Source organism: Henckelia pumila, chromosome 1, assembly GCF_033568475.1.
Source record: "Henckelia pumila isolate YLH828 chromosome 1, ASM3356847v2, whole genome shotgun sequence".
Classification (NCBI taxonomy): domain Eukaryota; kingdom Viridiplantae; phylum Streptophyta; class Magnoliopsida; order Lamiales; family Gesneriaceae; genus Henckelia; species Henckelia pumila.
This window is the reverse complement of record NC_133120.1, coordinates 58,513,319-58,585,407: the sequence shown is the minus strand read 5'-3', so window position 1 is coordinate 58,585,407 and position 72,089 is coordinate 58,513,319. Positions and strand designations below refer to the sequence as shown.

At 36.9% G+C, this 72,089-nt stretch overlaps 2 protein-coding genes across 2 annotated transcripts; one reads left to right on the top strand and one right to left on the bottom strand.

Moving 5' to 3' along the window:
* Positions 1–1,543: 1,543 nt before the first annotated feature.
* LOC140863113 (uncharacterized) lies at positions 1,544–20,921 on the bottom strand. The gene is made up of 6 exons (XM_073266285.1): positions 20,739–20,921; positions 20,494–20,657; positions 19,745–20,367; positions 2,188–2,451; positions 1,817–2,076; positions 1,544–1,753 (listed from the first exon to the last, which is right to left on the bottom strand). The coding sequence occupies exons 1-6, from the start codon at positions 20,919–20,921 to the stop codon at positions 1,544–1,546; spliced, it is 1,704 nt and encodes a 567-aa protein (XP_073122386.1).
* Positions 20,922–32,203: 11,282 nt separating this feature from the next.
* On the top strand, positions 32,204–34,090 carry LOC140879457 (UDP-glucuronate 4-epimerase 6). Its single transcript, XM_073283156.1, has one exon. The coding sequence runs from the start codon at positions 32,459–32,461 to the stop codon at positions 33,830–33,832; it is 1,374 nt and encodes a 457-aa protein (XP_073139257.1). The 5' UTR covers positions 32,204–32,458; the 3' UTR covers positions 33,833–34,090.
* Positions 34,091–72,089: the final 37,999 nt, after the last annotated feature.

Below are 72,089 nucleotides of genomic sequence, written 5' to 3'. Positions count from 1 at the left end.
GTGAGGTGGTAGAAACTTACTTGAGAGGTAATTAACAATATCAGCATACCATGGTAAATTGTTCACCTCAAAGATTTGTTCATCATGAAATTCATCACGAATAATGTTGTTGCTTTGAATCGGGTTCTCCAAGCATGAAAAATGGTCTATCACTTGGTTCTCCATGCCCTTTCTATCAATGATCTCCAATTCAAATTCCTACAAGAGAAGAATCCAATGAATTAGTCTTGGCTTTGCATCTTTTTTATCCATCAAGTATTTCAGAGCCGAATGGTCAGTGTGCACGATCACTTTGCTCCCAATCAAGTAAGATCTCAATTTATCCAGGGCAAAAACCACAGCGAGTAGTTCTTTTTCAGTTGTAGCATAATTCAGTTGGGCAGCTGACAACGTCATACTAGCATAGTAGATGACATGAATGATTTTTTCTCGCTTCTGCCCCAAGACTACTCTTAGAGTTGTATCACTCGCGTCACACATCACCTCAAAAGGTGATCCCCAATCAGGTGCTACAATCACCGGTGCAGTGATTAAATTTTTCTTCAGAATCTGAAATGCCTGCACACACTCAGTAGAAAAATCAAATGGCACATATTTTATTAGAAAATTAGTCAGTGGCTTGACGATGCTAGAAAATGAACCTTCTATAAAATCCTGCATGCCCTAAAAAACTACGCACTCCTTTTATATTTTATGGGGGAGGAAGTTTCTCAATTACTTCAATTTTTGACTTATCAACCTCAATCCCATGTTCAAAAATTTTATGCCCCAAGAATATTCTTTCTCTCACCATAAAATGACATTTTTCCCAGTTCAATACTAAATTTTACTCTTCACATCTTCCTAAAACCCTAGACAGATTCAACAATCAAGCATCAGAAGAAGAGCCAAAAACTAAAAAATCATCCATGAATATTTCAATAAAATCCTCAATCATGTCATGGAAAATTGCCATCATGCAGCGTTGGAAAGTAGCCGGTGCGTTACAAAGGCCGAATGGCATTCGTTTATATGCAAAAGTCCCATATGGACACGTAAAAGTGGTTTTTTCTTGATCTTCAGGAGCAATAGGAATTTTCATATAACCCGAATAGCCATCCAAGAAACAATAAAAAGGATGTCCGGCTAATCTTTCTAATATTTGATCAATGAAAGGTAGGGGAAAATGATCTTTACAGGTTGCATCACTAAGTTTTCTATAGCCAATGCAAACACGCCAACCCGTAATAGTTCTAGTAGGAATCAACTCATTATTCTCGTTTTTCACAACAATGATCCCACCCTTTTTCGGAACAACCTGTACAGGACTTACCCATTTACTATCAGAGATTGGGTAGATAATACCTGCATCCAAAAGCTTAATTACCTCTTTCTCGACCACTTCTTGCATGGCGGGATTGAGCCGCCTTTGAGGTTGGGTTGATGTTTTGTGATCGGCTTACATCAGAATCTTATGCATACACATGAAAAAACTGATCCCTTTTATATCCGCTATACTCCACCCAATAGCTTTGATATTGTCTCTCAAAACTTGAGTTAGCTTCTATTCATCGTCCCCAGTCAAAGTAGAAGAAATAATTATAGGCAGTTTATCATTATCAACCAAAAATAGATACTTCAGATGTGAAGGGAGAGGTTTCATTTCAAGGATCGGGGTTTCTTCAATAGATGACTTCAGTGCTCTTGGAACATGTCCAAGCTCCCCAATCCTTGAATTTACCGTTCTAGAGAGTGGTTTGCCGACATCCAAATACTGCACATATTCTTCAATCTCCTCATTACCCAACTCTTTTGGAGATTAATGAGTCAAGCAAACCTCCAACGGATCTTCACAGATAAATTCCTGCACATCACACTCAACAAACCCATCAGTAGCATCAATTCGAACACAATTAGAAATATTAGACGGATGTTTCATAGAAAGAAATACATTAAATGCCACACTCTCATCATTCAATCTCAACACCAACTCACCCTTCTGTACATCAATCAAAGTCTTCCCAGTGGCTAAAAATGGTCGACCTAAGATAAGAAAAATCTCACGATCCTCTTTCATATCCAACACAACAAAGTCCACTAGGAAAATAAATTTATCAACATTCACCAAGACATCCTCTACAATTCCCCTTGGATATTTAATTTATCTATCAGCCAACTGTATGGAAATTGTAGTTGGTTTCACCTTACCAATTCCTAACTTCTCAAAACATGAATATGGCATCAGATTAATTCTTGCATCAAGATCACACAAAGCTTTGCTAAAAAATGAATTTCCTATGGTACAAGGAATAGAGAAGCTACCAGGATCTTTAAGCTTTGGAGGTAATTTATTTTGTAAAATTGCATAACATTCCTTCGAAAGCTTAATAGTTTCAAATTCCACCAGTTTCCTCTTGTTTGATAAAATTTCTTTCAAAAATTTTGCATATGAGGGCATTTGAGCTAAAGCTTCTGCAAATGGGATATTTATGTGCAGCTTCTTAAAATTTTCAATAAATTTTGAAAATTTATTATCGATTTGCAGTTGTTTTGCTCTTTGGGGAAAAGAGAGAGAATTTATATCAATATCAACATTAGAGTTTAGAGACTTACCTTTCTCCCTTGAGTCCTCGCTTCTCTGCTTGTTTTATTCTTTCTCCTTAACAGATTTTTCAACCTCAGAATCCTCCTTCTTCACTTATTCAGCTACTATGACTGCATCGACACCCTTTGGATTCTTTTTTGTGTCACTAGGAAGTGAGTCTGGCACCCGTGTAGCGAACTGGTTTGCCAACTAACCCAATTGGGTCTCCACTCTTTGCATCATGGCATCATGATTCTGTCATCTCATCTCGTTCCCAGCTATGTATTTTGCAATAATATCTTCCAGACTTGACTTATTCTTAGATGGTCTGAAACCCGGTGGCATAGTAGGTCCAGCACCTTGTGGAGGTTTAACTGTTTGCTGAGGGGGCCTGTAGTAGCCCGGTTCCATTTTATAAGATTAAGTGATTTTAAACATGTTAAAAATGACATATAATTTTAAAAGTATCAAAACATGTTTAAGGAGTCCTTATTTGGTTAAAATAAGTGGAAAATCAGATCCGGAACGTCTAAAAATGGTGGGGTAGGTCCCGGGGGTCCCGGAGGACCAAAACCAGTTCGGAAGCATGAGAAACAGTTCGGAGCTACCGGGCAGATCGGAGCTTCCGATCCAAGAATGGAGCTTCCGATCTTAACCAAAAACAGGTGTCAAGGAGATTGAAACACGTGGCCAAATGCAGGAGATCGGAGCTTCCGATCCTGCGATCGGAGCTTCCGATCTCGGCCGGCCAAAACGTGGCAAACATGCACCGATCGGAGCTTCCGATCAAGAGATCGAAGCTTCCGATCGTGGCCTATAAATAGGGGTCTGAATCCCTCATTTTTAAGTGCAATTTTCCCTCTCCTCTCCCGATAATCGCTCTATTTAAGGGCTTCGGGACTCTTTCTTTATGAGTTGGAGTAGGAAATAGTTTATTTTATAGCGGACAGTGTCCGCAGTAGCAGCCAGGAGGCAGAGCTCTGGTGAGGCATCTAGGAGTCGTAGCTAGGCTATGCCCAGGTTTTGGGGCATGCGACATCAGCGAGCTGACTACGGACGAAGGTATGGCTTTGGTTCCCTATAGTAAATAGGGAGTAGGCTATAGTTTAATTAAGGCTTTTAGAGCCTAGTAGGTGATGTTTGGCATGCTAGGTAATGCATGATTATTTATGCTATAGTGCTGCATGGTAGGCTTGGACCTAGATGGAAGCTTCTAGGATTTGCCTTAGAAAGGTACGGAAGTATTATTCGAGATATCCAGATTGAGTATGCATGTATTATGTGTTTGCATGGATTATGTGATTGCATGTTTTATATGTCTTTATATACAGCATGTCATGACTGTATGTTGCATACATGAGCATATTGAGCTTTTACCTTAGAGGTATCCTGTAGTAGGGCGCTCACCCTACGAGTTTGTGGATGGTTGGATAAGTAAGTCTTGTGTCTAGTCACCTTTATGGTTGGACACATGTGCTAGTATCAGGTCACCATTATCCACTGGGTATATGAGCCACCTCCTGATGCGACGGCGCAGCGTGCTATATACCCTGGGGCCGGTCTATGAGCTTATTTCTTGACCTGAGAGTCTTGGTACCCAGTTCACTTGCATACATGCACACATAACACCGTATACTCATACTCTCGTACTGAGCATGTTAGGCTCACTTCCGGTTATTTTATGTTGGCTGGATGCCCTATTCCATGGGGCAGATACAGGTAGTTCTCCCGGAGACAGGGAGGTTAGGTGGTGACCAAGGCTGGATAGCGGGGTTGACCACTAGGTTTTGCTTACCTGGTATTTGACTTACTTTAATTCCGCAGTTTCTCCGATTAAGATTATTTTATTAATTAATTTCATGCTTAAGTTCTGATTAGTAGGTGATCACGGTGCGGGTCACTACATTTATGGTATCAGAGCATGCAATAAGATTCTTTGGGACATAGTATTGATTTTGGGTTATCCTTTGTAGGATTATAAGTTGGATTCAATAACGATAGCAGTATCAGGAATTGGAATAGCAGGATGTCTAGGCTTTTCCAAGATCGTCATTGCCAAGGTTGGCAGCGGAGGACCGTATTATGTGGATCCCAGCAGGATGGAGTTGGAAGAGAAGATCCAGTTTTCAACGCCAGGCACTTCTCTAGGTTGAACGGAATGTGTGACATGTAGTCATCCATTCTAAGTCGACCAAGGAAGCCACCCCAGAAGACTCTTCACTAGTAGTTGGAGAGATTGACGGGAAAATCTTGTCTCATCTACCAAATAAGGAACCCAACAATATTGGAAGGATCCGGTAGATTAGCAAGATTTTATTCTTTGAGATCTTGTGACGTAGAAGTTCTGCTGACATGAGTAGCAGACGGGAAACTTCACGTTCAAGATCAGTAGACGGAATGAAAGACTTCCGCATGAATTTAAATACTGTATTTGGTTGTAAAATGTATTTCAGTTGTAATCAGATTTATTAAAGATTTCAGTATTTGATGTACTTAGTTATTGTTGTATTGTACATCTTTCAGTGTAATCTTTTGATTAAGTTATGTATTACATGGGATTGTAATAAAGATTGTATTAGAACCTGGATTTGTGATTCAAGTGTTGTAATCTTTGAGATTAACTTGGTTATTTTGAATAAAAGACTGATCATTATTTTAATGAGTACTTGGGTTTTTGCATGTTTTCAATGAATAGTTCTAGATGTTTTACCTAAAATATTCTAGTAAACCAAGTGTTTTCATGAAAGAGTGGGTGCCCGGTGAGCCAACTTGTGGTTAAGGGCTTTGATGACTCTTTGTATAAACAATCTTTTGTTTAATATAATTTACACTTTTATTAATGGCAATGACTTTATCTTTCTTCATATTGTAATATTGTGATATACTATTGTTGTTTTGATAAAGACCTTGAATATACTATAGTGTAAGTAAGATGTGGTAGAACATGGGGATGTCTATCATGAAACACATCTCATAGTCACTGTATATTCTAAACTGTTCCTAGTCGATTGAGCCGTCCGATAATAAGGATAAGGATCGCTCGAGCTTGAGACTAGCATTTGCGATGCAGAGTACCACGTTTCATTGGTAAGGAACATAGAGATGTTCGAAGCATGCAAATGGATATTCATATGATGAATGATCGAACTACCCTATCCGGACTTTCCAAGTGGTTATCACTTATCGAGTGGATATAGTCCGCGGTTTTGGTTGTACACCATTAGTCCTTACTACTTGAGACATCATTGAGACTCTATATGCTAGTACTGTGCTTTGACTCGTTTACCGACTCTATTGGGGTCATCAGGTGTCGGGATTGGGTACAGTTACAACACATGTAGGAGTCGATGCTTTATTGTCAAGGATTCACCACATACTTGCGAGTGTGGATATCCTATGCGATCTGAGGAGATATTAGTGTGACGAATCTCTGGCCAGAGTACATGATGTGATTTAAGAAATGGTTTCTTAGTAGCACATGCGATGTCACTATTTGATCTTCAAGATGCATTGCATAGTTATCGAATCTCGAGCGACTCTCGATATACCAATGGTTGTTGATTCGATCGGGATATATGGATGAAGGGACCGTACTGTACGCTAACCAAAATCTACTGGTTCTTGTAGGAACTATCAGTGATACCTAGGGAATCATGGGGCGATGTTGCTAGGCGCTCATACCATGATTCGATGGGCAAGTCGGAAATTGTTGTTCCGAGTCACAAGGAGTTGTGAGCCCACGGCTAGCTGTATCCCTGAACCATTGAGGGTCACACAGTGTAATGGATTTTTAATCCCCGTTGAGATAGTTAAATTTAAAGAGTTAAATTTAATGAACGAAGAAGTTGGACTTCTTATTTAAGAGTAGAGGAGTAAGATTTCCTAAAATGACATAGGGATGGCCATTTTTGGAAATCACTGAATTCGGATTCAGAAAAATTTATCTTGACTTTAAAAGGTGCAGAAATGGTTTCTGTGCACATTGGTGAAATCGGTTTATCAATCGGAGTCACGATGAATTTTATATTAATTTCTGAACATGCGGCTTTGCTTGTCGGGCTTGAACTTATGACTAATGGGCCCTAAGCTGTTAGTGGCCTGCATTATAAATAAGTTATTGCAGTACAGAAATTACACACAACAGGTCACAAGGATTTTTCGAAAACCCTAGTCTATTTTTAAAGGGTGGCCGCCCCCCCCTCTCTCCCTCTACTCGAGAAAAATCCAGCCTGTGATTTTGAATTACAGTCTGGTTTAACGGATCAAATTCGTTAATCTCTTCGTAGAAAACTTCTGATAGATTTTCTAGTGCAATCTATCAGAGGGATTAAATCTCTGTTCGTGGACCTGATTGAAGAACAGTTCGTCCATCAGTTCCAGGGATATACAACAAGAGCAGAGAAATTTGTTGGTGTCCAAAATCTCGATTCGAGATTAAAGGTAAAAATTTTATAATTGTTATTTAATTTTTACACACACAATTTAATCGTAAAGATTTGATACCCAATATGGAATCGTTCCATATAATAAATTTTTAAACTTCCGCTGCACCGGGTATCAATCTTGTTTGATCTGAAAGCCGAGTTTTCCAACAGTGGTATCAGAGCCAGGTTGCTCAGATCAAACGATTAAATTAATCGATTGTACAAAAAATTTTTAGGCCTCGGTTTTTGAAACAAAATAAATATTTTAAAATAAAAATATTTTTTCCGGGCAAAAACCCGGGCAGCGATTGGATCGCTGCCCCGGGCAGCGCACGGCGCTGCCCAGGGCAGCGATCGTCGCTGCCCTAGGGGCAGCCGGGCTGCCCGGCCCAGGAACGTCCCGGGCGGCCCGCGGGAAAAATTATTTTTAATTTTTTAAATTAAATTTTAATATGTTAAAATTCTATTTTTGGTCCGATCGAAAATTGTTTTGATTGGTCCACGAGGCGTCGGATCGAATTGTTCGAGTCCGAAAATTTTAAAATTGATTTTTGGATAAATTTGATTTTTGGAAAATTTTAATATTTTATCCTTTAATTGAATTTTGAAATTAATTAATTTTTGGTACAATTGATGATAAGATATGATCTTATGGATATATTGAGTAAAATATGATTTTATGTATAAAATTGGATTTTATAGATAAAATATGATTTTATTTGATAAAAAGATAAAATATGATTTTATATGTAAAATAAGATTTTATGTATGAGATATGATTTTATCTTTTTAAATTTAAAATGCCATTGCATGTTATCCAATAAATTAATTTTGAATTAAATGTTATTGGATAAGGATGATCGATTGCCATGACCAATTTTATAGGTGTATGTTAGGAATTTACATTTGTTTTATTGTTGTTGGTTTTATTAATGGGCCTGGTTTATTGCCCAATATGAATGTCATATGTAATAAAAGTGGGCTTGGTTTATGGCCCGTTCCCACCCTTTAAAAATGTATCCCCTACTTGTCATTGTTATTTATTGTAAATACATTAGATTTAGTGGGAGATCAAGATTTGAAGATGGAGGTGGGCCCAGCAGACAATAAAGACAGAAGAAATGTAAATTGGAAGCAAATGTAATAGGATTGCATTGCATACTGCATATTACCTAGGATTGGACTAAGACTCGTGATTGGCAACCACGGGTCGATTAGAAATGGAATCGATCATCCTATATAATATGTGATATTATAGTTGTATGCATGTTTTAGACAAAATTGTGTGAATCCGACAAGCATACAAAATTTTAAAAATGATGAGACAAATTTTTATAATTAAAAATCCCTCATTTTAAATATGATTTAAAATTGATATCAAGATAAATAAAGGAAATTTAAATTTGTTTAAATGTTCCTACCTTCCATCAACGATCAATGTATGAGATGCTACCCGCGGATACGGTCCGGCTCATATTATTGGGGGGGCCCGTTCGTCGGAAAGCTGTACATTGGATCGACACATGTTGTAAGTTGGGTGGAACTCCCATGGGATCGGCTCATATTATTGGGGGATCCACATGGCGACCGTCCATCACAACTTAATATTGATGGGTCATCTTGACATGTCACAATAATCGGCGTCATATTATTGGGCCCTTATTGGACATGAGGTAAAAACGTGGAGGTTGCTTTGGAAGCAATTGGGCTCTACCTTTTGAAAATTATGGTTGGCTGATATTATTCGGGACTATAAGTTTGTCAATTGGACTCCATGTTCTCACTAAGGAAAACAGTTTCCCGTTTTCACTAGAGGGTAGTGAAATCGTTAAAATAGTGGGAGTGAGATTCATAAAATAAATTTCGCCTATTTTATGTCTTAGTAAATTGCTTAAACAATCACTGATATTTGTCTGTTTCTTTTCAGTATTTCATACAATGAATTCGCGTAATCCACTTTTCTCGATCCTCGAACAAAATAAGTTGACTGGCGCAAACTATACGGAATGGTTCCGTAAGTTGAAGATTGTCTTGACTTCGGAGAAGATGCTCTACGTGTTAGAGAAATCTCCTCCAAAGGAAGCACCAGCTGACGTAAGTCCGGAGGAGTTAGCCAAGCTTGATACATGGTGGGACCATGATATCAAGACCAAATGCTATATGCAAGCCTCGATGTCTGATGAACTCCAGAGGCGATTTGAGGACACCGTGAATGCTGCTGACATTCACGTTCAACTCAAGGAACTTTTTGGGGCTCAATCGAGGGCTGAAAGGTTCGCTACTGTAAAGGAGCTAATGACGTGTCGCATGCGTGAAGGGACTTCGGTCCGTGATCATGGGGTACGAGTGATTTGGCTCATACAGAAGTTGGTAACCCTTGATTTGGTGTTGGAGCATGAACTCAACGTGGACTTACTACTTCTGTCTCTTCCTTCTTCGTTTGACGGATTTGTGGTAAATTTCAATATGAACAAGATAGAGGCCTCCCTTGAAGAGATGGTCAATATGCTTGTGACATATGAATCCACATTAAAGAAGGATAAACCGGCTTTCTTGGTGGGCTCCTCTTCTTCTGCAAAGAAGGGGCCAAGTACGAAGGGTAAGAAACGTTCTGCCCCACCCAAGAAAATCGAACCCGAGAAGAAGTACAAGACAAAGGCTTCAAACATGGAAAAATCCAAGGATGTTTGCCAGTACTGCAAGAAGCCCGGTCATTGGAAGCGTAACTGCAAGGAATATCTAGAGCAGTTGCGAACTGCGAAGGGTATGTTCTATATTGAAATAAATGTTTCACTTAATACTACTTCTTGGGTATTGGATACCGGATGTGGATCTCACATTTGCAATGATTTGCAGGTGATGACAAGAAGTCGCAGGCTTAGGATGGGTGAGACCCAGCTGAGGCTCGGAAATGGTTCCAGAGTTGAAGCAAAAGCCGTGGGAGATGTTTATTTAATTTTGCAGAATGGTTTTAAGTTACTTTTAAGAGATGTTTTATTTGTTCCGGATTTAATTAAAAACATTATTTCTGTTTCTATGCTTGATAGAGATGGTTATTCTTGCAATTTTGTGAATGGGATTTGCAATATTTACAAGAATGAATGTTTAATTGGAAATGGACAACTTGAAAACGATCTATACAACTTAAAACTAAAAGACGTTCCAATAAATTATGTTGATAAATCGGCAACAACAAACAAAAGGAAAATCGATAGCCAAAACCCGGCAAACCTTTGGCATGCTAGGCTAGGTCATATTTCCTCAAGGAGGATGAACAAGCTAGTGGGAGAGGGCATGTTTGATATGTCTGATATTAACTCTCTACCTACTTGTGAATCCTGCCTAAAAGGAAAAATGACTAAATCTCTTTTTAAGGGGAAACCTGAGCGTAGTCAAAATCTGTTGGATTTGATCCATACAGATGTTTGTGGTCCATTTAGAGTTGGGACTCAATATGGCCACACCTACTTCATTACCTTTACTGATGATTATTCAAGGTATGGGTATTTATATTTAATGAAATATAAGTCTGAAGCATTTGAAAAGTTCAAAGAATTCAAGGCTGAAGTAGAAAACAAGCTAGGTAAAAGTATTAAAGCACTTCGATCGGATCGAGGTGGAGAATACTTGAGTACCGAGTTTTTGGACTATCTGAAAGAGAATGGGATTCTCTCTCAGTGGACTCCTCCTATGACACCACAGCTAAATGGTGTATCGGAGCGTCGTAATCGAACTTTGTTGGACATGGTTCGATCCATGATGAGCTTCACTGAGCTTCCACCTTCGTTTTGGGGCTATGCGCTTGAAACGGCGGTATTGTTGTTGAACAACGTCCACACTAAAGCAGTGGACAAAACACCATACGAGTTATGGAATGGCAAAGCTCCTAAGTATTCATACTTGAGGATTTGGGGATGTCCTGCTTACGTGAAGCGGACAGTGGGAGATAAGTTGGATAGTAGATCCAGCTTATGTTATTTTGTAGGGTATCCGAAGAATTCAATCGGATATTATTTCTATTATCCTGCTGAAACAAAGGTGTTTGTTTCAAGGAATGCCACCTTCTTGGAGAAGGAGTTCTTATTGGATAAGAAAGGCGAGATGATGGAACTCGAAGAGTTTCGAGAAGAACCCGAAATACAAAATAACGATCCTACACCTCAGGAACCATTGCTGGACACGCCTGCACCTAGAAGATCCGAGAGGACTTCTAGACCTCCTATTCGATATGATCTTCTTCTTGAAGGGGATCAAGATGAACCCGGTGTTGGATGTGATCCAAGAAACTTCAAGGAAGCAATTTCTGATGTGGATTCAAATTTATGGCTTGAAGCTATGCAGTCGGAAATAGATTCGATGCATACAAACCAAGTTTGGTCTTTAGTAGATCCTCCCGATGGAATTGTTCCAATAGGGTGTAAATGGATCTACAAGAGAAAGCTTGGGCCTGATGGTAAGGTATTGACCTACAAGGCGCGATTGGTGGCAAAAGGTTATACTCAAAGACAAGGAGTTGACTATGATGAAACCTTTTCACCAGTTGCAATGTTCAAGTCCATAAGAATCCTTATTGCCATAGCTGCATGGTATGACTATGAGATATGGCAAATGGATGTGAAGACTGCTTTTCTTAATGGAGACATTAAGGAAGAAATCTATATGAAGCAGCCTGAGGGGTTCACATCCATGGGAAGCGAGCATAAGGTATGCAAGCTTCAGAGATCAATTTATGGTCTAAAACAAGCATCAAGAAGTTGGAACCAAAAATTTGATGAAACAATAAAAGATTTTGGTTTCATCAAGAATCCGGAGGAACCATGCGTGTACAAGAAAGTAGTTAAGGATGCTGTGACATTCTTAGTACTTTATGTTGATGACATCCTACTCATTGGAAATGATGTAGGGATGTTGCAGTCAACAAAGATATGGTTATCAGGTAGATTCTCGATGAAGGATTTGGGTGAGGCATCCTATATTCTTGGGATACAGATCTATAGAGATAGATCTAAGAGAATGATAGGACTCACTCAATCAACCTACATCGACACCATATTGAAACGGTTTTCAATGGATGGGTCCAAGAGAGGACATCTACCCATGTGTCATGGAGTTTCTCTATCCAAGTCTATGTGTCCCAAGACTGATGAAGAGATAGAGAAAATGACACATGTACCATATGCATTAGCCATAGGTAGTATCATGTATGGGATGATATCTACCAGACCGGATGTAGCATTTGCTCTGAGTGTCACGAGCAGATATCAAGCTAATCCTGGTCAAATGCATTGGAAAGCCGTGAAGGACATTCTTAAGTACTTACGAAGGACTAAGAATATGTTCATGGTATATGGAGGAAGAGAACTAAAATTGAAAGGCTATACCGACTCTAGCTTCCAAAGTGACGTGGATGACTCGAAGTCAACCTCTGGATTTGTGTTCATGCTCAATGGCGGTGCTGTCTCTTGGAAGAGTTCCAAGCAGGACACCACAGCGGATTCCACCACTGAGGCTGAATACATTGCAGCATCAGCTGCTGCTAAAGAGGCAGTTTGGATGAGGAATTTCGTCCAAGAGTTGGGCGTCATTCCTGAAGTTGTTGGTCCAGTCCCGGTGTACTGTGACAACACGGGTGCCGTTGCTCAGGCAAAGGAACCAAGGTCTCATCAAAGATCCAAACACGTACTGAGGAAATACCACATCATCCGGGAGATTGTGGAAAGAGGAGACATCACTGTCGAAAGAGTGGCCTCTGCAGACAATATCGCTGATCCACTTACTAAGCCCTTGCCAGGACCATTATTTGACAAACATCGCGAAGCAATGGGTCTACGTAGTATGACTAGTTGGCTATAGGGCAAGTGGGAGATTGAAAGAGTGGGTGCCCGGTGAGCCAACTTGTGCCTAAGGGCTTTGATGACTCTTTGTATAAACAATCTTTTGTTTAATATAATTTACACTTTTATTAATGGCAATGACTTTATCTTTCTTCATATTGTAATATTGTGATATACTATTGTTGTTTTGATAAAGACCTTGAATATACTATAGTGTAAGTAAGATGTGGTAGAACATGGGGATGTCTATCATGAAACACATCTCATAGTCACTGTATATTCTAAACTGTTCCTAGTCGATTGAGCCGTCCGATAATAAGGATAAGGATCGCTCGAGCTTGAGACTAGCATTTGCGATGCAGAGTACCACGTTTCATTGGTAAGGAACATAAAGATGTTCGAAGCATGCAAATGGATATTCATATGATGAATGATCGAACTACCCTATCCGGACTTTCCAAGTGGTTATCACTTATCGAGTGGATATAGTCCGCGGTTTTGGTTGTACACCATTAGTCCTTACTACTTGAGACATCATTGAGACTCTATATGCTAGTACTGTGCTTTGACTCGTTTACCGACTCTATTGGGGTCATCAGGTGTCGGGATTGGGTACAGTTACAACACATGTAGGAGTCGATGCTTTGTTGTCAAGGATTCACCACATACTTGCGAGTGTGGATATCCTATGCGATCTGAGGAGATATTAGTGTGACGAATCTCTGGCCAGAGTACATGATGTGATTTAAGAAATGGTTTCTTAGTAGCACATGCGATGTCACTATTTGATCTTCAAGATGCATTGCATAGTTATCGAATCTCGAGCGACTCTCGATATACCAATGGTTGTTGATTCGATCGGGATATATGGATGAAGGGACCGTACTGTACGCTAACCAAAATCTACTGGTTCTTGTAGGCACTATCAGTGATACCTAGGGAATCATGGGGCGATGTTGCTAGGCGCTCATACCATGATTCGATAGGCAAGTCGGAAATTGTTGTTCCGAGTCACAAGGAGTTGTGAGCCCACGGCTAGCTGTATCCCTGAACCATTGAGGGTCACACAGTGTAATAGATTTTTAATCCCCGTTGAGATAGTTAAATTTAAAGAGTTAAATTTAATGAACGAAGAAGTTGGACTTCTTATTTAAGAGTAGAGGAGTAAGATTTCCTAAAATGACATAGGGATGGCCATTTTTGGAAATCACTGAATTCGGATTCAGAAAAATTTATCTTGACTTTAAAAGGTGCAGAAATGGTTTCTGTGCACATTGGTGAAATCGGTTTATCAATCGGAGTCACGATGAATTTTATATTAATTTCTGAACATGCGGGCTTTGCTTGTCGGGCTTGAACTTATGACTAATGGGCCCTAAGCTGTTAGTGGCCTGCATTATAAATAAGTTATTGCAGTACAGAAATTACACACAACAGGTCACAAGGATTTTTCGAAAACCCTAGTCTATTTTTAAAGGGTGGCCGCCCCCCCCCCCCCCCTCTCTCCCTCTATTCGAGAAAAATCCAGCCTGTGATTTTGAATTACAGTCTGGTTTAACGGATCAAATTCGTTAATCTCTTCGTAGAAAACTTCTGATAGATTTTCTAGTGCAATCTATCAGAGGGATTAAATCTCTGTTCGTGGACCTGATTGAAGAACAGTTCGTCCATCAGTTCCAGAGATATACAACAAGAGCAGAGAAATCTGTTGGTGTCCAAAATCTCGATTCGAGATTAAAGGTAAAAATTTTATAATTGTTATTTAATTTTTACACACACAATTTAATCGTAAAGATTTGATACCCAATATAGAATCGTTCCATATAATAAATTTTTAAACTTCCGCTGCACCGGGTATCAATCTTGTTTGATCTGAAAGCCGAGTTTTCCAACATTTCAGAGATGATGTGATTCATCAGGATGCATGAATGTTTGTTCTAGACGAATTTATTTAGAACAGTTGGCTGTTTTGATCTTTTTAGGTTGTTACCTAGTGGTAATGGATTTTCATCAGGATGACAGATTAACTAATACCAAGAGTTGTGGATTGTGACCAGTACTAGACATGAGGGGGCGCCACCCTTAGTCGGTTATTCCTCTGGAAGTTTCTATACTTTGGAGATTGTTTGGAGGCCTTGGTGCTCCAGGGACTATATAGGGAAGGCTACTCAGTCTGGAAATTTGGCACTGTCATAGCAGGGTATGACTTTGGATAGGACAGATACCAGGTATGGTATCAAGGTTTAGTTATCCTCAGTTTGAGATACAGATGTTCCGTTGTCAGAACAGTCTTGGAATGGATTTTTCCTTGACAAGTAATTGTTCTGAGTAGATAAGTTTTTGATCTTGATTTGTAATATCGGGATTTAATCCAGGAGATTAGTTGAATTGATATTCAACAGGATTTAATTATCAGATGCTTGCAGACTCGGGATATGAGTTGTGCCTCTACAGAGAACTTTCCTTGACCAATTATTTTGGTCCAGAAAGGAATGATTGCATAATATCAGAGACTCATGGATGAGTTATGCCAGGGTGCTCTTGACTGTCGGGTTCCGAGATGGTATAGTAAGTGCGACCTTATGCCGGTGTACTCTGGAAGGATTCTTTTGTTTCAGTTTGGCATTATAGGAAGACTTACCTTAGTCTCATTGTTTGTATAGTCATAGCAATGGGTATAACTATCATGAGAATATTCAGGATTTATTTGAGTCTTCTGGAGTTATACTTGGTACTGGATTAGTTCCAAGGGATTTGAGTTATCATCTGACTTCATCAGAAATACGGACTTTCGTTTCCTTGGACAGAATAGTCTTGGAAAGGATTCCTTGACAAGTGAATATTCTGGACGGGTAGTTCTCGCACGTGATACTAGGGGATAACCAGGAGGTTTTACCAGTATTGTCTGATTCTATCAGAGGTATTTTAGTGATCAGGATCTTGATTACGAGATGAACAGGAAATTCTAAGTGATGAGTTTACTTAGGTAAATTTTCCTGTAAGAATTGGAATTCGATCGATGGATTGTCAAGCAAAGAAGAATTTTATCAGGGCACTGTGATTACTTATAGTAGGAGATGTGAACTGTGATCAACGATAGACATGGGAAAGTATATTTCCATTGATATTCTGGAAGTCTTTTGTACTTCAGGAAAGGATGAAAAATTTACTCAGTCTAGAGATCATTGCAATAGTTACGTTAAAAATATAGTTTGGTGTCAGTTTGATAACCTTGAAAAGATACTCGATTATATTGACAGATGTCATGAGCCTGCTAAGTTACAGCATGGATTCATCAGTATGAGAATTCACTTGGTTAGTGAAAGCTGGGCACTTAGGTGTTCATGTATGTTTCGAAATGGTCAGTTAAATTGGTGCAAGTTTGGTGCCAATGACTATTTGCAACTATTTGTCTGAGGTAGATACAGATGTTATAACCCCGTGACGGAGGAGCTAAATATTCTTTTGCATAAAGAACGATTGGAATTATTCAATTTTTGGTAGACTGATAAGATGAGTATAGTACTCAGATATTCAGTTCTCAGGAATGATTTGAAGTAATTCTCGGACTTCAGTGACAGAAATTGATCTAGCAAGCATTTGAATTTTAATGAATACTAACAGGATAACATCAAGTGTTTAGACATGGAAAAAGGACAGCAGCTGAGATCTAAGGTTATCAGATCCAGCGAGATTGTTGTAACTGATTTTTCAGGATGTCTAATGGATGCATTGATAAGTCTGATTCGATGAGATCGATTCAGGGGTTTTTTCTAGGTTGTATTGGTTTTAGGACTTTGCCTAAGAGGGATGAAACGGTTTTGTTCATCCAGTAGTGCAATTCAGGATTCAACAAGAAATGATTATCCGTGAGAGGATAAGCAATATTCTCATTTTCAGGTGTTATATGAAGTTATGAGATGGGTGTCAATATAAATTGGCACTAGAGATTGCACTAATCGATTTGTTAATCAACAGAATAATTGTATTGATGTTTTCCGAGAAGAAAACCTGAGAGGTTCAAGAAATCAAGAATTGTGGGCAACAACGTTGTCACAGTTGTTATGACAAGTGTTAGTCATAAAGTATGCGAATCCTTTCGGTGTAGAAAAATTTGCGTCTGAGGTTCTTTCTGGTGGAAAGGAATGAATAAAAATGTGTATTAGTATGCTTCTATATGTTTGGTGTATTAGTAGGTCAAGGCAGAACACTGACAACTTGGAGGATTGTTTCACAGTTTATCCATTCCTGAGTGGAAATGGGAGTTGATTATGATGGACTTCGTGACCCATTTACCGGTGAGCTCGAGGAATTGTGATGCTATCTGGGTTGTGGTGGACCGACTCACCAAGTCAGCACATTTCATTCCTTATAACCGAGACTTCAGTTTTGATAGGATGGCACGATTGTACATCCAGGATATTGTTCGATTGCACGGAGTGCCTGTGAGCATAGTCAGCGATCAAGATCCCAAGTTTACTTCCAGGTTCTGGGGGAGTCTTCAGCGCTCTATGGGTACTACTCTTAATTTGAGTACAGCATATCACCCAGAGACTGACGGGTCAGAGCGCACGATTCGTACTCTTGAAGACATGTTGCGAGCATGTTCTATGGATTTTGGTCCAGTATGGCAAGATCAGTTGCCATTGATTGAGATCGCGTACAACAACAGTTACCATCGCAGTATTGGGATGGCTCCGTTTGAGGCGTTGTACGAGCAATGATGTCGTACTCCACTGTTCTGGGAGGAAGTGGGGGAGCGACAGATTGAGGGACCAGAGTTAGTCCAGCAAGCTGTTGATATTTTTGGACAGATCAAGAAGAGAATTAAGGTTGCGCAGGATCGACAAGCTAGCTATACGAATGTCAAGCGCAAACCTTTACAGTTTGAGGTGGGTGAGAAAGTATTCCTGAAAGTCTCACCATTTCGCAGGATTTTAAGATTTGGTTAAGCTATCTCCTAGGTTTATTGGTCCATTTGAAATACTGGAAAGTGTTGGAGATCTGGTTTACAGGTTGGATTTACCCTCGTATTTGTCTAAGTATCCACGACGTGTTCCATGTTTCACTGTTACGACGGTATGTGGCAGATGAGTCTCATATCTTACAGCCGTCTGAGGTACAGTTGGATTCGGATTTGACATATGTGGAGAGACCTTTGAGTATCATAGGTCACAAGGAAAAGGTTTTACGCAACAAGACCATTCTTCTTGTTCTAGTTCAGTGGCAGCGCCAAGGCACTAAGGAGGCCACTTGGGAACTTGAGAGTCGTATGCATACAGATTATCCAGATCGATTTTGAATTGTTGTATTTTCAGGTTGTAACTTGTAAAATGAATCAGTTTGAATAAAAGATGTTTATTCAATATTTTACTGCATTCAGTACTTAAGATTGTTCGAGGACGAAATATCTTAAGTAGGGGGAGAATGTAGTAGCCCGGTTCCATTTTACAAGATTAAGTGATTTTAAACATGTTAGAAAATGACATATAATTTTAAAAGTGTCAAAACATGATTAAGGAGTCCTTATTTGGTTAAAATAAGTGAAAAATCAGATTCGGAACGTCCGAAAATGGTGGGGTAGGTCCCGAGGGTCCCGGAGGACCAAAACCAGTTCGGAAGCATGAGAAACAGTTCGGAGCTACTGGGCAGATCGGAGCTTCCGATCCGAGAACGGAGCTTCCGATCACAACCAGAAACAGGTGTCAAGGAGATTGAAACATGTGGCCAGATTCAGGAGATCGGAGCTTCCGATCCTGCGATCGGAGCTTCCGATCTCGGCCGTCCAAAACGTGGCAAACATGCACCGATCGGAGCTTCCGATTAGGAGATAGGAGCTTCCGATCGTGGCCTATAAATAGGGGTCTCAATCCCTCATTTTTAAGTGAAATCCCTCTCCTCTCCCGGTAATCGCTCTATTTAAGGGTTTCGGGACTCTTTCTTTAAGAGTTGGAGTAGGAAATAGTTTATTTTATAGCGGACAGTGTCCACAGTAGCAGCCAGGCGGCGGAGCTCTAGCGAGTCATCTAGGAGTCATAGCTAGGCTATGCCCAGGCTCTGGGGCATGCGACATCAGCGGGCTGACGACCGACGAAGGCATGGCTTTGGTTCCCTATAGTAAATAGGGAGTAGGCTATAGTTTAATTAAGGCTTTTAGAGCCTAGTAGGTGATGTTTGGCATGCTAGGTAATGCATGATTATTTATGTTACAGTGCTGCATGGTAGGCTTGGACCTAGATGGAAGCTTCTAGGATCTGCCTTAGAAAGGTACGAAAGTACTATTCGAGATATCCAGATTGAGTATGCATGTTTTATGTGTTTGCATAGATTATGTGATTGCATGTTTTATATGCCTTTATATACAGCATGTCATGACTGTATGTTGCATACATGAGCATATTGAGCTTTTACCTTAGAGGTATCCTGTAGTAGGGCGCTCACCCTACGAGTTTGTGGATGGTTGGATACGTAAGTATTGTGTCAGGTCACCTTTATGGTTGGACACATGTACTAGTATCAGGTTACCATTATCCACTGGGTATATGAGCCACCTCCTGATGCGACGGCGCAGCATGCTATATACCCTGGGCCCGGTCTATGAGCTTGTTTCTTGACCTGAGAGTCTTGGTACCCAGTTCACTTGCATACATGCACACATAACGCCGTATACTCATACTCTCGTACTGAGCATGTTAGGCTCACTTCCGGTTATTTTCTGTTGGCTGGATGCCCTATTCCATGGGGCAGATTCAGGTAGTTCTCCCGGAGACAGGGAGGTTAGGTGGTGACCAAGGCTGGATAGAGAGGTTGACCACTAGGTTTTGCTTACCTGGTATTTGACTTACTTTAATTCCGCAGTTTCTTTGATTAAAATTATTTTATTAATTAATTGCATGCTTAAGTTCTGATTAGTAGGTGATCACGGTGCGGGTCACTACAGGGCCTTTGCAATGTAGGCTGTTGAGGAGGATTGAAACATTGTGGCTCAACCAAATTTTTCGCTTGGTTCCACCTAAAATTTGGGTGATTTTTCCAACCCGGATTATATGAGAAACTGAATGGATTATACTGTTCTTGGTTCCCCACATAATTCACCGAATCTCTTTCAAAAACTGGTATCCCTTCAAAAAATACATCTGGCATGAATGGAACATTACTTTCTGGTTCTCCAATCACTTCAGTGTTTCCTTGGAGTTGGACTTGATTCACCTGTTTTAATGGTGCTGATTTATTCACTTGCAGTTGAGATACTTGATGAGTCAGTCCATCAAGTTTCGCAGTAATTGCTGTCAGAGCATTCATCTCAAGAAATCCGACTTTCTTTTCTCTCCTGTTGTCTTGCCAATCCACATTACTTTCAGCCATTGGAGTTTTTCTATAAAGACTGTCGTTGGCAGCTGCATTAAGCATAGAACGCGCAGATGAATCAACTCCATAGTAGAAAGTCTCTACTTGTTGGCCTACTGAGAGACCATGTACAGAACACACTCTCAACATATTTTTGAATCTTGTCCATGTTGCATTCAATGATTCCTCATCCTTCTGCCTAAAATACATGATTTCATTTCGCAGTTGTGTAACTATAGTTTGTGGAAAATACCTGTGCATGAAGACTTCAACCAGACGACCATCCCAAGTAGTAATCGGTCCTTCTGGTAAATCTCAAAGTCACTCTATCGCTTCTCCTTTTAGAGAAAATGGAAATAGCCTCAGCCGAATAGCATCAGTAGTCACTCCATTGAATTTGAAAGTGTCACATATTGACAAAAATTGCTCCAGATGAGCATTCGGATCCTCATAAAGCACCCCTCCAAATCTAACTTGCAATTGAATCATCTGAATGATAGATGGTTTAAGCTCAAAAGTATTCGCCTAAACTGTAGGGCGAAAAATGATGGATCCATATACTCCAACTACTGGTCGATAAAGTTCCATCAAAGTGCGGTTATTCTCATCTTCGGCCATATCTTCAAACTCCTCTTCAGATTCAAAATCAAGAGCCAAGTTATTCTGCCTCTGAGCACTGCGTATGCAACAAAGAGTGCTTTCAATTTCCAAATCAAGTGGTACGAGGTTCTTAATGTCTCGAGCACGGCTCATATAACATGAGATAAACTCCTGAAATCAAAATAAAGTGAACCAATCAACCACAAGATGAAAAATTAAATTAAATAAAATAAAAACCTAATCTCAAATAAATAATCGATCCTAATAATAAACAAATAGTCCCCAGAAACGGCGCCAAAAACTTGATCGACGATTTCGATTGGAAAATTCTAGCAAGTGAACTAGGTCAAGATATAATATAATTGGATTGAGTCCAAGTCGATCCCACAGAGAATATTGTTTAATTTCTAAGTTATAAATTATTTAATTTAATCTAGGAGAATCAAAATGAGGGATTTTTATAAATTATTCAACTAAATGAAATAAACTAAATTATTCTAAAGCAGACATTTTAATTAAATTTAAAAGAAGAGTGAATTCAAGAAGAATTCAAATTTCAGAAAAATGATCAGGAACACACAACGATACCAGACATCTATTATTGTCATGTATTGGATTTAATCACGCAAGAATTATTCAAATTCACTATGAAATTCTCTAGAATAATTATTAATATATTTCTAGAATTAACAATCCTATTTTTATTTAACAGTCCAATTATTTCTAATTGAATTTAATTAAACAAAAACACATTCGCAACTATGGAATTTCAGCTTTTGTCTAAAACCGCACACTGAAACCGAATACTATTTCTAGTCGGTTTAACCATGTGTTGATTAATATTTTTGAAGCTATTTCCAATCTCTTCTTTTTCAAGTCCAGATCGAACAATAAACATGCAATTAATTGGCCAGATTAAAAGCAAGAAATCTGTGTAAATATTAATCAATAAATCTAACATAAATAAAAAATCAATCAATCCAAAATATGAACAAAAATCGATTTTCTGGCTCTATCGTGGCCCCGGTCAAAGGACGACTACTCCATAATATCAAAAATAGACAAAAATTTCATGTTTGAATCATCACAAATAAAATAAAAGAAGAAGAATTAGAAATTCTCAGGGATGGTGCGCGGATCTTGCTTGTGTTCTTCTCTCTTCCAAAGCTCTCTAGCAGTCTTCCGAAAATATGGAAAAAAAGTCCTTTCAAAGTCGGGCCCTCTTTTCTTTTATTTTTTCCCTCAAAAAGCTATATTTTCGTCCCAAATAAATGTTTAATATCGTCAAAAATAATAGAGTTTCAAAATTTCCAAATTCTACGCGAGCTATTTTTTTCCCAAATCTGCGACATGCACAGACCTTGAACATGGGTCCGTGCATTAAACTGGAATGCCGATTTTTTTACGAAGCTGCACGGACCCTTATCAAGACCCGTACACAGGGTCCGTGCATTAATCTGCTCTTGAATATTCCTTCTTCGATATTGCACGGACTCTTTTTCAAAACATGCACAGGGTTCGTGCATTAAACTGCTCTCAAAATTCCATTTTCGAAGGAGCACGGACCTTCTTCCAGAAATTCCACAAGGTCCGTGCATAAATCTCTATAATTTCTTCCCTCACTTCTGGGCCAATTCCAACGTGGCATCGCAAGGTTTGACTTCTTTTTTAATATTCAAGCTTCTCCAATTTCAGTCAAACCTACAAACAAATTAAAGTGTGACAATTTATGCACAAAACTAGGAATAAAAACGTCAGATAAGCACGAATACGACAAATACGACAAAATAAAGATCCCGTTTGAATTTTGTAGAGATTTTTAAAATAAGTTCTTTTAAAAGCTACAATTTTTTGCTTTTAAAAAAGCTCTAATTTTGACTTAAAAAAGTGCTTATTTAAGCACTTTTTTGGTCAACCAAACAAATTGTTAACTGAAAAGCAATTAAAAAAGTACTTTTTTGGCCTAGCTTTTGAAACCAAACGGAGCCAAAGTGTCAAATAAACTATAGGATTCATGTTTATCAATGTTCGACAAAAGTTCTCCATAATTGAAGCATAATCTATCCAATCTCTCGAATTCTCCTTCGGTCGATGATTCCTTTCACTTCCTCTCTTTTGCTTTCTTCCTCAAAATCTGAAAATCTGCATCTCGAAAATTCTTCTCGGTTCTCCAATTCTCCCGGAAGCGAGTGCCAAATTCTCCAAATCCCCCATAAAAACTCGTATATATGTCGGCTCCAGAATCCCCAAGAATCTTCCTTCTCTTTTTCAGTTTTTTTCACCGACTTAAAATTTCTCCATAGAAAACATCCAGCCCATATGACACGTTAAAAATAGAAGACATTGAACCTTTCCTTGAATTGGTTTCAACCCAAGATAGAAGCGTTCCTTTCTTTTAAAATCGTGTCTTCCTTTTTGCCTTTTGTTTTTGCCCTTAATTCACTGCGTCAAATCCAATTTGGCAAAGCAATAATGTTTCTCTTGCTCCTTTATTTAATCTTGGAAGTTCGAAGCCCCAACAAAAATTTCATCCTTAAATTCATTTTTTCTTCTTTTGTTTCGGGATACGGTCAAGTGACGTCGAGATACCGAAACTATATGAATACCTTTCTTTTTTCATCCTTTCAACTCCACTCGCTAGATTATACATATACGCAATTAAAAGCTAAGTAAGAATTCAAATTATCTATTTATCTATTAAAATTCACAAAATTAATATCAATTAAGTCCAATAAATCATACGAAAATACGAACTTATCAATGTGCATATTCATGTCGAGCCGTATCTCTTTCGAGATAGCCTTTTGAGTAGGGTCGCTCAGCCCTACACCTTTGTTTTATGGTCGGACACGGGGAGGTGCCGTGATGATAGGGACTGACTCTACGGTGATCTTGATGAGTGTGAGAATTTACCCAGGGGAGTTGACCTCATATGATATTACACGCTCATTGGCGCCGCCTAGACTAAGCAAGAATAGATCGTTCACAAGTTACCCAGTCATTTGCATTCACCATATTAGATGTATACTCGTACCTTATGTACTGAATGAATTTTGCTCACATCGTGTAGTTTATCATGGATACCCAATTCGACGGGACAGTTGCAAGTTGCACAGAAGTTGAACTTTTGCGTAGTTGGTGACCAGGGCTTGGGAGCAGATGTTGCCAGAGCTTTTAGATTAAGTTTATATTCGGTAATTATAACTGATTCGATTTGGTTGTATAACTATTCGTTATTCTCTGGTTAATGAGTGATTGGGTCGAGTCCCAACAATCAACTCAATGAAACAGAAATCTTATTTTCAAATCCATATATTCAAATACAACCTTTGATTATTTAAGAAAGAACACAAATTTTACTTTATACGTGAAAATAATTTTAAAAAGCTTCTTAAAAATATTACAATGTTAGAACTGGAAATTAGTTAAAACAAACCTTGTAGTTTATATCTATAGTCTATACTACCTATTACTAAAGAGGATAAGGAGTTTTGAGTAACTAAATTTGGTTAGTGTATTTTTTTATAAACAAAAAATATCTTTTTATCAAATTACAAAAGTATTTTATTTTTATTTAATAAAAAAACATAAAAATATATTTTAGTAAGTATATATCTGATCTAAAAATACATATTTTAATAAATTTTATTTTTATCGTTATCTATATTTTTGAATTTTAAAATAATCATATTATATAAAATAAAAAAACATTATCAAAATTTTTTTAAAAATTTTTACATGTTAATATTATCTATAAATTTTATTGCAAAAAAAAAAATTAAATATATACATGCATTGCGTGTATAAAAATGCTAGTATCGGACTACTTTCACAATTAATAAAGCTGCTTGCATTAAAAATATTTATCTTTTGTTGTCCATTTTATATTGCACACAATATATCTTATTGTTGAGGTGCAATAATTGTTCATGTTGCTAAAGTTATTGAACTATACTGTTTGGGTTGCTGTGTGATTTAAATATTTGAGTTGTATCATTACCATCCGCTATACCTTTTGGTAAAATGGCAAACCCTCGATCTTATAATTGGTATCAGAGCCAAGGTCATAAATTCGATTCTCATTGATTGAAGGAGTTAAATTATTGGAGGAAGATTATTGGGTGCAATAATTGTCTTTACTAATAAAGTGATCGAACTATGAAGTTTAGACTGATGTACGGTCAGGGACGGACCCACCATAGGGCGAAGGTGGGCCACGGCCCCCCAAAAATTTTGAAAATTTTTATAGTATAAATATACATGTATATTAATTTTTAAAAATATATTATATACATATTTTCCCCATTAAGTGAGAAAATACGATGTTGCTTACTAGGTAGACGTTCTTTTATAAACTTTGAAGACTCACGTTCGAATTTTTGTACCAACTATTTTTGCCCTTTTACCTATTTTATTAAAATATGTAAATTATTGTTTCAAAAACTATATATATCTATTTATATATATAATAAAAAGTGCAAACTAATAAAAAAAAAGGTTTATTCATGAAAGTGAAAATCGATATTCTTCTAACAATTTATCTAAATTATTTATTTAATTAAAAATTTAAAACTTTTTCTCTATTATTATATAGAATAAAAAATTACAATCTAATAAAAAAAACTACTCATCGTGAAAAGTGAAAATCCATGTTTTCTATTTTTCTTCTTCTAAATTTCCTATAAAATCATATAAAATACGAGATTTCAAACTAATAAAAAATTGAGATATTCATCGTGAAAAGTGAAAACCGTTATATTTTTTTATAAAATTATATAAAATAAAAATTCAAACTAATAAAAAGAAAGGAAATATTCATTGTGAAAAGTGAAAATTCATATTCTTATAATTTTCTCCTTCTAAATCAAGAGATTTCTACACCAAATTTCTCAATTCCCACAAGATTTTTTAATGCTAATTGTGGGCATTTTTGATATTGCGATATGCCGATATATATCTGTTTTCTGCTGACTTTGTTTGATTGAGTTAATTTAGATTTTGCTCAGTTAATATTTTGGATTGAATTTATTTTTTTTATCATTATTAGATGCATTCTCATTTGAATGATTTTTTTTATATTATAATATATTACAATATATATGTATATATTAATCAACCGTAAGAAAATTTTAATTTCTAATATGTTAATATTTTCCATTTTCCGAATCTTGAGTCGCACATGTTTTGAATCAAATTTTAGACATTAGAAGCAAGAGGTGAGTAGCGAATGAAAGATTGTTTTGTCTATATTTTGTTGGATTCATGCAAAACTATTAATTAATCAGAATTTTCTTGTTGGATTGAAATAAAATAGTTAGGAGCAAACAAAATATTACGTTCATCATTTTCATTGTTCTACTTAATTATTATTATTTTTAAAAATATTATTCAACTTAATTAATTAAAATCACATCCATTGCTAAATTTTGATATTTTAACATTTAGCATTTGTAGTATTGTATTGATCAACTGCCTATATTTATTTATTTGTGTCAATATTTGATAAATACTAAAAACGTTATTATATACGACATTGTTTTTAGAGTGATGCTGCTTGTTCTTATTATTTCAGTTTCTACAGCTACTATAAGACTGTCATTCTCAGCTATGAATGTTGTCAAAACTAGGCTTTGGAGCAAAATGAATGAAGATTTTCTCTCGAATGCATTGATGATATTTATTGAAAGATACATTGCCAAAAAAATTTTATTGATGATTCATTGAAGATTTTAAAAATTTTATAGAACGTCGAATTCATTTTAGCTAAAAACATATATGTTAAAAACAGTGTAATTTTTATCTTTTAAACTTTTATCTATATTTTTTAAGCGGTCTCCCAAAGCTGAAAGTCTAGATCCGCCTCTGTGTACGGTTTAAAATATTTGAATTGGATCATTACAACAAGCTATAACTTTTGGTTAAATGACAATATCTTGGTCCTATACTTATTTTATAAGCAATGTGAGAGTTTGAGAAACACATATTTTTTCTTCAATCAATTTAGTACATCAATTGTCGATTTTGCTTCTCTTGGTAATGGATACTTCTAGAATGTCAACTCCATAAATAAATCATTCTTAATATCATAACAACTATGAGTCAGATAATAAGTTTTTTATAGACTACTATATAATAATTTTAAGGAATAAAAAAATTCTTTTTTATATTGAGCACAAAAAAACTTAATTTATATTTGAGAAAAACATTTATCAAAAGATCAAAGAGTAATAAATTTATTAAATAAATTTATCAAGAGGCTGAGAATAATAAAAAGTTTATAGGCCTATTAAAAAAAAATTTTTATGATATGCTCGAAAAAATCAGAGAATAATAAATTTATATTTGATCTTTTACACTACTAAAGAATAAAGTTTTTGTTTTCAAAATTATATATTGCCCCAAAATAAAATGAGCTTGAGTCGGGGAGGACTCTTTGGCCTTAGGAATAACTCTGATGTGATTTACGATTTTGTCTATGCTATCACATTTGAGTAGTGTCCGAATATGATCTCATTTCAAATGAGATCATATCAAATACAAAAAAACATGGACCCGTTAAATGCAGTACATGGGCGCATAGACAAAGTCGTGATTTATTTAGTTAGCATGATTTACATTGTGTTAGTTGGAGGGTTTAATGTTTTCAAAATTATATATGGCCCCAAATTAAAGAAAATGAGCTTGAGTCGGGGAGGACTCTTTGGCCTTAGGAACAACTCTGATGTGATTTACGGTTTTGTCTATGCTACCACATTTGAGTAGTGTCCGAATATGATCTCATTTCAAATGAGATCATATCAAATACAAAAAAATATGGGCCCGTTAGATGCAGCACATGGGCGCATAGAAAAAGTCGTGATTTATTTAGTTAGCATGATTTACATTGCGTTAGTTAGAGGGTTTAAATAGTTTATATTAAAAGATAGCGACTGCGGATTCCATCTTTATACAAAATTAAGTGTATACAAAGAAAATTAGAGTGGAACTAATAATATCTTGTTGAAATTATTTATATATAAATTAGTTAGTTTACAAAAAAGTACAAATAAATCCAAAGATATCATTAATTTTTCTTATCTAACCGCATTTTCTTAGATGAATCTAATAAGAACAGACACATATAGACAATAAAATCTTTCAACTCAATTTTACCAAATAGTCCAAGTTTGAACAAGAGGTGAGCTATGTATGTATACTTTTTTTTTTTTTTTTTTCCTGAATCAATATTTATTTATACTTTTATTCATATATAAATCAGTAAATACAACTGGCATTTTGCAAATGGCTAGAAACAAATAAAATAATAAATATAAAAAATGTGGGGCCAAATTTATTTATTCGATCTAAAGCATATTGACCCCCTCTATCTTTCCATCTGTCAGCAATCGACTCAAGACTCGCTACAAAATTACTAGAAAGTGCTTTCCAACCAACTCCAATACCCAAAAATATAATTAATACTCTCAAAAAAAGAAAAATTCACAAAAATATAATTAATACTCTCAAAAAAAGAAAAATTAATATTATATTTATATACAATACTTTATTATATATATACGTATTAATTATGTTTACCAAAACTATAGATAAAATAATATAAAATAATAATAAATTAAGATAAAATGCATGAACGTGGAATGAATTAAAGGGGTACGCTTTTTGTGCAATAGACACGTTTAATTTGATAATCTGTTTTACTGTTTTTAAATTTTACTCATGCATGTTAATTTACGTTTAATCGTGTTATTGGTTAATCTCTCTTTTCAGTAGATTGCTTGTAACTAATATTTATTGAAAACAAATGAGAACAAAAGTTTCAATTAAAAATTCTTATTGTGTAAATTTAAAACTTATTTAAAATAGTCGATGATTTGTGGAACATTTAGCATAAAAATTTTAAGTTTGAGACGGTATATTGAGTTCGAGACTTGATTGCCTAATTTTTTTTCTAAACTAAAATAAAAAAAAAACCTTGTTTATAATATAAATTTCATCTTTTGGATTGTACCTGTACATTTCATAATGTTTCTCTTATAAGGTTTCGTTTGGACATATATTTTAAAAATATTTTTAGTGTTTTATAAATGAAATTTTTTTTTAAAATTTTGTGTTTGGACAAAATTTTTATAAAATGTTTTTGAAAATATATTTTAAAAAGTGTTCTCTAAATATAGTTTTTTAAGAACATTTGAGAGATGTTTTTTAAATATTTTTAGAATATAACTATAGAAGACAAAGATGAACAACATTACTTTTGTGATGTTAAAATATTTTTATAGAATAGTTGTTTAAACACATATTTATTCTTAAAAAAACTTTTAAAATATTTTATAAAAAGTTTTTAAAATAGACTTTTATAAATGTTTTATAAATACATGTCCAGACAGAACCTATAAAATTTTCATTAATCGGTCTTATTTTAAATTAGAAAAAAACTTGGTTTGATGAGAGAAATAATATTGTGGCCGACACTTGAAAATACCGGCCATTATTAATTGAATATTTTATTTATTCTGTGATGACAAGTATTGAGAGCTTTTCCAATCATTTATGCCAAATTGGCGTTTGAATTGGAGCTCTAACCGAGCGCTATTTTTGGCGTTGGTTGGCGTATTGCTACAGTGTTGCACCAAATTGGTGCAACACTGTAGCAACTCTATCCCTTCCCACAATTTTTTTTTTTGTTTTTTGTTTTTATTTTTTATTATAATAAATATTAATATTTTTTATTAATAATTTAATTATATTATTATATAAAGTTTTAATTTTTTATTTTAAAATTTTAATTTATTCAATAATCAAATAAATTTACATTTTTATTTATTCAGATTATTTTTACGTGTGATTTTAATGTTTTTAATAGTTAATTATTTATATTCAATTAATTAAGAAGTTAACGAAATTAAATTTTAGAATTTTAAAAAAATATCTCCTAAAATAGATTTAATTTTAAGTTTTAATTCATCAAGATTTCTAATTAATATCTATATAGAAATTATTTTAGGTATTATTGATATTTTAATTATGGTGTTTAAAAATATTTTGTGGAATAAATTAGTTGTTGTGAATAAAATAATAGAAAATATTTCGAGAATATTCTTTTTAGTGTAAAATTTAGAGTTAATGGGTTGCAGATGAGTTTTGAATTTGGTGCAAAAATTACACTATTTTGAAGTTAGTGTGACACCAACATAACGTAATGGGTTGAAAATGGCCTCAGTACCGGGTTTAACATAGTTGCAAAAGGAAATGAGATGATATATATAATATAATATAGATGTTCGGATCGACTTCCGTATATTGATTATATCCATTTTTGGAATCTTTCGCTATATTTGGTTTGATCATCATATTTAAGATAATGAGTGTTCTTATATCCATTTTTGGAATCTTTCGCTATATTTGGTTTGATCATCATATTTAAGGGCGTCTCATTATCTATCTGAAATCCACGAGCTTGCTCTACATATTTATTTTGGTGAATGAACTAAGCAATCCAATAAAATTCGGGAGCACCGATATACACGTTCTGTACTTGATAGAGCTTTGGCCTTTGGGGCTCGGAATTATGTACTCAGGATCCTAGCTATTCCCTAATGAACCATTGGTTTTCAATTTAGATAAATCACTCGAAATCGAGGTCGACTTGAGAGATATGTAGTTCAATTTTTATATTTATTATTCTTTTCTGGCTCTTTTACTAATTTTTTTTCATTAAATTAATGTCATTAACTATTTGTATTTTATACTATTAAAATATTCATTAAATAAAAGTAAAATAGAAAATCCCTTTATAAAATTTTTTTTTCCAAATATTTTCTTAATCACTATTGAAATACAGACGGACCTAAATAAAAGAGACGGGAGAAGTAGTTAATAATCCCCAATTAAATGCAAAATTAAATGCAAAATAAACCGGTTTCACCTACGTTTACTGAAACATGCTACATGTACAAATGAGATTACACGTTGGATTAAAAATTACATTTGATATTACAAAATTTTTTTAAATAAAATATAGGGATAATTTTTTAATTTCAAATGCATTTTGTAACCTAATTTATAACACTCATTGTATATATAAAATTTTTTCATGTTTATAACTATCCTTCAATATAGTTTATTAAATCACATTCTCATTGGAGGAGTATATATTTTGAACTTCAACTTGTTGAGAAAAGATTATCCATATTGTAAATAGATATCTATCGGCTGGTAATAATAAAGCTCAAACTTTTTATCGAGTAGCGAGATACTATATTAAGACACTAATCCGAATATGCATAAGATATATTCTACGAGTTGATCTAAACCTGGGCTTTTCAAGAGTATTTTTTTAATCTCGGTCCAAATTTTTTATGACCGAGTCTATTTGACAAATTTTCACTTTTAAATATGAGTAGACCTCTTGTAAAACGGTCTCATAGATTTTTGTCTATAATATGGGTTAATCATGCATTCATGCTCATATTTAAAATAAAAAATAATATTTTTGACATAACAAGTAATATTTTTTTCATGAATGACCCAAATAAGATATCTATCTCACACAATTGACCTATGAGACTGTCTCACACAAGTTGTGTTTCAACATATGTGAGGTCTACTGAATTTTCGGTGGACCTCACATCTATTATCAAATATTATCCTTGGATGAACCCGTCTATAATGGTAGCATGAAATTTTTCCAAGGATGAACATTTATCAACATATATATATGAGATCCATTAATTTTTCAGTGGACTTCTAGTACCACACACATATATTAATATATATATATATATTAATATGTATATATATATATAGATATATAGATGAATAATAAACATGGTACCTTAAATAATGCTTGAAAATTTCCCAATTTATTATTTTGATGAAATTATTAAATTTAATATTGTTTAGTTATTTTTATATCACAAAATTCTAAATTTATAAAAGAACCTGTTATAAGTAATTAAACGTGTGCGTCACTATTCATGAATTTGAATAAATCATTCTTTATACTTTGTAGTATGTCATTACATAGAATAGTATATTACTCACGTTTATTTTTCTATATATTTCATTTTAAAAAAACTAGCTAGCTCATTCATTAGTTATTAATCTATATGCAAACAAAACCACATAAAAAACCCTTGTTTATGAAACGGCAGAAATATATCATTTTTCAAGAGCTTATAAGTATAACTGTGAAAAAGTATTTGTTTATTAGTTTTCAAGCTGTTTCAGTAAAATTGTCTTCCTTATGTATTTAAAATCTGAAAAGAACAAAATAAACCATAAATTTATATTTTATTCCAAACGCGTTGTATTCTACAATTCAATGATACAGATCTAAAATTATTCCCTTGCAAATATATTTATTTGTATGGTTTTTCTTAGTAGTATGTCAAATTTTTATAATAATGATAACACAAAAAAGATATTACTTACTCTAACATGAATAGTATCTTTTATCACATGCCGATCTTTAAATTCCATAATTTAAAAATAAATGTAAGCATCGATCGAGAGCTTGAATTTCAGTGTTATATTTTTGAGATACAGAGTTGATGTATGTAATTAATATCTGATGAGAATCCCAACCCCACCTTGTTCCTTTATAATCCATTCACCCAAAGCTGTTTTCTACTAAAGAAAAAAAAAAAAAGATAGCCAAAGAAAATTAATTTCCAAACTCAACTCAGCAAATGCAATACCATACGATGATCGGCGGCTCCTCCTCGCCGCCGGACACCAGCAAGACCACCAAGCTGGAGCGCTACAACAGCTACATCCGCCGCGTCAACAGCACCAAACTCCTTCAAGCTTCATCCAAGCTCCTCTTCCGTGCGACTCTACTCGTCGCCTTGGTTTTGATCTTCTTCTTCACGCTCAACTACCCGCCTCTCTCCGGCGACAACCACCGCATTCACGCCACCAACAACTTCCTCTCCTCCGCCTTCTACGGCAGCGGCGCATCTTGGGAGAAACAGGTCCGCCACTCCTCCACACCCAGACGGCCAAACGGGTTCTCCGTCTTGGTCACCGGCGCCGCCGGATTCGTCGGCTCGCATTGCTCCTTAGCTCTGAAGAAACGTGGCGACGGCGTGTTGGGTATTGATAATTTCAATTCTTACTACGATCCGTCCCTGAAACGGGCCCGGCAAAAGCTGCTAAAAAGGCACGAAATCTTCACTGTGGAAGGGGACATTAACGATGCTGAATTGCTCAACAAATTGTTTGATATCGTCCCGTTTTCGCACATTCTACACTTGGCAGCTCAGGCCGGCGTACGATACGCTATGCAAAATCCACTCTCCTACGTCAACTCCAACGTCGCCGGCTTCGTCAATCTACTGGAGGTGGCTAAATCAGCCGATCCTCAGCCGGCTATCGTTTGGGCTTCGTCGAGCTCCGTTTACGGCTTGAATTCGGAGGTTCCATTCTCTGAAACGGATCGTACAGATCAGCCGGCTAGCTTGTACGCCGCCACGAAAAAGGCCGGGGAAGAAATCGCCCACACTTACAATCATATATACGGGCTATCCTTAACCGGGCTGAGATTTTTCACCGTGTACGGGCCATGGGGAAGGCCCGACATGGCCTACTTCTTCTTCACCAAGGACATCCTCCAGAGCAAGTCCATCAATGTATACGTGACTCAGGAGGACAAGGAGGTGGCGCGTGACTTCACGTACATAGACGACATCGTGAAGGGCTGTGTCGGTGCGCTCGAAACGGCGGAGAAGAGCACCGGAAGCGGCGGAAAGAAGCGCGGGGCGGCGCAGCTGAGGGTGTACAACCTGGGGAACACCTCTCCGGTGACGGTGGGGAAACTGGTCGGGATTCTGGAGAGTTTGCTGAGCGCCAAGGCGAAGAAGCACGTCATCAAAATGCCCCGAAACGGCGACGTTCCGTACACGCATGCTAACGTGAGCCTGGCGTACAGGGACTTCGGGTACAAGCCCACCACCGACTTGGCCACCGGATTGAGGAAGTTCGTCAAGTGGTACGTTAGTTATTACGGAATCGAATCGAGGGTAAAAAAGGAAATTGATGCCTCGACCAATGAGGAAGCATAAGTCTCCATCATCACATGGGAGGCCAGGGCCATGCTTAAATTTTTATTTAATTTTCAACTTATATTAATTTTTATTTTTTATTTTCTCTTTACGTGCTTGTGTATTTGGACCAATTAATGTCATAAATTATTGAGATAGTATATTATAGGTCATAGATATTTACACAGAAAAAACCAAAGGCAAGTGTAAATCTGTGAATTTGGAATTGTACTATGATGTATTTTTAATTTAAAGATGAAATAAAGTTGAATTCTATAATTTTTATTTGTGCTGTGATATATCATGTGTGATCAAGGAAATCGTTCTCCTGCTTATACTTTTGGTCATAATCTTCCGACTATTTTTATTTTTTTGCTACATCTCAATTTCCATGCTACATAAGCATACTAATTCACATGTTTTTATAAAAGTAAAATCATATGTTTTTATAAAATAAATTCTGTTCAATGGTCGTTTTTAGATGATCTTTTTTTGTTAAATATTTTTGAGCTAAAATTTGAACTCGCTTACAAGCATATTGAGCCAAGTGACATGAGTTTCTTTTTGTTGGAGTTAGTTTCGTGTTCGAGACTCATTGTAAACATACTATCTTCAATTACACACATTCTCTCTCTCTCTTTCTCTCTCTCTTTTCATTCTTTGCAACCGATGATGAAAGAAATTCAAGGGAGACTGCTAAAACACGATAGTGCGTTTTTAAAATTATTATAAAAAATGTTAAAACACAACATCGTGTTTTAGCAGTCGTCTACAAATTTCTTGCACTATAGGACGCAATGTGTATATATAAAAATATTTATGGATAATTAAAAAAGTTGTTTTCATTTGGTTTGTTTTTTTTTTTTTAATTAAAAAAATATGAGGGCTCTGTTAGAACAATTACTCATAAAAGATTTATACAAAAATGATTTTTTTTAAAAAAATTTATAAAAAGGTTTTAAAAGTTTTTTATGGATAAATATGTATTTGAACTACTATTGTACAGAAACATTTTTAGAGTTGAAAAAATGTTTGAACAACTATTTTTGAAAAAAATAATTTTATAGTTAAAAATAATTAAGAATGTGTTTGGACTAGGGATGTGTTGATGCCCAGGAACAATCGAGTAGTCAGGGTCGGCGACTGCTCGGACAAATAATAAGAGAGCCCAGATAAGCGATCACAGGGTGGTTGAATGATAATTGATGGAACCCGGGCACAATCGTATAGTCGGGCGGATGATTGCTCGGGTTGGTGCTGGGAAGGTTCTGACGGATATAATCCTAATGGATAGATGATGAGTACTTTGCATTTACGACCTCTGCACACACTTTAAACAAAATCACGTTAGTGGGAGCCAGAAGGTTTTTCGGTGTGACCACTCCGATACTTAAGCCAACAAAGGAAAAATGATATATTCTTAAGAAAAAAAGAGAATGAAGAGAATATATGTGAAAAGGATCCCCTTTGTGATACCTGGTCGTGTGATATTTATAGGACCTAGGAATGGAGGGCCCTCTCCGTAATTTTCGGGTGACACCCATGCTGGTTCATCATTGCTCTACAACTCCCGCAATTCTCAGGTGATGCCCATACTTGTCCATCATTGCTCTACAACTCCCGGACGGTGCCCATACTTATTCATCATTGCTCTACAACTCCCTGGTGGTGTCCATAGTTTTTCATCATTGCTCTGCAACTCCTGGGTGGTGCCCATACTTGTTCATCATTACCCTTCGGATGACGTAGGCCTTTCTTATCTTTTATTCGGGCCCTCTGTTTTGACTCGGGTTCTTGCTCACTTCCTACCCGGGCATCATGTCTCGACCCGGGCTCGGTGACAAACTGGGTTTGGTGATAAAATAGTCGGGCTAGAGCCTGTCTCGCTGTCCTGAGTAGCCCCTGTCGAATCCCGGGGAGAGGCAATCTTTTCTTCTCCAGATCTTTAACCAAACGAAAGCTGATCTAAGTAATAAGTCAGCTCTAATCATCGCGAGCATGCGTGCGTTTCAGAAGGATTAAGATGTCGTTTCAACTGTTCGCATTCTCCTATCTTTCCCGTCCAATTCTCTCCTATTTCAACGGTTAAGATTATCAGGTTACTAATTCTTAAAAAACACCCCTCTGCCCATACCTTCACCTCATTTCCATCATCTTCTTCCTTTGGTTTCCTTCCGCTTAGAAGATACCCGGCGCTCACACTCCGCAATCTCCAGTCGTTCGTCTTCATCAACCCCAATTAGTGTTCCCTTCTCTGCTACCATGTCTAATTCTAATCCGACATCTTCCACCTCTGGTGCGAACGTTCGAGGCTTTCCCGCGTATGAATCTGCGGGTAAAAGCTCGAGCGACGACGATCATTCCACCTCCATTTTTCCTTCCACTGGGTATAGGAGCCACCTCCTGAAGCGACGCCACATCGTGCTATATACCCTGGGCCCGACTTGTGAGCTTGTTTTTTGACCTGAGTGTCTTGGTATGCAATACACTTGCATACATGCTCATATAATCATTGTATACTCATACTTTCGTACTGAGAATTTTATGCTCACGTCCGGTTATTTTCTATGTCTGGACACCCCATTCGATGGGGCAGTTGCAGGTAGTTTTTCTGAGGATTTGGAGGTTAGGTGGTGACCAAGGCAGAATTGCAGGGTTGACCACTAGATTATACTTTTTTGGTATTAAGTTATTTAAGTTTCCGCATTTACTCTGATTAAAATTATTTATTGTTTAATTATATGCTTAAGCTTTTGATTACTAGGTGATCACGGTGCGGGTCACTATATTTATGGTATCAGAGCATGCAATATGATTCTTTGGGACTTAGTATTGACATTTGGGTTATCCTTGTATATTACAAGTCGGATTCAATGATAATAACAGTATCAGGAGTTGGAATAGAAAGGTATCTAGGCATTTACATAATCGTCATTGACAGGTTGGCATCAGAGTTTCGCCTTATGTGGATCCCAGCAGGATGGAGCTGGAAGAGTGAAAGAGTGGGTGCCCGGTTAGCCAACTTGTGGCTAAGGGCTTTTATGACTCTATCTAAAACAATCTTTTGTTTAATATAATTTACACGTTTATAATGGTATTGACTTTATCTTTCTTCATATTGTTATATTATGATATAATATTGTTGTTTTGATAAAGACCTTGAATATACTATAGTGTATGTACGATGTGGTAGCACATGAGGATGTCTATCATGAAACACATCTTATAGTCACTGTATATTCTAAACTGTTCCTAGTCAATTGAGCCGTCCGCAAATAAGGATAAGGATCGCTCGAGATTGAGACTAGCATTTGCGATGTCGAGTACCACGTTTCATTGGTATGGAACATAGAGATGTTCAAAGCATGCAAATGGATATTCATATGATGAATGATCGAACTACCCTATTCGGACTTTCCAAGTGGTTATCACTTATCGAGTGGATAAAGTCCGCGGTTTTGTTTGTACACCATTAGTCCTTATTACTTGAAACATCATTGAGACTCTATATGCTAGTAATGTACTTTGACTCGTTTACCGACTCTATTGGGGTCATCAGGTGTTGGGATTGGGTACAGTTACGACACATATAGGAGTCGATGCTTTGTTTTCAAGGATTCACCACATACTTGTGAGTGTGGATATCCTATGCGATCTGAGGAGATATTAGTGTGACGAATCTCTGGCCAGAGTACATGATGTGTTTTATGTTAATTGGTTATCCTAGTAACACATGCGATGTCACTATTTGATCTCCAAGATGTAATGCATAGTTATCGAATCTCGAACGACTCTCAATATACCAATGGTTGTTGATTCGATCGGGATATATGGATGAAGGGACCGTACTGTACGCTAACCAAAATCTACTGGTTCTTGCAGGCACTATCAGTAATACCTAGGAAATCATGGGGCGATGTTGCTAGGCGCTCTTACCATGATTCGATGGGTAAGTCGGAAATTGTTGTTCCGAGTCACAAGGAGTTGTGAGCCCACGGCTAGCTGTATTCCTGAACCATTGAGGGTTACATAAGTAATGGATTACTAAAACCCCGTAGAGATAGTTAAATTTAAAGAGTTAAATTTAATGAAAGAGAAGTTGAACTTCTTAACTAAAGGGAGTGAGATTTCCTAAAATGATATAGGGATGAGCATTTTTGGAAATCACTGAATTCGGATTCAGAAAAATTATCTTGACTTTAAAAGATGCAGAAATGGTTTATGTGCACATTGGTAAAATCAGTTTATCAATCGGAGTCACAATGAATTTTATATTAATTTTTAGAACAACGGGCTTGGCTTGTTGGGCTTAAGTTATGGATTGTGGGCTTTAAGGAGTTAGAGTTCTAACACAATTATAACTTAACCTAGTCTAGAAATTATCTATAAATACATGTAGTGGGTTCGAAAATTGTGTGTGATTCAGTCTTAATTTTCGAACACTGCATATTATTTTCTAAGGGTTTTTCGAAAAATCCTTGCTCCTTTTTGAGAAAATTCGGATTGTGATTTTTGTGAAAAATTACAATTCTGAATTAACAGATCATATCTGTTTATTCTCTACGCAAAACTTCTGATTGATTTCTAGTGCAGTCAATCAGGGGGTTTCTGTTTTTCTGTTCGTGGACCTTATTCCGGTGATTGATCGTGACGCCATCAGTTCCCGGGATTTACAAGAAGAGCAGATTAAATTCTGTTGGAGTCCATTATCTCGTTTCGAGATTTAAGGTAAAACATTAATTGTGATTATTTGTTTTACTTGTGTGAATTTAATCGTAAAAGTTTTGATACCCAGATATGGAATCGTTCCATATTAATAAAATAAATTTTTAAACTTCCGCTGCACCGGGTATCAATTCTAATTGATCTGAACACTGTTTCCTACAGTGGTATCAGAGCCAGGTTGCTCAGATCAAACGATTAAATTAATCGATTGTACAAAATTTTTAAGCCTCGATTTTTTGAAACAAAACAAATTTTTAAAATTAAATTTTTGACGGGCAAAACACGGGCAGCGATTGTCGCTGCCCAGCCCGAGCCCCGGTCGGGGCACGGGCTACCCGGGATTGTCCCGGGCAGCCCGGAAAATTAAAATTTTAATTTTTAAAATTTTGAATTTTTGAAATTCGAGTGTTTGATCCGATCGAAAATTGTTTTTGATTAGATCACGAGGCATCGGATCGAATTGTTCGAGTCCGAAATTTTTAAAATTGATTTTTGGATAAATTTGAATTTTTGGAAAATTTATAAATTTTATCCGTTAAATTAAATTTTATAAAATTAATTATTTTGGTACAATTGATGATAAGATATGATCTTATGGATGGATAAGATAAAATATGATTTTATCTTTTTAATTATGATGCCATTGCATGTTTATCCAATTATTTTAATTATTGAATTAATTATTGGATAAAAGGATGATCGATTGCCATGAACAATATTTTAGGTGTTTGTTAGGTGATTTACATTAGTCTTATTGTTGTTGGTATTTATTGATGGGCTTGGTTTATAGCCCAATATGATTGTCATATGTAATAAAAGTGGGCCTGGTTTATGGCCCGTTCCTACCCCTAAAAATGTATCCCATATTTGTCATAAAAATTTATTAAACTTAGTGGGAGAAAAAGTTTTGAAGAAATGGTGGGCCCAGCAGACAATGAAGACCGAAGAAATGTAAATTGGAAGCTCAATTTAATAGGATTGCATTGCATACTTGCATATCACCTAGGATTGAACTTAGACTCGTGATTGGAAACCACGGGTCGATTAGTAAATGGGATCGATCATCCTTAAATAATATATGATATTATTGATGTATGCATGTTTAGACATAAATTGTATGAATCCCGCAAGCATACATAAATTGCATGATGAGACAAATTTTCAAAATAAAATCCCTCATTTTAAATATGATTTAAAATTGATATCAAGATAAACAAAAGGGAATTTTAAATATTGTTTAAATATTCCTACCTTCCATCAACGATCAATGTATGTGATGCTACCCGCGGATACGGTTCGGCTCATATTATTGGGGGGGCCCGTTCGTCGGAAAGCTGTACATTGGATCGACACATGTTGTAAGTTGGGTGGAACTCCCATGGGATTGGCTCATATTATTGGGGATCCACATGGAGACCGTCCATCACAACTTAATATTGATGGGTCATCTTGACATGTCACAATAAACGACGTCATATTATTGGGCCCTTATTGGACATGAGGTAAAAACATGGAGGTTGCTTTGGAAGCAATTGGGCTCTACCTTTTGAAAATTATGGTTGGCTGATATTATTCGGGACCATAGTTTGTCAATTGGACTCCATGTTCCCACTAAAGAAAATGTTTCTCGTTTTCACTAGAGGGTAGTGAAATCGTCAAAATAGTGGGAGTGTAATTCATAAAATGAAATTCGCCATATTTTATGTCTTAGTAAATTAATTGAACAAATAACTGATTATTGTATGTTTCCTTTTCAGTATTTCATTACTATGAATTCGCGTAATCCACTACTCTCAATTCTCGATCAAAACAAGTTGACTGGCGCTAACTATACGGAATGGTTCCGTAAGTTAAAAATCATTCTAAATTCGGAGAAGGCTTTCTACGTGTTAGAGAAGCGTCCTCCGAAGGAAGCCCCGACTAACACTAGTCCGGAAGAGTTGAAAAAGCTTGACGATTGGTGGGACCATGATGTCAAGGCAAAGAGTTATATGCTAGCATCAATGTCTGATGAACTCCAGAGGCGATTTGAGGATGCGGTGAATGCTGCTGACATTCACAGCGCACTCAAGGAACTTTTTGGAGCTCAGTCAAGGGCCGAGAAATTTGCGACTGTCAAAGAGCTCATGACTTGCCGCATGCGAGATGGGACTTCGGTCCGTGAGCATGGGGTACACATGATTGGGATCATTGAAAAGTTGGTAAAACTCGAACTGACATTAGAGCATGAACTCAATGTGGACTTGTTACTTCTTTCACTTCCTTCGTCGTTTGACGGCTTTGTGATGAACTTCAATATGAACAAGATAGAGGCCACCCTTGAAGAGATGGTCAATATGCTTGTGACTTATGAAGCCACACTAAAGAAGGATAAACCGGTACTCTTGGTTTGCTCCTCTTCTAACTCTAAGAAAGGACCAAGTGGAAAGGGTAAGAAACGTTCTGCCCCGCCCAAGAAGATTATACCAAATAAGAAGGGAAAGGCCAAGGCTTCAATTGAGATAAAAGATGAAAATGTTTGCCATTACTGCAAGAAACCCGGTCATTGGAAACGTAACTGCAAGGAATACCTCGAACAGTTGCGAACTGCAAAGGGTATGTTTTACATTGAAATAAATTTTTCTCTTAATACTTCTTCTTGGGTATTGGATACCGGATATGGATCTCATATTTGCAATGATTTGCAGGTAATGACAAGAAGTCGTAAGCTAAGGATGGGTGAGACCCAGTTAAGGCTCGGGAATGGTTCTAGAGTCGAAGCCAAAGCTATAGGAGACATTTATTTAGTTTTGCAGAACAATTTTAAGTTATTTTTGAGAGATGTTTTATATGTTCCGGATTTGGTCAAAAACATTATATCTATTTCTATGCTTGATAGAGATGGTTTTTCTTGCAATTTTGTAAATGGGATTTGCAATATTTACAAGAATGAATGTTTGATTGGAAATGGACAACTTGAAAATGATCTATATAGCTTAAAATTAAAAGACGTTCCAATTAATTATGTTGATAAACCGGTAACAATAATTAAAAGGAAGGACGATAGTCAAAACCCGGCAAACCTTTGGCATGCTAGGCTAGGTCATATTTCCTCAAGGAGGATGAACAAGCTAGTGGGATAGGGCATGTTTGATATGTCTGATATTAACTCTCTACCTACTTGTGAGTCCTGCCTAAAGGGAAAAATGACTAAATCTCCTTTCAAAGGGAAACCTGAGCGTAGTCAAAATCTGTTGGATTTGATCCATACAGATGTTTGCGGTCTATTTAGGATTGGTACTAAATGTGGCAACACCTACTTCATTACCTTTACTGATGATCATTCTAGGTATGGGTATTTATATTTAATGAAATATAAGTCTGAAGCATTTGAAAGGTTCAAAGAATTCAAGGCTGAAGTAGAAAACAAACTAGGTAAAAGTATTAAGGCACTTCGATCGGATCGAGGTGGAGAATACTTAAGTACCGAGTTTTTGGACTATCTAAAAGAGAATGGGATTCTCTCTCAGTGGACTCCTCCTATGACACCTCAGCTTAATGGTGTTTTGGAGCGTCGCAATCGAACTTTGTTGGACATGGTTCGATCCATGATGAGCTTCACTGAGCTACCACCTTCGTTTTGGGGCTACGCGCTTGAAACGGTGCTATTGTTGTTAAACAACGTCCACACTAAAGCAGTAAATAAAACACCATACGAGTTATGAAATGGCGAAGCTCCTAAGTATTCGTACTTGAGAATTTGGGGATGTCCTGCTTACGTGAAGCAGACAGTGGGAGATAAGTTGGATAGTCGATCCTCCTTATGTTATTTTGTGGGGTATCCGAAGAATTCAATCGGATATTATTTCTATCATCCTAATGAAACAAAAGTGTTTGTTTCAAGGAATGCCACCTTCTTGGAGAAGGAGTTCTTATTGGATAAGAAAGGCAAGATGATGGAACTCGAAGAAATTCGAGAAGAACCCGAGATACAAAATAGCGATCCTACACCTCAAGAATCATCACAAGACACGCCTATTACTAGGAGATCCGAAAGGACTTCTAGGCCTCCTATAAGATATGGTCTTCTTCTTGAAGGGGATCAAAGTGAACCCGACATTGGATGTGATCCAAGAAACTTCAAGAAAGAAATTTCTGATGCGGATTCAAATTTATGGCTTGAAGCTATGCAATCGGAAATAGATTCGATGCATTCTAACCAAGTTTGGTCTTTAGTAGATCCTCCCGATGGAATTGTTCCAATAGGGTGCAAATGGATCTACAAGAGAAAGCTTGGGCCTGACGGAAAGGTATTGACCTACAAGGCACGATTGGTGGCAAAAGGTTATACTCAAAGACAAGGAGTTGACTATGATGAAACCTTTTCACCAGTCGCAATGTACAAGTCCATAAGAATCTTTATTTCCATAGCAGCATGGTATGACTATGAGATATGGCAAATGGATGTAAAGACTGCTTTTCTTAATGGAAACATTAAGGAAGAGATCTATATGATGCAGCCTGAGGGATACACATCCATGAGAAGCGAGCATAAGGTATGCAAGCTTCAGAGATCAATTTATGATCTCAAACAAGCATCAAGAAGTTGGAACCAGAAATTTGATGAAGCAATAAAGGATTTTGGTTTCATCAAGAACCCGGAGGAACCATGCGTGTACAAGAAAGTAGTTAAGGATGCGGTAACATTCTTAGTACTTTATGTTGATGACATCCTACTCATGGGGAATGAAGTAGGGATGTTGCAGTCAACAAAGATATGGTTATCAGGTAGATTCTCGATGAAGGATTTGGGTGAGGCCTCCTATATTCTAGGGATACAGATCTATAGAGATAGATCTAAGAGAATGATCTCAATCAACCTACATCGAAACCATATTGAAAAGGTTTTCAATGGATGGGTCCAAGAGAGGACATCTACCTATGTGTCATGGAGTTTCTTTATCCAAGTCTATGTGTCCCAAGACTGACGAAGAGATAGATAAGATGACACACGTACCATATGCGTCAGCCATTGGTAGTATCATGTATGGGATGATATCTACCAGACCGGATGTGGCCTATGCTCTGAGCGTCAGGAGCAGATATCAAGCCAATCCCGGTCAAATGCATTGGAAAGCCGTGAAGGATATTCTTAAGTACTTGCGAAGGACTAAGAATATATTCATGGTTTATGGAGGAAGAGAATTGAAGTTGGAAGGCTACACCGACTCTAGCTTCCAATGTGACGTGGATGACTCGAAATCAACATCTGGATTTGTATTCATGCTCAATGGTGGTGCTGTCTCTTGGAAGAGTTCCAAGAAAGACACCACAGCGGATTCCACCACTGAGGCAGAATACATTGCAGCATCAGCTGCTGCTAAACAGGCGGTTTGGATAAGGAAATTCATCCAAGAGTTGGGTGTAATTCCTGAAGTTGTTGGTCCAGTCCCGGTGTACTGTGACAACACGGGTGCCGTTGCTCAGGCAAAGGAGCCAAGGTCTCATCAGAAGTCCAAACACATACTGAGGAAATATCACATCATCCGGGAGATTGTGGAAAGAGGAGACATCAGTGTCGAGAGAGTGGCCTCTACAGACAATATCACTGATCCGCTTACTAAGCCCCTGCCAGGACCATTGTTTGACAAACATCGCGAAGCAATGGGATTACGTAGTATGACTAGTTGGCTTTAGGGCAAGTGGGAGATTGAAAGAGTGGGTGCCCGGTTAGCCAACTTGTGGCTAAGGGCTTTTATGACTCTATGTAAAACAATTTTTTGTTTAATATAATTTACACGTTTATAATGGTATTGACTTTATCTTTCTTCATATTGTTATATTATGATATAATATTGTTGTTTTGATAAAGACCTTGAATATACTATAGTGTATGTATGATGTGGTAGCACATGGGGATGTCTATCATGAAACACATCTTATAGTCACTGTATATTCTAAACTGTTCCTAGTCAATTGAGCCGTCCGCAAATAAGGATAAGGATCACTCGAGATTGAGACTAGCATTTGCGATGCCGAGTACCACGTTTCATTGGTATGGAACATAGAGATGTTCAAAGCATGCAAATGGATATTCATATGATGAATGATCGAACTACCCTATTCGGACTTTTCAAGTGGTTATCACTTATCGAGTGGATAAAGTCCGCGGTTTTGGTTGTACACCATTAGTCCTTATTACTTGAAACATCATTGAGACTCTATATGCTAGTACTGTACTTTGACTCGTTTACCGACTCTATTGGGGTCATCAGGTGTCGGGATTGGGTACAGTTACGACACATATCGGAGTCGATGCTTTGTTGTCAAGGATTCACCACATACTTGTGAGTGTGGATATTCTATGCGATTTGAGGAGATATTAGTGTGACGAATCTCTAGCCAGAGTACATGATGTGTTTTAGGTTAATTGGTTATCCTAGTAACACATGCGATGTCACTATTTGATCTCCAAGATGTAATGCATAGTTATCGAATCTCGAACGACTCTCGATATACCAATGGTTGTTGATTCGATCGGGATATATGGATGAAGGGACCGTACTATACACTAACCAAAATCTACTGGTTCTTGCAGGCACTATCAGTAATACCTAGGGAATCATGGAGCGATGTTGCTAGGCGCTCTTACCATGATTCGATGGGTAAGTCGGAAATTGTTGTTCCGAGTCACAAGGAGTTGTGAGCCCACAGCTAGCTATATTCCTGAACCATTGAGGGTTACACAAGTAATGGATTACTAAAACTCCGTAGAGATAGTTAAATTTAAAGAGTTAAATTTAATGAAAGAGAAGTTGGACTTCTTAACTAAAGGGAGTGAGATTTCCTAAAATGACATAGGGATGGACATTTTTGGAAATCACTGAATTCGGATTCAGAAAAAAAATCTTGACTTTAAAAGATGCAGAAATGGTTTCTGTGCACATTGGTAAAATCAGTTTATCAATCGGAGTCACGATGAATTTTATATTAATTTTTAGAACAACGGGCTTGGCTTGTTGGGCTTAAGTTATGGATTGTGGGCTTTAAGGAGTTAGAGTCCTAACACAATTATAACTTAACCTAGTCTAGAAATTATCTATAAATACATGTAGTGGGTTCGAAAATTGTGTGTGATTCAGTCTTAATTTTCGAACACTGCATACTATTTTCTAAGGGTTTTTCGAAAAATCCTTGCTCCTTTTTGAGAAAATTCGGATTGTGATTTTTGTGAAAAATTACAATTCTGAATTAACAGATCATATCTGTTTATTCTCTACGCAAAACTTCTGATTGATTTCTAGTGCAGTCAATCAGAGGGTTTCTATTTTTCTGTTCGTGGACCTTATTCCGGTGATTGATCGTGACGCCATCAGTTCCCGGGATTTACAAGAAGAGCAGATTAAATTCTGTTGGAGTCCATTATCTCGTTTTGAGATTTAAGGTAAAACATTAATTGTGATTATTTGTTTGACTTGTGTGAATTTAATCGTAAAAGTTTTGATACCCAGATATGGAATCGTTCCATATTAATAAAATAAATTTTTAAACTTTCGCTGCACCGGGTATCAATTGTAATTGATCTGAACACCGTTTCCTACAAAGAGAAGATCTAGTTTTGTACTCCAGACACTTCTCAGGGTTGAATGAAATCTGTGACATGTAGTCATCCATTCATCTTCGACCAAGGAAGCCACCCCTGAAGACTCTCCATTAGTAGTTGGAGAGATTGTCAGAAGATCCTGTCGAAGAATGAACCATTTAATTGGTAGTTTCCGATAGTAAGATTAAATATTTTAGATCTTGCGAGGAGGAAGTCTGCTGGCATGCCTACATCGACGCCTTCGTGTGTGGCAGACAGGAAACTTCATGTTCAAAATCAGTAGACGGAATGAGAGATTTCCGCATTTAGCCAGATTGTAATATTTCCGTTGTATTTGGATTTTAAATACTGAATTAAGTTTTGTTGTAAACAATATTTCAAATGTAAGCATTTGGATCATTGTATTTTGATTTCAGATATTTGATGTACCAATTATTGTTGTATTGTGTATTTTTCAGTGTAATATTTGGGATAGGTTGTTTATTACAAGGGATTGTAGTAAATATTGAATAGAACCTGGATTAGTGGTTCAAGTATTGTAATTGTAATCTTTGAGATTATCTTGATTATATTGAATAAAGGATAAGACATTTGTTTAAACATGAGTATAATTAGGATTGAATTATGAATGTTTTCAGTTGAATAGTTCTAGATGTATTTCCTAGAATATTCTATCGAGACATAGTGTTTGCCAAGGATTATATGTTTTCATCAAGGGAAAAGCGATGAATTATACCAAGTGCTTTGGACTGTGTGGATATATGACTAGACGGAGAGACAGTGCGACCCCATGCTTGTATTACTTTGGTATCGTTTTGTGCTTCAGAGGGTGTTTGAGAGCTTTTCTTTTTTTAGATGGTTTTTCAAGGGAAGGCTACCTCAGTCTGATGTGTTGCAACCATCACAGTAGGGGTATAAATATTCGATATTTGGAATCTCTCGTGAAGATTTAATTGATACAGAGATTTAGTAATTCAAGGAAATCGGTTATCGTCTGACTTTGTCAAAGATATAGATTAAGGATTTTTTGCTGTCAGGACTAGTCTTGAAAGAGATCTTCCTTGACGAGTGATCGTTTTGAGCAGATAAGGTTTTGATTTGATATTGTGATATTATTAGATAGATAGATCTAGTAGGTGGAACGATTTCTACCAGTGGTTATTGTTGCGTAATTTTGTGCCCGCAAGTGCACGATGTCAAATTTTAATAAAATGTCAGTAGATTATCGTTCTCACGAGGATTGAAAATTTATATTCACACTAAATACTATAATTAAAATAATATCAACTTTGTTTAGAAAATCAAAGTTTAAAATTCAATAAACTAAATAAAATAAAATAAAGAATCCATTATTTTAAGGATGGATTTGGGTACACGATCTGAGATGGGTTCTAGATACAAGATATCACTCGATTTTCATTCATGCAAACCATATCAATTGATTATATCATCTATTCCAATTTATAGTTCAAGAACCCTTAATTGTTATTTACTGCCTCTCCCGAGTGCCGAGTAAATATTATTATTCTAATGCTAATTTTGATATTCCTATCAAAAATCAAACAACAAAATAATTTAATCAAGTTCTATGGTTCTCTTTCAATGGCCTCAAAGGAATTTGTAAGCCTCTCGAACTCTACAAAATCCTAGGTTGTGTTTTCCTATGATCCTATTCAAAATCTCCTCTCCCGAGTGCCAGATTTCAAATAAATATAACAATTCAATTATTGATCAAGTAATTTAAAGACAATCAAAACAGGAATACACAAATAAATTGTTAAGAATAAATAATAGTAGACAAAATAATAGTCAAAACATGAAACTCCAATCAAGATCCGTCAATCTCTAGAACCAACCAATATATTTATAATGAAATAATTAAACACATAGACATATTCAAAAATCTCATAATAAATCAAGGCAGATAATAAAAATCACAGAGTAAAGTTGATTCTCCGTCCCCAGATGAATTTTCTCTGTCTTGTGATTCGATTATCCCTTGTCGTTCGCTCCCACGTCTCAAATCCGTGTCTCAAGCCTACTTGAATGCGTAGTTGTGTGGTTCTGTTGTTTGAGTGCCACTTCTTCTCCTCTCAATTCCTTCCAAAGTGTGTTGTGTTATTTTTCTGATCGTGCGACTCCTCCCCTCTTTTGCTGCATTTCCATGCAATTTTATATAGATAAGATTCCAGCTCAAAGCCCGTTGATCGAAGCCCAACAAATCAAGAGTTTCCAAGTTCCGAACTTCTAAAAGTTTTTGTTTCCTTTCTTCTCACGCAGCAGCAGCGTAGAAGCGTTTTCTTTAGAGCAAATGCACTTACGTTAATTCCATTTTATCGCAGAAGTGTGAGACTTGGACGTAGAAGCTTCACCATTCAAGCACATATGCGCTTCTTTAATCCTCATGTTTCTGGACTTTTGCGCAGATGCACGATATTTGGCCGCATAAGCGCTTGTTCTTTTCTTCAGTTTCTGCCTTTATGCGTTTCTGCCCTTCAATTAGCGCATATACGCTACAGATTTCTCCTTCTTTTTCCAGGCCCTAGCGCAGATGCACCTATTTTTCACGCAGATGCTTGAAGATTTCTCGGAAAAATTGCGCAGATGCGCCTAATTCCCGCGCAGATGTGCTACTGCATTTCTGCAGCGCGCGATAATTTTCAAAAAAGTATATCTCACAATCTAACCGTCGGATCAAGCTGAAATTTTGACAGAAGATTCAAAACATCTAAACGTCATTATAAACAGTGAAGATCTTATTTTGATGTATCTAGAATCCCCAGTAATTTTCTGAAGTTTGCTGTCCATAATTCGTCTTTCCGTTGCTTCTCGGTACTTTTCTTCCAATCCTTGAATCTCACAAAAAACTACAAGTAACACGCATATAATCCACTCGATACATCACAAAAGTCAAGTAAAATCATAAATAAATTAAGTGCATAAATTGCACTTATCAGTTATTCAGAGTATAGTCTGACTTCGTCGGAGATGCAGTGTGACATTCCTTTGGAACAAGGAAAATATCGGATATCGAATTTGGGAAAAATCTATTTTGATCTTTGTTTGTGTTGTTATCCATCTTTTATTGGCATAAGAAGTGATAATAAGTCCAAATTGGTACGGGATTGGTGCCAGTAACTACCCTTAACTATAGTCTAACTCTGTCAAAAATAGGAATGTTGAATTCAATGCGAACTTTGTAATTCCAGGTGTTAGGAATTAGCGGACTTATGGCTACGAGATCAAATTTGTTGATCGAGCCATGTAATTTACCAATGATCATTGGATTATCGTCTGACACCGTCAGAGATAAGAATAGTGAAACTCGTGGGAATTTTTTTATTCCAAACATTTTGGGTTCAGATAGTTTTCATTGAACAGAATCACAAAAATTATAGTTGTTGATCAACAATATGAGGTTCTGAGGAATCAAGAATTTGTGAATCATAGACTAAACTGATTGATCCTTTTGGGCTAAAGTATGAGCTATGATGGATCAAGGATAATGGATGCGATTGCTAAGTCTAATCAGTATTGATTAAGATATATTCAGAATTTCTTAGTGTTTGGGAATTTCCACAAATGTGTTAATTCATCTTTTGGATTTTCTTCTGTGAAGAAGGAATAATAAGATGTAACATTTGTGATTTTGAAGAATCCGGTAGACCATGTTTTGTATTATATGTGGTAGATATGGATGTTGTAACCCAATATTGGGGGAAATGATTGTTCTTTTGTAGAAAGAACGATTTGAATGAGCATTTCTTGGTGATTAGAAACTATTAACTCAATTTTCAGGGACTAAAATAAGAAAATTGTTAATCGCGGGAGAAAAACTAATAAGATGAATTCAGTACTCTGGTATTCAATCCTCAAAAATGTTTCTACAGTATTTCTGAGATTTCATTGTCAGAATTTTATCTAGAAAGTGTTCGAAGTCCAATGAGTACTAACAGGATAACATTAAGTATTTAGACGTGGAAAAAGGAAAGCAGCTGAGATCTAAAGTTACCAGGTCTAGCGGGATTGTTGTCACAGATTTTTCGGGATGTCTATTGGATGCGTTAGACCATTGATGCATTTAGGATTGAATCATGAGTTAGCTAGATTGTTTTGATTTGAGGACTTTGCAAGGGAGGGATGAAACGGTTTTGTTCATCTAGTAGCGCAAGACAGAATTAAGCAAGAAATTATTATTATCCGTGGCAGGGTAATCAATATTATTGTTTTGAGTATTATCTCAAGTTATGAGATAGATGTCAAAATTTGACCCAGATTATTAGTACCAGGAATTTTTACTAATCTACTTTTGAGTCAACAGAATAAATATTGATATTTCCAAGAAGAGAACCTGAAGGGTTCAGGAAATTAGGAATTGTGGAAAATGACGTTGTCATATGTGTTATGACAAAGTGTTAGTCATTAGTACGAGAATTGTTTTGGTGTACAAAGACTTGAGTACTCGGTTCTGGTGGAAAAGTATGAACCGATTTGTGTATCAGTATGTTTCTTGATATAGGGTGTGTCAACATATTTAGACTAAACATTGAAAACTTGGTAATTTGTATCATAGTTATCGATTCTTGAGTGAAAATGAGAATTATCACGATGGACTTTGTGACCCATTTTTTGGTATTCTCGAGGAATTACGATACTATCAGGGTTGTGATGTATCGACTCACCAAGAAAACACATTTTGTTTCGTGTAATCGAGACTTCACTTTTGACAGTAGTGATTGATTACACATTTAGGAAATTGTGAGTGTTCATGGCATATCAGTAAGCATTGTCAGGGAATGAGATTTTAGATTTGTTTCCAGATTCTGGAGGAGTTTCAAGCATAACTCAAGTAATATTCTCAATGCGAGTACAACCTATCATTTGGAGAATGATGATAGTCAGAACATAATATCTGAATTTTGAGAATATATTATGAGCTTGCACTATGGATTTTGGCCAGCTTGACAAAATCAGGTTTCAGTGATTGAGTTTTTTTATGAGAACAGTTACCACAACAATAATGGTATGGCACCGTTTGAAACATTGTACGGACGACAATGTCGTACTCCACTGTTCTAGGAAAACGTGGGGGAGCGACAAGTAGAAATACCAGAGTTAGTCCAACAGGCTGCTGATATCGTTGGACAGACCAAGAAATGAATTAAGATTGTGTAGGATCGTCAGGCTAGCTATGTAAAGGTTAAGAGCAGACCTTTTCAATTTGAGGTTGGTGAGAAAATATTCCTGAAAGTTTCACCTTTTCGCAGGATTTTGGGATTCGGTCTCAAGCGTAAGCTATCTGGATTCATTGGTCCGTTTGAATTCTGGAAAGTAAAGGAGATTTGGATTACAAATTGGCATAACCTCCATATTTACCTAACGTCCATGATGTTTTCCATGTATCACTATTAAGATAATTGGTGGTAGATGAGTCATAAGGACAAGGTATTTCGTAACAAGATCATTCCTCTTGTTCTAAGTTCAGTGGCAATGCCGAGGCACTGAAGAAGCCACTTGGGAACTTGAGAGTCGTATGCGTGCAGACTATCCAGAGTTGTTCTGATTATGTTGAATCTTGTAAAATTTTCAGTCTGAATAAATGATGTTTATTCAGTATTAACTACATTCAGTACTTAAGATTTGTTTCGAGGGAGAATATATCTTAAGTGGGAGAGAATGTAGTAGCCCGATTATATTTTACAAGATTAATTTGTTAATAATGTTTAGATATAATTAATTTCAATTAAAGGATTTTAATATGATCTAACGGGCCTAGGATTTGGGTCCAAAATGCCCGGAAAATAGTTAATGGGCTTAATTGGGCTCGAGAAGTTCGGAGGGTCCGAAAAATTCAGAGCTAGCGAAGGAGTTCGGAAGCTACGAGGACGATTGGAGCGTTCGAAATGGGAACAGAGTCTCCGATCGTAGTGCCATGCACGTGTCAATAAGACTTGAATACGTAGCTACATGCATGAGATCGGAGCCTCAGAAGTGGGGATCGAAGCATCCGATCTTCATCGATCGGAACGTGACATGCATGCGCAGATCGGAGCATCCGATTGTGCTCTATAAATAGGGGGTCTGAGGCTCTCATTTGATAGCCAATTCCGAAACCACTCCTCTCCCATAATGACTCTATTTTAAGGGCTTCATGACTCTTTATTTAAGAGTTGGAGAAGGTAGTAATATTTTTATAGTTAGCGGACAGTGTCCATAGTAGTGGCCAAGCAGCGGAGCTTTGGTGTCCAGGGGTCGTACCAAGGCTGTACCCAAGCTTTGGGGCATTCGACTTCAGCAGGCTGACAAAGGATGAAGGTATAGCTCTAGCTCCTTATAATAAATTGGGAGTATGCTATAGTTTAATTAAGGCTTTTAGAGCATTATAGATGATGTTTGACATGTTAGATAATGCATGGTTATTATGTATTGTAGTACTGCATGGTAGGCTTGGAACCTAGATGGGAGCTTCTAGGATCTGCTATATAAAGGTACGAAAGTACTGTTCGAGATATCCATACTGAGTATGCATGTATTATGTGTTTGCATGGTTTATATGATTATATGACATGATTTTATCTGCATATACCTGTCATGATATTATGCTGCATCCATGAGCATATTGATACTGTATTTTTTAAATATCATGTAGTAGGGCGCTCAACCTATGAGTAATGGATGATTGGATACGTAAGTCTTGTGTCAGGTCACCGTTATGGTTGGACACTAGTACTAGTATCAGGTCATCATTATACACTGGGTATAGGAGCCACCTCCTGATGTGACGGCTCAACATGCTATATACCCTGGGCCCGACTTATGAGCTTGTTTCTTTACCTAAGTGTCTTGGTATCCAGTACATTTGCATACATGCTCATATAATCATTTTATACTCATACTCTCATACTGAGAGTTTTATGCTCATGTCTGGTTATTTTCTGTGTCTGGATAACCCATTCGATGGGACAATTGCAAGTAGTTTTCCCGAGGATTTGGAGGTTAGGTGGTGACCAAGGCAGGATTGCAGGGTTGACCACTAGATTATACTTTTCTTGTATTAAGTTATTTAAGTTTCCGCATTTACTCTGATTAAGATTATTTATTGTTTAATTTCATGCTTAATCTTCTGATTAGTAGGTGATAACGGTGCTGGTCACTACAATACTGGGCAAGTCGCCCCAGTTGATCACCCCCTGCATGAAAATGTCCTCCTTTCAATCCTCAATCTCGTCCCCCTTCTTTTCTGGTGGCCTCCCGCTTCTACTTCTGAGCCTCCTCCATATTGATATTTTTCTTCGCTTGGGGTAACAAGTCCTTGAAATCTCGAGGATTCTGCTTTACCAAGGACTTAAAGAACTCTCCTTCCCTGAGTCCCTGGGCGAAGGATGTGGTTTTTGACTCCTGGGCGCAGGTAGGGACCTCCAAGGCAACCTTATTGAATTTCAGGATGTAGGCTCGCAGGGATTCATCCCTGGATTTCCTTACTACGAACAGACTGAAGGCGGTCTTCTTGTACCTCTTACTGCTGCTGAAATTTTGTAGGAATATTTCTCTGAATTCTCCAAAAGACCCGATGCTTTGGGGTTCCAACTTCTCAAACAATCTCTGGGCGGAGTCTACCAGGGTGGTCAAGAAGACCTTACACTTGATTTTGTCCTCATAGAAATGTAGCATGTCCACGTTTTTGAATCGGGCCAAGCGCTCCTCCGGATCAGTGCTGCCGTCATACTCTCAAACCTTAGCCCACTTGTAGTGAGCCGGCAAGGGCTCGCTTATTACCTTCGAGGAAAAAGGACAACCCCGAGCATTAATGTGTCGGGCCTTTGTTTCCTCCAATTTTTGTATTTTTCCCTCAACTCTTTTAGTCCATCTAGTACATTGGAATCCATGGAATCAAATTGGGAAGTTTCCTCCACTCTCCTGGATTTTCACTCAAGGTGTGAGTCACCCAAGAATTCTTCGGACATCAGAGATTTTTGCAATGCTGCACTGATGATTGATTCGAGTTGTTCAGCAAAAATGATGATATTCTACAGAGTTCTTTCGGTAGGTGTTTCATGATGAGAAGACATATCTGCGTCTATAGGATTTAATTCTCACAAACGGCGACAATGTTGATGCCCAGGAACAGTCGGGTAGTCGAGTTGGGTGACTGCTCGAAAAAATAATAAGAGAGCTTGGATAAGCAATCACCGGGAGGTTGAATGATAATTGATGGTGCCCGGGCACAATCGTATAGTCGGGCGGATGATTGCTCGGTCTGGTGTTGGGAAGGTTCTGACGGATATAAGCCTAATGAATGGATGATGAGTTCTTTGCATTTACGACCTCTGCACACACTTTAAACAAAATCACGTTAGTGGGGAATCAGAAGGTTTTCTGGCATGGCCACTCCGATGCTTAAGTCAGCAAAGGAAAAATGATATATGCTTAAGAAACAAAGAGAATCTAGAGAATATCTGTGAAAACGATCCCCTTTGTGATTCCTACTCGTGTGGTATTTATAGGACCTAGGAATGAAGGGCCCTCTCCGTGATTTTCGGGTGACCCCCATGCTGGTTCATTATTGCTCTGCAACTCCCGCAATTCTAGGGTGATGCCCATACTTGTTCATCATTGTTCTGCAACTCTCGCAATTCTCTATTGATGCCCATACTTGTCCATCATTGCGATGCAACTCCCGGGCAGTGCCTATACTTGTTTATCATTGCTCTGTGATAAGTGCGTTTTTTGGGAATTCTTTTATGTTATTTTTATGTCTATTTTGCATGCATTCATTTGGTCTTATGTGTGTTTTTATGTATTCTATTTATGATTTATATCATGCGTGTGTATTTCACTCTCCGGGTTTTATTTGTAGGAAAAATGGGGAATTAAAAGAGTTTCGCGCATAAGAAAAGAACAAATAAGAGGAGCTTGAAGAAAGGTACAGTAGGCCATGAAGAGGGAGAAGTAACAATTGCTCTATATGTAGAGCAGCTGCTCTACAAGAAGAGCAGCAGCGCTTGAGTAGAAATGAAGAAAAAACAAAAGAGCGCTATTGCGCTTGGAAGCTTGCCAAGAAAGCACAATTGCGCTTGGAGGTTTGAGAAGGGAGCGCAATTGCACTTGATGCTGTGCAGGAGAAAATTACGGATAGAAGATCTCTCCCTCGAGCGCAACTTCTTGCGCTCGAGCGAGCCCGGTGAAACTGAAAAATTGTGGACATAAAACGTCTCGCTCGAGCGCAACTTCTTGCGCTCGAGCGAGAAATCGCGCAGAATCAGAAAATTGAATTTTTGGAAATTAAAATTCTTAATTTGCCGAGCTTTATTTTACGGGCTTTCATAGACATATAAATAGGAGAATTTCGATCAGATTCAAGGTGAGACACACAGAAAAAACGTGAGACGGCTATGGCGGAGGCATGTAGATTGAAGAATGCTCCATTCGAGTTCTTCTTTCTTTATTCTTTAGATTATTAAACTTTTGTTGAATATTTTTTTCGTTATTTGAGTAGTTTTTCTTCAATTAAGACCGCGAGATTGGGCTAAACAATTTTATGTTGAACATGTGGATGTTGATTTGGGATTTTTGATTTATATTTAATTATTGATTGTTGGATCTATATTTTTTCTTGTGAATAATTTGACCAATTATTTACTTGCATGTTAATTGATTCTGAGCCGACAGATTAGGAATTTATTTGATCACTCCAATAATTGACATATGGTTAAATCGACTAGAAATAGTATTCAGTTTCAGTATGCTATTTTAAGTGAAAACTAAATTCTCATAGTTTCTAATGCATTTGAGTTTGATTAGAACTATGAAAATTAATCTGTCATAACTTGAATATTTTTAACAAATTCTAGAAATAGACTTTTAAACAGATTAGGAGAATTCATCGTGATTTAGATTAAAATTGGATCTTAGATTTTTCCACTTGTTTTCATGATTTGTTCGGTACCTTCGTGTGTCTTGGTTATCTCGTTTATATTGAATTTATTCTTGAATTCTATTTAGCAGATAGTTTAATATTTATTTATTATTTATTGAATTTTTATTTAGCCTATCCCAGTCCTCTTTATTATTTTTGTCTAGATTAAGTAAAATAATTAAATCTTGAGAATTGACTACAGTCTCTATGGGATCGATACTTGGACTCATTGTTCACTTACTATTACTTGACCTAGTACGCTTTCTAGTATTTATTTAATACCGAATTTTAATCGGTAAAGTTTTTGGCGCCGTTGTCGGGTACTGTTTAATTAATATTAGGATAGATTATTTGCTTGAGACTTGACATTTTTTTCTTGCATTTGTTTAATTTTTAATTTTAATTATAATTATTTTTTTTACTTGTGAGGTGCTTGGAGATGGATCATCGACAGGTATTCACAAGGTTTGGTCAACAATACTCTAAACCATTCTATGCTGTTTGGAGGAGATTCAATGATTTGACAAACAAATTTCGATTGCATGAGTTTTCAAACTACACTCTAGTTCAGATTTTTTATGGTGGTTTGGATGAGACAACAAGAAGTTGGGTGGATTATGGAGCTTTGGCAACTGACAGTCACTTGTTTCACGGAGATTACGACAGTGCGATGCACTTGTAACATGTATGGCAGATTTCGAATACTATTGGCATTGTGATCCTTCACTGTAGGGTTGGAGTCACCAATATCCTCAAGAATTCAACTCCACAAATTTTGCGAACCAGCCATTTGAACAACAAGAAGAGTATATCGGGCATTTTGAGGATCATGTGGCTCAGTTGGAGAACATTGTGAGAAAACAGGCAGAGACAAATAAGTTCTTAGAAATCCGCATCAACTCTTTGATTTTATTGGATGAGCAGATTGAGCGTTTTATAGAACCATTTTCTGAGATCTGTCAAGAGAATGAAATAATTGAGCCAGAGCAAGAAGAACTATTATTTGAAGAATTTTTAATTGAAGAGGAGCCAAAAGTGACAGTGAAGGAGGAAGAAATATACAAGGCGAAAGATTTGACATCGTCAATGGTCTTTACATGCACATCATTAGAAGATCCGTTCTTTTCATTGACGCCAACTCCACAATATTACATCCTCTATGAGCTTCACCATGAATTTCGAATCTCTTCCCAAACTAATCAGTTCATGCCGAGTATTGCTGGACCGACGAGCTTCCCATGTCAATATCACGCCAAGCTTGAGGGCATAGGAAATCAAGACCCATATGTAGAGTCGTATGATTCTTATTATGGGCGGCAGCCGCTCTTTGATGGTTGCTATTGGAATGTCGGGAAATAGATTATAAACATAGCGTTGACTGGGAGGCAACCCAGTGTTTTCCTTCATTTATATTTTTTTAATTGTTCTTTTTATATTTATTTTTTTATTATCTTTTACTAATCCACTGCCTAACCCGTCGCTTTCCATGTTCAATAGGTTGCCTTGATAAGTGAAGTTGCTTTGGAGTTCTACAGACAGAGGAAGAGTAAGAATCATAGACCAGGGGAGTGTTATTTTTGTTTTCATTGTGTTTCATTTTGTGTTGCATGTGTTTGTTTGTTTCTGAATTTTGTTCATTGTTTCTAAAGCATTGAGGGAAATGCTTTGAATAAGTATGGGGGGTAGACTAGTTTTGTGACGACCCGAGTTCTAATCCCTTATTAATCCAATCATCATAAATAATAGCCAAAGAATCAAAGACTAAATAAAATAAAATAAAATATTTTTTTTAAAAGGAGAGCACCTCGCTCGATTGGTTAAAAGCTACCGATCGAGCGAGCCATGAAGCTTAACTCTCGGGTAGAAGCAAAATTTGGCCTCGCTCGATCGGTCAAACTTTACCGATCGAGCGAGCCCAAAGTTTTCACCTTTCTGCCTCAAAAATAAAGGCCTCGCTCGATCGGTAGGAATCACCCGATCGAGCGGGCTCATTTTCCAGAAAAAAAACACAGATCATTTTTTTGCTGTCAACACAAGTTCCTTCTTTCCTTTCTCATCTAACATCAATTCATGCATGGTGTATACATAATCATAAGCTAGCTTGCATACTAACATGATAGGAATTGATAGAATAAGATCATAACAAAGCCTTAATATCAACTCAAGATAGGCTAACATTACAACATGGAACATTGTATAAAACAACAAGTCAAGTTCTAAGACTATTATACATCATCATAAGTCTTATACACAATATCAAGACAACAACTTCATAGCCAATAACTCTTGGCACATATAACTACAACAAGATCATGTTCTTGAACTCAACACTAACAATGACAGCTCACAATCATCTAAACTCGGATCATCACGCTATTCTCTCATCCCTTGTTCTTCAAGATCGCTTTTGTCATGTTCCACTCCCGCCTATTGCCATGACACATACAACACAACAATAGCCGGATAACTCCGGTGAGAAATATATTTCCCAGTAAAAGCAACTAAACATGCATATCAAATCATATATCAAATTCATGATATAAAAGTAACTACAATGCATGTTTTAAAACAAGGTTCTCTAGTTCATCGTTTGGGATCCCGAGAAGAAGATATCATAACTAACCACCGACTCTCCCGATCGAGGTGGGACTACTTATCTTGCTTCTCTAGACTTTGAATCCACTATATATATAAATCAGACGCTAGGCTAAGTCAACCACCCAGGCCATACATATATAATCATTCAAATCGTCTAATCGAACGTTTCTGTTCATTTCAAAATAAAAGAACAAGTCTTACAAGATGAATGTAACATATACCAACAAAATGACATTCATTAAAATCAAGACTCATTCAACCATTCAAATACAACATATAAAAACAAATAAGCAAATAAGTATGTGATTTAGGGAACTCGATACAAACCATCTCGAGTTATAATCCCATTCAAGTCGTAGTCCACTTTTACCTTTCAAGTGTGAGGTTTGTGGTGTCTTCTAGCTGTCCAAATCTGTACAATTAACAACCATAAGCCTTGTCTCAAAATCTGCACTTAAAACCATTCAAACTCCATTGTAGAACAACTTCAAACCTTGCTTCAATCTTTATCGGTTCGAAGGCGACGTTCTCGAGCTCGATGGTCTTTAAACAAAATCTGAAATGATGTTATATAAGCTAAGATCTTCAGCCAAGAATTCATGGAAAATCAGCTCAATACACACTAGCAAAACAGTCTCGAATCATAAGTTTGGCGGCGTAACGGTTAAAGTCGGCAATCCGAAACTCAACTACAACAATTCTAACAATCATATACATCTTCCATCAGCTGTATATTACTCAAAAACCAGCATATCAGATGTTAAACATATCGAATTACTTGTTGGAACTTCATAAACATAAAATCAATAGCCGTTCGTCGATTCAGTTTTGAAAATCAACGATACAACGCTTCAAAAACTTCAAACAAAAACCAACGTACTGATCTCTGCCATTTTCAAATTCTCAAAACATGATGAATCAAAATAAAACTTACATCAAATCAAAGGCCTCATCTCAAGGATTCCAAAACACTTTTCGGAATCGAATTCGGATAACCAGAACTCAAGATATTGCGATTTGAAGATAACTTTGGCCAAGAATTCTGTTTTTTCCTCTTTGTCTCTCGGTTGTGCTGAATAATTCTGAAGACAAAATGATACTTACACGTGAGAATGAGAATAAGAAACAAGTGTCCTCCACTAACATAACAATTTTGCACTTTAGCCCCTCAACTCTTCAAAACTTGCAATTCAGTCCTCAACTTTTCATTCCATTCAATTTCAATCCTAAATAATTTAAGAATATTAGAATTTAAATCAAAACTCCAAATATTTCCAAATTAAATATTCTCAGATTAAAATTAAATAATTCCGGGCGTTATAATTCTCCCCCACTAAGACTCGATTTCGTCCTCGAAATCGCAAGTACTATCAGCACATAAGATATATCAGATAACAGAAAACTAAAGGATAACTCACATCATTGAAACATCTCTGGAAATCGCTGTCGCATATCTGATTCCGTCTCCCAAGTAGCTTCTTCAATACCATGACGACTCCACTGGATTTCACAAGCGGAATAGTCTTCGTTCGAAGTTGCTTGTCCTTACGATCAAGAATCTGAATTGGCTTCTCAAAATAACTCAAAGTTTCGTCGAGTTCAGCCTCATCAGTTTGAAGCACATGAGATTCATCAGCAAGATATTTTCAAAGCATCGATACATGAAAGACATCATGTATTCCAGATAAAGATGGAGGAAGAGCTAATCGATAGGCAAGATTGCCTATTCTCTCCAGAATCTCATACGGACCGATATATCGTGGAGACAACTTCCCTCACTTGCCAAATCGTACAGTGCCTCTGAATGGAGAAATCTTCAGAAACACCCTATCCCCTTGTTCAAAAGACAAAGGTCGACGTCGGATATTGGCATACTTCGTTTGTCTATCCTGAGCTGTCTTCATTCTCTTCTGAATAAGCTTCACTTGTTCAGTCATATCTCGAATCATATCAGGTCCAATATCAGGTACCTCAGACATATCATCCCAAAAAAGAGGTGATCGACACTTTCTACCATACAGAGCTTCAAACGGAGCCATCTCAATACTCGATTGATAGCTGTTGTTGTATGAGAATTCACAAAGTGGTAATGAATCTTGCCAACTCGTGCCAAAATCAAGCACTACAGCTCTCAACATGTCTTCTAATGTCTGAATGGTACGCTCAGACTGTCCGTCTGTCTGTGGATGATAGGATGTGCTCAAGTGTAGCTGAGTACCCAAAGCACTTTGTAAATTGTGCCAGAAGTGTGACGTAAATCGAGAATCACGATCTGATACAATAGACTTCGGCACTCCATGCAATCTGACAACTTCTCGGACATAAAGCTCTGCGATCTGATCATGTCTATATGTCATACGATAAGGTATAAAACACACTGATTTCGTCAATCTATCGATAATCACCCAGATAGCATCACAACCTCTAGAAGATCGAGGTAACTTCGTCACGAAGTCCATGGAAATATGATCCCATTTCCATTCTGGCACTGATAAACTCTGTAACAAACCAGGCGGTTTCTTCCTTTCAGCCTTCACCCGTTGGCAATTAAGACATCGAGACACAAAATCAATGATATCAGACTTCATTGGTTTCCACCAATATCGAGTCTTCAAATCGTTGTACATCTTCCTACCTTCAGGATGAATACTATAACGACTACAATGCGCCTCTTTCAGTAGTTGTTGTCGCACATCAGAAATATCAGGCACTACAAGGCGATTGTTTACATACAAAAGATCATCTCGAACCTGGTATTCAAACACATGACCTGATCGAACTTTCTCAATCAAATTCTGCACATTCTGATCAAGTTTCTGAGCTTCTTTAATTCTCAAAAGTAACTCTGGTTCAACTTGAATTTGATAAAGTCGCAGAGGCTGATAATTCATATCAAATACTAATCCAGAACAACAACAGTCTTCAATCAAATGGGATATACCAATCGTCGATAAAGATAAAGAACATACCTTTCGACTCAATGCATCAGCTGCTGCATTCGATTTTCCCGGATAGTATCTAATTTCACAATCAAAATCTTAAAGCAAGTCAAGCCATCTCCGCTGTCTCATATTCAGTTCTGACTGTGAAAACAAATATTTCAGACTCTTGTGATCAGAATAAATCTCAAACTGTTCCCCGTATAAATAATTTCGCCAAATCTTCAAAGCAAATACGATGGCGGCCAATTCAAGATCATGAATCGGGTATCTGGTCTCGTGAGGTTTCAGCTGTCTCGAGGCATAAGCAATCACATGTCCTCGCTGCATCAAAACACATCCCAAACCTCGATGAGATGCATCACGGTAAACAGTGAAACCACCAGTACCTGAAGGAATCGTCAAGACTGGTGCACTGGTCAATCGCTTCTTCAACTCAATAAAACTGGATTCACAAGCTTCAGACCAGATAAAAGGAGCATTCTTCTGAGTCAACTGAGTAATCGGCTTCGCAATACTGGAAAAATATTTAATAAAACGACGATAATACCCAGCCAAACCCATAAAACTACAAATTTCAGGAACAGATGTAGGTCTAGACCAATTGATCACTGCCTCGACTTTACTTGGATCAACATATATACCATCTCCGGATATGATATGTCCAAGAAAAACAACATGTTTCAGCCAAAACTCACATTTTGACAATTTAGCATACAGTTTCTCAGATCTCAAAGTCTTCAACACGGTTCTCAAATGCTCAGAATGATCAATCAAATTCTTTGAATATATCAGAATATCATCAATAAAAATTATCACAAAATCATCGAGATATTTCTGAAACACACGATTCATCAAAGCCATAAACACAGCTGGAGAATTTGTCAGACCAAACGGCATAACTATAAACTCATAATGGCCATACCTGGTTCTGAAAGCAGTTTTCGGAATATCAGAATCCCTAACTCTCAGTTGATGGTATCCAGATCTCAGATCGATCTTGGAATACACAGAAGAACCCTGCAACTGGTCAAATAAATCATTAATATGAGGCAAAGGGTATTTGTTCTTTACCGTTGCCTTGTTCAGTTGCCGGTAGTCGATGCACAATCTCATTGAACCGTCTTTCTTTCGAACAAATAATACTGGAGCACCCCAAGGAGAAACACTGGGTCGAATGTATCCCATGGCTAGTAAATCTTCCAATTGATCTTTCAACTCTTTCAATTCCACTGGTGCCATTCGATAAGGTGCTTTCGAAATCGGTGCAGTACCTGGCATCAGTTCTATGTTGAAATCAATCTCGCGGTACGGAGGTAGTCCTGGAATCTCATCAGGGAAAACATCCGCAAATTCACTAACCACTGGCAAGTCATCCAGGTTCGGGCTAGTTTTCAGAACATCAACTGCATATACAATAAATCCCTCCGCTCCTTTCTGCAAAAGTCGGGTCATAGATAATACAGAAATCAGAGGAATCTTAGCATGAGAACCCTTACCATAGAATTTCCATTCTCCAGCCATCTCAGGTCTGAACCTCACTATCTTCTGAAAACAATCTACGGTAGCTCTGTACTTGTTTAGCATATCAATCCCGATAATGCAGTCAAAATCAGACAAACCAAGCACAAAACAATCTATCTCTATCTCATTACCTTCATACTGTAACAAACAATTCTTAACTGTCTGAATAGATATAAGACCTTTCCCCAAAGGAGAAGAAACAGATACTATAACAGGTAATGATTCAACAGGCAAAGCATGTAAGGATGCAAATCATGTAGAGATAAACGTATGGGATGCACCTGTATCTATCAATGCATATGCGGGATAACCATAAAGAGAACAGTTACCTGCAATCACATCATCTGGTGCTCCCTGTGCCTGTTCCTCCGTCAGTGCAAAGACATGAGCCTGTTGTCTCTGTGGCTGACTGCCTGTCTGACTTCCTCCTGGCCTTGGCTGTTGCTGTGGATGTGGTGGTTGAAAGAAATGAATAGAAGAGGATTGCCTCGCAGGTTGAGCCACTGATCGTGATGACTCTGCACCTCGTGACTGTCCAGAACCTCTCTGAGGACACACCCTCGCAAAATGGCCAGCTTGATGGCATATATGGCACCTCCCAGATACACCTCGACACTGATCGGTTGGATGACCTCCACCGCAATTGTTACAAAACACTCCTGAATTCTGTTTCGTGCCACTAGAACTCGAAGAACTGCTCCCTGACTTTTTAAACTGTTTTCCTCGAGCTTGCAAATATCCTTTCTTGCCACTGCTACTACCACCACTTTCAAATCGAGGAGGTTGTTGCGAGATTGGAGCTGAGGGTTGTGACTGTCTTGGAGGCTGAGCGATATACAAAGCTCCTCGCTGTTGTATCAAACCAGCTTATGCTCCTTTGGCACTGTTCAAAGCATCAACAAAATTATTCGGTCGCCTTGTGTTTATCAAAGTAAAGACCTCCGGAGTCAGTCCATTAATGAACTGATCAGCCATTGCCTCATCACTATCAGCAACATGTGGAGCAAAACGTAGCAATGTAGTGAATTTTGCAACATAATCTTCAATATTTAAGTTACCCTGCTTCAGGTTTGCAAATTCTGCCCCTTTATCTTTGCGGTAAGACACCGGAAAGAAGCGTTGGTAAAACTCAGTTTTGAAGACATTCCACGTCAGTACAGTTCCTCTACGCTCCAAAGCTTTCTTGGTCGTGGACCACCAGCTCTTTGCAACCTCATGCAACTGATGACCAATTAATCTGACTCTCCGCTCATCATCATAATCAAGCGAATCAAACAACATCTCCATGTCATCGAGCCATCCTTCACATTCAACTGCATTTTCAGTACCGTTCAGAGTAGGCAGATGGTATGATTGAAATCTTTTCAATAATGTTTCCATCGGAGTGACAGTCATATCTGTCATATCCCGTGAGGTACTTCCCTGTTCATTGCTCGAGACTGCAGCTTGAGGTACTATCAGTGTTACCACTGTTTGTTCCGGCAGAGGAGTATGAACTGTCTGCTCTGGTATAGGAGTAGGAACATGAGGTCTAAGAGGAGGTCGTCCTGGTCTTCGAGACATATCTGATTATCAAAAGGGTTAGGATACCACAATCATCAAATCTATCTCAGTCCTCCTCTGATCATCTTACCTCTGATCAAGACTCGGTTCTGATTCAATCTAAAATAAATAATCGAAGTACTCAACAAGACATGCTTCCAATCCATTCCGATAATCAGGTAGCATATCATAATTCATCAGAACACATGCCTCTAATCATTCCAGATATTCCAGTAAGAATGCGTCTTTAATCATCATAAATCATACTTTCAAATAAAATAAATACAACATCACGTAGTAAAATACTTTAAAGTAAATCATGCTAGCATTTAACACATGTAATTCAATCATGTAATTAAATCATAGCATAATAAAATAAATAAGCAAGGAAGATGACTCGATCTACCCCACTCACTATCTAACTCAGTCCAGAATTTTTCTTGCTTTGATACCACCTGTTGTGTCGACCCGAGTTCTAATCTCTCATTAATCCAATCATCATAAATAATAGCCAAAGAATCAAAGACTAAATAAAATAAAATAAATTTTTTTTTTAAAAGGAGAGCACCTCGCTCGATCGGTTAAAAGCTACCGATCGAGCGAGCCATGAAGCTCAACTCTCGGGTAGAAGCAAAATTTGGCCTCGCTCGATCGGTCAAACTTTACCAATCGAGCGAGCCCAAAGTTTTCACCTTTCTGCCTCAAAATTAAAGGCCTCGCTCGATCGGTAGGAATCACCCGATCGAGCGGGCTCATTTTCCAGAAAAAAAACATAGATCATTTTTTTGCTGTCAACACAAGTTCCTTCTTTCCTTTCTCATCTAACATCAATTCATGCATGGTGTATACATAATCATAAGCTAGCTTGCATACTAACATGATAGGAATTGATAGAATAAGATCATAACAAAGCCTTAATATCAACTCAAGATAGGCTAACATTACAACATGGAACATTGTATAAAACAACAAGTCAAGTTCTAAGACTATTATACATCATCATAAGTCTTATACACAATATCAAGACAAAAACTTCATAGCCAATAACTCTTGGCACATATAACTACAACAAGATCATGTTCTTGAACTCAACACTAACAATGACAGCTCACAATCATTTAAACTCGGATCATCACGCTATTCTCTCATCCCTTTTTCTTCAAGATCGCTTTTGTCCTGTTCCACTCCCGCCTATTGCCATGACACATACAACACAACAATAGCCGGATAAATCCGGTGAGAAATATATTTCCCAGTAAACTAAACATGCATAGCAAAGCATATATCAAATTCATGATATAAAAGTAACTACAATGCATGTTTTAAAACAAGGTTCTCTAGTTCATCGTTTGGGATCCCGAGAAAAAGATATCATAACTAACCACCGACTCTCCCGATCGAGGTGGGACTACTTATCTTGCTTCTCTAGACTTTGAATCAACTATATATATAAATTAGACGCTAGGCTAAGTCAACCACCCAGGCCATACATATATAATCCTTCAAATCATCTAATCGAACGTTTCCGTTTATTTCAAAATCAAAGAACAAGTCTTACAAGATGAATGCAACATATATCAACAAAATGACATTCATTAAAATCAAGACTCATTCAACCATTCAAATACAACATATAAAAACAAATAAGCAAATAAGTATGTGATTTAGGGAACTCGATACAAACCATCTCGAGTTATAATCCCATTCAAGTCGTAGTCCACTTTTACCTTTCAAGTGTGAGGTTTATGGTGTCTTCTAGCTGTCCAAATCTGTACAATTAACAACCATAAGCCTTGTCTCAAAATCTGCACTTAAAACCATTCAAACTCCATTGTAGAACAACTTCAAACCTTGCTTCAATCTTTATCGGTTCGAAGGCGACGTTCTCGAGCTCGATGGTCTTTAAACAAAATCTGAAATGAAGTTATATAAGCTAAGATCTTCAGCCAAGAATTCATGGAAAATCAGCTCAATACTAGCAAAACAATCTCGAATCATAAGTTCGGCGGCGTAACGGTTAAAGTCGGCAATCCGAAACTCAACTACAACAATTCTAACAATCATATACATCTTCCATCAACTGTATATTACTCAAAAACCAGAATATCAGATGTTAAACATATCGAATTACTTGTTGGAAATTCATAAACATACAATCAATAGCCGTTCGTCGATTCAGTTTTGAAAATCAACGATACAACGCTTCAAAAACTTCAAAAAAAAACCAACGTACTGATCTCTGCCATTTTCGAATTCTCAAAACATGATGAATCAAAATAAAACTTACATCAAATCAAAGGCCTCGTCGCAAGGATTCCAAAACACTTTTCGGAATCGAATTCGGATAACCAAAACTCAAGATATTGCGATTTGAAGATAACTTTGGCCAAGAATTCTGTTTTTTCCTCTTTGTCTCTCTGTTGTGCTGAATAATTCTGAAGACAAAATGCTCCTTACACGTGAGAATGAGAATAAGAAACAAGTGTCCTCCACTAGCATAACAATTTTGCACTTTAGCCCCTCAACTCTTCAAAACTTGCAATTCAGTCCTCAACTTTTCATTCCATTCAATTTCAATCCTAAATAATTTAAGAATATTAGAATTTAAATCAAAACTCCAAATATTCCCAAATTAAATATTCTCGGATTAAAATTAAATAATTCCGGGCATTACAAGTTTATTTCATTGTTTGTTATGTTTGTGTTGCATTCATAATCGTTTAGTTTGTTTGCATATAGTTCGTGTCGTGGTGATTGTGTCTCATCCGTTTTAGTGTTTGTTTTCATGTGTGTTAAGTGGGAAGTTATGAATTCTTTGAAAATTTTTGTTCTTGACTAGACATGAGAAAATGTAGGTTGACCCGTGAATATTTTTAAGCACTCATGTTAGACCAATGAATTGTAGAAAAATATTTAATGAAGTTTCTGTCTGTTTGATCATTGCACGTCAATAGGTTTTTTGTGGATCTTAACTGTGTTCTGTGAATTTTGATGAGTCCCTAACATTGTACTTATGATCTAAGGCGCACAAAAATTTCTGAAAAAAATTAAAAAAAAAATTTAGTTTTGAAAAACTCAACTCCATCTAGGTCATGGAAGAGGAATTGAAATCCTAATTACCAACGTCCAAGGCTAAGTTTGCGGATTAAATGGGGTTGATGCTCCATCCGGGCTATAGACGAGGGGATTGAAATTCGAATTCTATCACAGTTATAACTAAGTTTGCGGGTAATTTTGTTGCTAAAGAAAAACTAGGTGTAAAATCCGAAGGTGTGTAATTAATTGTCTCAAGAGAGGTGTGTTTTGGTTAAGAGATCGTTGGAAGAAATGGACACTTGAGAGTGAAACTTGCACTGATATGTCATAGGTCGCTAAGTAGTCTTGAAACTGATTCTGTATAAGTTGCATCAAACTAGAATGACATCGCACACACACACACACACGTTTACGCTAAACCGAAGGTGGATTATAAAAGTTTGAGAGCATTCATGTTTTTAAGTTGACATAGAACTTCTCTGAGGCTGTTACTTGTCATGAATCGTTCCTACTTTTGTCTGTGTTTGTGTGTTTATTGCATTTTTTGTCTGGCTCGAAGGCGAGCAAGGTTTAAGTATGGAAAAATTGATAAGTGTATTTTGTGTGCATTATTATATGTTATTTTTATGTCTATTTTGCATGCATTCATTTGGTCTTATGTGTGTTTTTATGTATTTTATTTTTAATTTATATCATGCGTTTGTATTTCACTCTCCGGGTTTTATTTGTAGGAAAAATGGGGAATTAAAGGAGTTTCGCGCATAAGAAAAGAACAAAGAAGAGGAGCTTGAAGAAAGGTACAGTAGACCATGAAGAAGGAGAAGTAGAGCGATTGCTCTATATGTAGAGCAGCTGCTCTACAAGAAGAGCAGCAGAGCTTGAGTAGAAATGAAGAAAAAACAAAAGAGCGCTATTGCGCTTGGAAGGGCGCTGCTGCACTTGGAAGCTTGCCAAGAAAGCTCAATTGCGCTTTGAGGCTTGAGAAGAGAGCGCAATTGCGCTTGATGCTGTGCGGGATAAAATTATGGATAGAAGATCTCTCACTCGAGCGCAACTTCTTGCGCTTGAGAGAGCCCTATGAAACTCGAAAATTGTGGACAAAAAACGTCTTGCTCGAGCGCAACTTCTTGCGCTCGAGCGAGAAATCGCGCAGAATCAGAAAAATGAATTTTTGGAAATTAAAATTCTTAATTTGCCGGGCTTTATTTTACGGGTTTTCAAAGACATATAAATAGGAGAATTTCGATCAGATTCAAGGTGAGACGCACAGACAACACGTGAGACAGCTATGGCGAAGGCTTATAGATTGAAGAATGCTCCATTCGAGTTTTTTTTCCTTTCTTCTTTAGAACATTAAACTTTTGTTGAATATTGTTTTTGTTTTTGAGTAGTTTTTATTCAATTAAGACCGCGAGATTGGGCTGAGCAATTTTATGTCGAACATGTGGATGTTGATTTTGGATTTTGGATTTATATTTAATTATTGATTGTTGGATCTATATTTTTTCTTGTGAATAATTTGACCAATTATTTACTTGCATGTTAATTGATTCTGAGTCGACATATTAGGAATTGATTTTGATCACTCCAATAATTGACATATGGTTAAACCGACTAGAAATAGTATTCGGTTTCAGTATGCTGTTTTAAGTGAAAACTGGATTCTCATAGTGTCTAATGCATTTGAGTTAGATTAGAATTATTAAAATTAATCCGTCATAACTTGAATATGTTTAACAAATTCTAGAAATAAACTGTTAAACAGATTAGGAGAATTCACCGTGATTTAGATTAAAATTGGATCTTAGATTTTTCCACTTGTTTGCATGATTTGTTCGGTACCTTCGTGTGTCTTGGTTGTCTAGCTTTTATTGAATTTATTCTTGAATTCTAGTTAGTAGATAGTTTAATAATTATTTATTATTTATTTAATTTTTATTCAGCCTATCGCACTCCTCTTTATTATTTTTTTCTTGATTAAGTAAAATAATTAAATCTCGAGAATTGACTACAGTCTCTGTGAGATCGATATTTGGACTCATTGTACACTTACTATTACTTGACCTAGTACTCTTGCTAATATTTATTTAATACCGAATTTTAATCGGTCAAGTTTTTGGCGCCGTTGCTGGGGACTGTTTTGTTAATATTAGGATAGATTATTTGCTTGAGACTAGACATTTTTTTCTTGCATTTGTTTAATTTTTAATTTTATTTTTAATTATTTTTTACTTGTGAGGTGCTTGGAGATGGATCATTGACGGGTATTCACAAGGTTTTGTCAACAATACTCAAAACCATTCTATGTTGTTTGGAGGAGATTCAACGATTTGACAAACAAATTTCGATGCCATGAGTTTTCAAACTACACTCTAGTTCAGATTTTTTATGGTGGTTTGGATGAGACAACAAGTAGTTGGGTGGATTATGGAGCTTTGGCAATTGACAGTCACTTGTTTCACGGAGATTACGACAGTGCGATGTACTTGTTAAATGATATGGCAGATTTCGACTACCATTGGCAACGTGATCCTTCACTGCAGGGTTGGAGTCACAAATATCCTCCAGAATTCAACTTCACAAATTTTGCGAACCAACCTTTTGAGCATCAAGAAGAGTATATCGGGCATTTTTAGGATCATGTGGATCAGTTGGAGAACATTGTGAGAAAACAAGCAGAGACAAATAACTTATTAGAAAGACGCATCAACTCTTTGATTTTCTTGGATGAGCAGATTGAGCGTTTTATAGAACCATTTTCTAAGATCTGTTAAGAGAATGAAGTAATTGAGCCAGATCAAGAAGAACTATTATTTGAAGAATTTTCAATTGAAGAGGAGCCAAAAGTGACAGTGGAGGAGGAAGAAATATACAAGGCAAAAGATTCGACCTCGTCAATGGTCTTTACATGCACATCATTAGAAGATCCGTTCTTTACATTGACGCTAACTCCACAATATTACATTCTCTATGAGCTTCAGCCTGAATTCTGAATCTCTTCCCAAACTAATCAGTTCATGCCGAGTATTGTTGGACCGACGATCTTCCCATGTAAATATCACGCCAAGCTTGAGGGCGTAGGAAATCAAGACCCATATGTAGAGTCGAAAGATTCTTACTATGGATGGCAGCCGCTCTTTGATGGTTGCTACTGGAAAGTCAGGAAATAGACTATAAACTTAACGCTGACTGTGAGCCAACCCTGTGTTTTCTTTCCTTTATATTTTTTTAATTGTTCTTTTTATATTTATTTTTTTATTATCTTTTACTAATCCACTGCCTAACCCATCGCTTTCCATGTTCAATAGGTTGCCCTAATAAGTGAAGTTTCTTTGGAGTTCTACAGTTAGAGGAAGAGGAAGAATCATAGACCAGGGGAGTGTTATTTTTGTTTTCATTGTGTTTCATTTTGTGTTGCATGTGTTTATTCATTTCTGCATTTTGTTCATTGTTTCTAAAGTATTGAGGGCAATGCTTTGAATAAGTATGGGGGGTAGACTAGTTTATTTCATTGTTTGTTATGTTTGTGTTTCATTCATAATCATTTAGTTTGTTTGCATATAGTTCGTGTCGTGGTGATTGTGTCTCGTTCGTTTTAGTGTTTGTTTGCATGTGTATTAAGTAAGATGATGAATGGGAGCCGATGATGATATGAAGTAATGAATTCTTTGAAAATTTTTGCTCTTAACTTGACATGAGAAACTGTAGGTTGACCCGTGAATATTTTTAAGCACTCATGTTAGACCAGTGAATTGTAGCAAAAGATTTGATAAAGTTTCTATCTGTTTGATCATTGCATGGAAATAGGTTTCTTGTGGATCTTAATTGTGTTCTGTGAATTTTGATAAGTCTCTAACATTGTACTTATGATTTAAGGCGCACCAAAATTTTTGAAAAAAATTGAAAAAAAAAAATTTAGTTTTGAAAAACTCAACTGCATCTGAGTCATGGACGAGGAATTGAAATCCTAATTACCAACGTCCAATGCTAAGTATGCGGATTCAATGAGGTTGATGCTCCATCCGGGCTATAGACGAGGGGATTGAATTTCGAATCCTATCACAGTTATAGGTAAGTTTGCGGGTAATTATTGGGGCTAAAGCAAAACTAGGTGTAAAATCCAGAGGTGTGTAATTAATTATCTCAAGAGAGGTGTGTTTTGGTTAAGAGATCGTTGGAAGAAATGGGCAATTAAGAGTGAAACTTGCACTGATATGTCATAGGTTGCTAAACAGTCTTGAAACTGATTCTGTATAAGTTGCATGTAACTGGAATGACATCGCACGCACACACGTTTACGCTAAACCGAAGGTGAATTATAAAAGGTTGAGAGCATTCGTATTTTTAAGTTGACATAGAACTTCTCTGAGGCTGTTACTTGTCATAAATCGTTCCTACTTTTGTTTGTGTTTGTGT

Bases quoted from the DNA above. Each gene is read 5' to 3' on its own strand.
- LOC140879457 (XM_073283156.1), top strand. From the start codon at position 32,459: ATGCAATACCATACGATGATCGGCGGCTCCTCCTCGCCGCCGGACACC.
- LOC140863113 (XM_073266285.1), bottom strand. From the start codon at position 20,921: ATGAGCCGTGCTCGAGACATTAAGAACCTCGTACCACTTGATTTGGAA. The intron at 20,368-20,493 runs GTGACTTTGAGA...CATGTATTTTAG, and splicing joins CTAAAAGGAGAAGCGATAGA to GCAGAAGGATGAGGAATCAT. The intron at 2,452-19,744 runs GTGATCACCTAC...TCCCATTTGCAG, and splicing joins GCCCTGTAGTGACCCGCACC to AAGCTTTAGCTCAAATGCCC.